Here is a 72,089-nt window from a genome sequence, read left to right as displayed (position 1 = left end):
CCACCGGTTTGAAACACAAACCCATTTTGGTTCGGGAGGAAATGCAAGTTCATTGAAGGTCAGGCGTCCAGTCCAAAGAGCATGTCATGTCCATTTAAAGTCAGCATTGTTTTCCTCAGATAAGTCTTTTTCGTCCCGAAAGGGACACTTCTTTTCTGAAGTTTGCTTTCTCCTTTATTTGTTTTTCTTCAAATCCCTTTCATTTTTAACCCTAAATCTCTAGATATACCGGAAAGGACATGTGGCAGGTTTGGTTTCACGGAATGCCATTTCGCAAAGGAAATGCCCCGTTTCGTTGGTAAGATCATCCAAACCCGATGGATCATGATGTTTGACTGCATTTAAAAAAACAATCCCAGCAAGTCCGCCTTGTACAAATCCCCCACAGAACTTCCCTTTGTACAAATCCCCACAGAGCCTCCCTTTGTAAAAATTCCCCAGCGAGCTTTCCCAGCAAATCCTGGCAAGTCCGCTTTGCAACAAATCCCCGACAAGTCCGCCTTGTACAAATCCCCACAGAATATCCCCAATAAAATCCCCGTTGAGAATCTCCAAGCAAAACGGGACACAAAAAAAAAAGAAAAAAAAGAGCCTTACGAGGCAAATCATCACAGAATCTGGAAATACAAGCCTGAGTAGTCTAAAGGATTTCGCCATTTGAGTCCAATCAATGGCAGGACTTTGCAACAGAAATAAGGACGCAACAAAGCAACTGGAACGATCAAGGTCACCGAACCAACCGCCATTTCCGAACTAACAATTGTTCTTTGTCTGAAAAGTTGAAACAGGTATAATCCAAGACAACCGTGCAAGAAGCAGGTGTCACCCAAAGAAGAAGGTACATGGGTACAAGAAACAGTTTAGCAATAAGGAATCCACTCGAAAGGTAAGTTTCCACGAGATTCCCTTTTATCTTCTACTAAAATAAGAAAATTCAAAAAAAAGAGGTCAGTTAGTATCCTCGAACTTTGTCCCCAGCCAGTCAGCATTAGGGTTTTAAACCCTAAACTGAATTTGTCCATTCAGTCAGCATTAGGGTTTTAAACCCTAAACTGAACTCTTTTCCTTTAGTCAGCATTAGGGTTTTAAACTCTAAACTGAACTTTTTCCTTTAGTCAGCATTAGGGTTTTAAACCCTAAACTGAACTTTTCCTTTAGTCAGCATTAGGGTTTTAAACCCTAAACTTAACTCTTTTCCTTTAGTCAGCATTAGGGTTTTAAACCCTAAACTGAACTTTTTTCTTTAGTCAGCATTAGGGTTTTAAACCCTAAACTGAACTCTTTCCTTTAGTCAGCATTAGGGTTTTAAACCCTAAACTGAACTTTTTCCATTCAGTCAACATTAGGGTTTTAAACCCTAAACTGAACTTTTTCCTTTAGTCAGCATTAGGGTTTTAAACCCTAAACTGAACTTTTTCTTTAGTCAACATTAGGGTTTTAAACCCTAAACTGAACTCTTTCCAGTCAGCATTAGGGTTTTAAACCCTAAACTGAACTTTTTCCTTTAGTCAGCATTAGGGTTTTAAACCCTAAACTAAACTTTTTCCTTTAGTCAGCATTATTGAACTTTTCCTTTAGTCAGCATTAGGGTTTTAAACCCTAAACTGAACTCTTTCCATTCAGCATTAGGGTTTTAAACCCTAAACTGAACTTTTCCTTTAGTCAGCATTAGGGTTTTAAACCCTAAACTGAACTCTTTTCCATTTAGTCAGCATTAGGGTTTTAAACCCTAAACTGAACTTTTCCTTTAGTCAGCATTAGGGTTTTAAACCCTAAACTGAACTTTTTCCATTCAGTCAGCATTAGGGTTTTAAACCCTAAACTGAACTTTTTCCTTTAGTCAGCATTAGGGTTTTAAACCCTAAATTGAACTTTTTCTTTAGTCAGCATTAGGGTTTTAAACCCTAAACTGAACTTTTCCTTTAGTCAGCATTAGGGTTTTAAACCCTAAACTGAACTCTTTCCAGTCAGCATTAGGGTTTTAAACCCTAAACTGAACTTTTTCCTTTAGTCAGCATTAGGGTTTTAAACCCTAAACTGAACTCTTTTCCATTTAGTCAGCATTAGGGTTTTAAACCCTAAACTGAACTTTTTCCAGTTAGTCAGCGTTAGGGTTTTAAACCCTAAACTGAACTTTTTCCAGTTAGTCAGCGTTAGGGTTTTAAACCCTAAACTGAACTCTTTTCCTTTAGTCAGCATTAGGTGAACTTTTTCCTCTTAGTCAATTTAGGGTTTTAAACCCTAAACTGAACTTTTTCTTTCAGTCAGCATTAGGGTTTTTAAACCCTAAACTGAACTTTCCCATTCAGTCAGCTTTAGGGTTTTTAAAACCCTAAACTGAACTTTTGTCCATCCAGTCAGCATTAGGGCCCCAACCCTAAACTGAACTTCTCTCCAGCTAGTCGGCATTAGGGCTCCAACCCTGAACTGAACTATTTCCATCCCGCCAGCCTTAGGGCTCCAACCCTAAACTGAGCATTCATATCTTGTGACCGTATCGTTGATCCAATCCCGAAATTGGCATCTTGGAAACTGAAATTTTCCAATTCTTTCATCAATTCTATGAACTTCCTGGCAAATAACTCACGAAATTTTCCTAGTGAAACTGGGGCAGAAAATTTCGTTCGTTTGTTTTTTCCCCGCAGGTCTAACCTCGAGGCGCATGGATCGAGACGACCCACGAGATGAGTCTCAACCCAGAATAAAAGGGGGGAAGAAGAAGAAGATGTCCCGAGATACCGGAAAAATTGAAGGCGGATCGCTCCAAGACCTGATCAAGGTCCCGAACTCTGCCAATCACATCTCACTCAGTATCCCAGAGATAAACAAGCACCTACAACTCGCAAGCATCAAGATTCGGATCGAAGTCTCCAAGCAAAATCAGCTAAGGCCCAAGATCAAGTTGCAAAAGAATCATAGATAGGAATCTTGTAACTAGCAGTTGACATGCATATAACTATTTAGTTCAGTTTCAATTTTTCTTTAGTTGTAATAAGGTGGTCAGTAAAGCAACAGTGACAACAGCGACAGCAGTAACAGCAAGCATTGCAATCCCATGGTAGTTCCAGCTGCCAAAATTTCCCGAACTACATTGACCTGATTCCTGTTTAGCCCAGGATATGTAGGAAGTTTTTGAAGCAAAGACTCGGTCAAATCTTTCAAAAAAAAGTGCTTCACACGGAGTTTTTCGATAGGCAAAAATCGCTCATATCCGCTCACTTTATCTTTGCACGAAAACTCTTCATGTTTTCGAACAAAGAGGGCAGCTGTGAGCACATGATTTTTGTTTACGCGACAATCACTCCAAAAGAAATAAAAATAATAGCAAATGGTCTTGCTGTACAATTTTGGATTTTTACGCGGCACTTTGTTAATTGTTTGTGATTTTTGCCCATTTTTATTTTTATTGAAAACAAAATACAAAAAATGTGTCGTGTGTAGTTGAACCGTAATTGGTTTTAAAAGGAAATCGTAAAAAATATGCGTCTTTTATTCTATTTTTTGTTGTCATTAAGTGATTTTATTTTAAATAAATGTCAATGTGAGTTATAATTATTGTTTTGAGTATTAATTAATATTGGTATGATTTTATTAGGAATTTTATTTTTTAAGTTGTAAGAAGGAAAACATTGGATTTGGGCCATAATTTCAAATGAAATCAGGCCCAAACTCATACAAATGACCCAGTCCAACAAGGCCTTCTGCGAGATGCCCTAAACGACGCCGTATAGGCGTCATCCTTTTGAGTCGTTGATTGATTCAGGGGAACGGCCCAGATCAGGCCAATCCTTTACCCAAACGACGTCGTATAAGGCTGTCTAATCTCAGCCGTTCAAGCCGGGCTGATCTAACAGCCCTCGTCCCATCTCCTTTACCCGTTATCAGACCCGACCCAATGAAACCCGGCCTGATCCACCCCAGTATGAAAGCAAACGACATCGTTTCACTTAAACCTCCAGATCCAGGTCGTTGATCTCTATTGATGTAACGGCCGAGATCTGGTCATCCACCCCATATATAAGCTTTCCACTCGTACCCCCACCCCCTATCCAAATATCCCTCCTTCGTCCTCATCCCTTCCAACAGACCCAACCCCGGAACCCTAGAGCCGCCCCCCTTTCCCCTCACCAAAAACCCGGCGGCATGGACGCCGGTGACCCCTACCTTAACACCCTAGGACCAGCTTGACACCCTGAACATAGATCTGCAAACCATTGATCTCGAACCTTCCCCCATCGTCTCGAATCTTCATTTGAAGATTCGAGCAGAACCTTGACTTACACTGATGTACCCCAGCTTCACACCAGACATTCCCCGAACCTCCCTCGTGACCAAACCATGCTTGGTTTGGTCCGAATCTAACCATGGAAACCCAAATCCCAAATCTACCATCTATGAACCCCAGAAACCCCAAGCCTGGTCTGTGTCCGTTTGAGCTAAAGTGATTAGGGTCTAATGGACCTTAATCGAAGTGTTCTCAGTTGAGAACACTTCGATTAAAGTCCGTTCAACCCTAAGAAGGGTCTATTCAAACACGAGCTGGTTTTCTGATTTTTCTTTCAAGGACTTTAAGGTAAGTTTGTTTTTCTTTTCTTTATTCAGTTCATGTGTTTGTTAAAGGTCTGTTTGTATGGCCAAACGTCTTGTTTTAATTTGTGTTTTGAATTTTACCAACTGTTTTTGCCCATCTTGCCCGGACCTCTGTATTTGGTAAAATTTTTCCTCATTTACTGATAATGTGTGTGTATGTAAACTGCATAATCAACTGAATTGAAACTGTTTGAGTAATCAATTCCCAAGTTAATTTCTGTTTTTGACAGTGCAATACTGTTTGATTCCAATCCTTGGCTTTGATTGTATATGTTATAATCAGTATAGTCGATTCGATACGTGTCGTCAAATAGTTTCAACTATTTGAATGATAACAACTTAATCTGTTTCATTGCTGAACATTGTTTAAATCAAATTGAGAATCGAGTATAGCTACTTATAGTTGTTAATTTGAATCAGAAATATAAAGGATTTGGTTTGTTTAGTTGCAGTCTGAATTGGTGGCATGTGCATTTGTGCACAACATGTGCATAAAGGCCCTTTTGAAATGAAAAATAACTTGACAGCATGTGCTGTCAGGGCATAGTCAGGCTGCCCACGCCCTGATTTAGTTCAGAAATAATAAACCATATCTAACTAAAGGCTGGCAGGGGAATATCATGGGAAGGGTTATATTTAAATAGTTGAGTGGAAACTGGAAAGAGAACAGACCACATGGAGGGGGGGTTTCTGATGGCCTTATAGGCTGTTCAAAATGGCCTGAGTTTAGGATAAAAGGAGGCAGAACTTCCTTTAGTAAGGGGACTGAGACTGATTTTTGAGACTGAATTTTGAAAAGAAAAGGAAGACAGATTTTAGACTGAACTCAGATTTTTCGAGACTTGATTGTTAGATAGATACAGAAACATACACAAGAGAGAAAAACACACAGAAAAATTAGAAATTGTTTCTTCCTATTTGTTGTTTGGGCTTCATTTGTTTTCAGCCTTTTCAATCAATTCTGATTCTTTGAAGTTCCAATCGAGTTTATTGGTTGAGTGTTTTCATTGGTTTATTATTGGTTTTGGTCTGCCTGGAGTTCTGATTCTACTCCATTGTGTGCTGCTGTCATTTGGCTACTTTTTCTATCGGCTATAGTTGCATTCTTGCACTCAAGCCTATTCTGCTGTGTTGTTCTGTTTGCTGTTGTTACTTTGTCTGCTGCTGTTACTTTGTGCCCTGCTGCTGCTGATTTTCCCATCTCTTTCTTCTTCTCCTCTGCATTTCAGCATTCCAGGTACACATTTCGAGTCCCATATTGGTGTAACTGAAACAGTTTGAAAGCATGAAATGAAAGATGTTGAAGAAGTTTAAATATCTGTTGTAATACTCATGGTATATTGATGGGCTTGTATAATTGACTAGTTTGTAATTCAAAAGCATGAAAGGATAGTTAATTGATACTTAACTGAGTTTTAGTCTTTTTTTTGTGTTTGGGTTAATAGTTGTTTGTACAAAGTATGTAATTGTACAATCCATAGAATGCATGGATAGTTGACATAGTGACCGACTAGATTCCTTTCTGCTATAATACGCATAGGATAGAATACTTCTGACTTTATACAACGCAATTCTGTTTTTATTTTTAGTTTCTTTTATCGGGTCTCGTTAGGAAGTATGTAGGATCACGTTCGAATCTCATTAGTAACAATGTTTAGAAGTTATTTCCCTTAATCTAGCCCAAAAGAGTTTATTTAAAATCAACTCAAGAAATGTTTGGAGTAAGTGTAGTGTTCCATCAGCTTGTATGTAATTTTATCAAATTAAAAGCATGTTCCACGAGGTATGTAATTTTTTATCTCGTAAATAACTAATTAGATGATTAACAGGATATCCGGAGTTTGGCCAAAAGCATGCAATTGAATTAGCGCATACTCTTTTCCTCTTTTCTATTTTTAAAGATAAATGTAGTAAAGACGTAGTCATTGTAGGGTACCCTTCTAAAATAATGAGACGAGCCTCGCCGAATAAAAAGGCAAATTGCGGGGCCCTCAATAATTGGTCATAATAAATACTTAGAATTTGGGATGGACTGTTTAGTGAATTCCACTGCCTTCCCCAAAGATAATAACGCGTTAGACTTTTTAGGCGCGACTTAATTAAATTACATTCTTAAATTCGGGTGCGCATTTATGTGACCCAAATTCAAATCTCAACGGAGTCGAAATGTGTTAACAACTACGGGTGCATTGATTGTGACGTGGTTCGAGATGCATTTTCACGACGTTGCAATTCTATAAAATAAATGATAATAATAAAAGCGGTTTAAACTTAATAAAAGCACATAAGTCACAACATGTATTTAAATCAGATATTTAGCCATTATAACAATTTAAGCGACCGTGCTAGAACCACGGGATTCGAGGGTGCCTAACACCTTCCCTCGGGTCAACAGAATTCCTTACTTAGAATTTCTGGTTCGCAGACTTCATTTGGAAAAGTCGAAAATTTCCTCGATTTGGGATTCAAGATAAACCGGTGACTTGGGACACCAAAAGCCAAACCTTTCCCAAGTGGCGACTCTGAATTAAAATAAATAATCTCATTTCGAATATTGTCACTTAAATTGGAAAAACTCCCTCGCGCATTTTTACCCTTCGGGGCGGGCGCGCAAAAAGGAGGTGTGACAGTGCGCATAATAATCTTTCCCGACTTAACCCACTGGCCTCGGCCTTGAGGTCTATTGCTCCTTCACTTGCCATAATAACTTTGATTTTTGCTTGGAAGACCTTGATTGTCATTGGTTAACCACTTTCTTTGTCAACCATATCACAGAAAATACCTTTGATCCGTTCACCCAACATCCTCGATCTGTTGCATTGTTCATGAATTGACATATACCAAACCTTTGTATTTCACATGAATCCCAAAGCACGTTGATTATTACCAACTCAGTGCCATGTTGTTCTTTCCTGACTTATGCCACTTTGATGTGCTAGCCAGATCCCGTTTTGAGCAATTGGAAAGCTGGTGGCAATTTTTGAAGTTATTTCTCACTTGTTCTGACTAAACTGACTCAGGAAGAGGAAGTAAACAAGACAAAAGGAACATAGTAAGGACAATGGAAAAGAGATAATTCCTAACAAGAAAACTACAAAGTAGAAACTGATCAGATGTGGATACCAACTCTAATGACCATGACATGCACCTGTGGCCTAATCTGTCAAGCAAGTCTGATGTTCAACTCTTATTATACCCCTAAACCATGAAACTGGGCTTCACCGCTTCGATTATCCAATCTAATTCACAATCCTTATTCAACTTGTAGTGCCTGAAGGGTTTTCACCATCAAGCCTCGCTCATTTTGTTCTTTCTCTCAACTTACGGTCGCCTTATAGTGCCTATGAAGGTTTTCACCGATAAGACTCTCTCATTTTTTTCTTTTCTTCTTCTTTCCTCCGATTCTGTAGATGACAAGGCATTAACCATAGTAAAAACATCATACGCTCCTGGCCTGTCTAACTTAGCACTCTCAAAGATTATCTGGGAGGTCTTTTTGGACTGTAATGTGGCTTTTGGATAGGGTTAGAAAGGAAGGATATCACAAAGGTTCAAAACAACTAAGATAACAGGGCTAATTTATTTACAACTTTTTGAATCCATTTTGAAAACTTTTGCCCCAATTTTGAAACAAGGAATTTGACTCTCTCTTTTTTTTCTTTTTGAGATGGAATTTCTAAGAAAGACTGCCCCACTATCGACTTTGTGGGATTATGAAATATTTTATTTGGTATGACTGAACCGTAAGGCTGGCTACGTATCTTGTGGTGACAAGAATCAGGTCAAACGTAGTTCACAAAGATACTTTCTTTTTATGGCTATTTTTCTTTTTCCTTTTTCTTTTTTTTCTTTTTTTCCCTTTCTTCTTTATCTCTATTTTTTCTCTTCTTTTTTTTTTCTTTTTTGGAATGAACTTTCTAAAATAAACCTATGGGGACATGAACTTTTATTTTTTCGTATGACTCTAACTTGATTCCAAATGAGGGAAGGTCAAAGAAATCAGTACGGACTCAAAAGGGTATCGAATGATATAAGTGTTTGGGTAGCTGAAAGAGGGCCTCCCAATCCCTGAAAATGCCAAGTACAACACATGCAACTTGAGGATGAAAATTGAAGATCATGCATAATATTTCTTTTGCGGCTTCAGCATTGATACTGATATGCTTTCCATTTTTTTTTTGCATTGTCAAATATAGAACTCTCATTGGGTAATTTCTTCTTCACAATGAATGTCCTACGTCGGTTTGGAGCAAAATCCCTTCGCTTTATCTTGTTACTTGAGATGCACTCGAATTCAAAGTTGCTCGTTTCAAATTGTTGGGACGCACTCTCTTGTAACAAATTCTTGTCACCCCATTAACTTCCTAAATTATCTGCCCCAGTTTCACACAGTTCGGGCTTCAAATGATCTCAAAATGTTCGAATCTGTACTTATTTCCCTCAAGTGCCCCTATCGTCTTCAAATTTATTTCATTCTTCATGATTAGACAAACTTTTAAAACCATGCCTAGAATTATGCATGCATGTCATGTCACTAGAGTCAGCATGAAAAGAACTATAAAAGGAGAAGAGAACTAAACAAAAAATGACTAGAATAACAAAAGACATAAAATTGCATTAGACAGATGGTGAAAGGGTTTGAACAACAAAACAAGTAAAATAAACTGGGGTTACAACCCCGGAACAAAACTAGACAACACTAAACGAGCTACTACGACTAAACAAACTAGGAAAAATTAAAAGGGTAAAAGGGTTTGAGTCGTAAGACAATATCCGGATTACAACCCTGAAATAACCCGGACAACAGAAATGACAACAACATAAACCACCAAGACTCCCTCTCGGCTAACCAAGAAAGGAGTGTCTTTCCAATTACCAAGCTCGACATCTTAGCCACTGAGTTCCACATTAATATTACCAAGACCATTACCAATTTCAATATCATTAACTTCAGTCAGCAAGTTCCCAAGAGAATTCTCATGCTCCCTATCACCATGCATCATCCCCACAAAGTGTGCATCATCATGTGCAGGTAAAGGATTATGCCCGATATGCTGAGTGTCACTGTCCTGGATCACAATTATCCTTTCTTGAATCATTCTTTCTATTTCCTTTTTCAAAGCACGACAATCTTCAATGCTATGACCTTGGACATTAGAGTGGTACATGCACCGTACAGTAGGATCAAAACCTTTTGCATATGGGTTCGGAGTATAGCCAAGGAGCGGCTCAATCAGGCCAGAGTGTTTTAACTTTTCAAATAGGCTTGTATAGGATTCTCCGATTGGCGTGAAACTATTTCTTTGCCTTTGTTTCCCTCCATTCACAGTTTTCTAGGGTTGTTGGATGATCGAAAGTGCTGCGAAGGCACACGAGAATTTCGGGATGCTGGTGCTCGCCCTAGGGAGTGACCTAGTGGTTGGACAGATGGCCGGATGTTGTTCGAAGGATAATACTGGGATGGATTATGTGGAGCTTGGGGATGTTCATGGGGTCGGTATTGAGGCTGAAAGTGTTTAGCAGGAATGCCCACTGGATTTTGTTGTTGGCGGGGCTCAGCAACATCTTTTCTATCAATCAGAGGACTGACCCGAACAACTTGTTCGTTCCATCTGAACCAAAACTCCCTAAAATTTTCTTCGGGTTTCTTTTCCATCTTAGATAGGGAAGATTGATCTGGGATAATGTCCACATTGTACTGATAATGCTGAACAAAATCTTGGGTCATGTCACCTCATGCATCCCATTTACCTACATCTTGAGGAGTATACCACTCCGAGGATTTCCCACTCAAACTCTCACTGAAATATGCCATCAACAATTCATCTTTCCCGCAAACACTTCTCATTTCACTACAATAACCCTTCAGATGGGCCACGAGATCTCCACGTCTGTCATACAAATCAAACTTTGGCATCTTAAACCCAGCAAGTAGTTGGATGTCAGGAAACAAGCACAAGTCTTTGTAAGGCACACTCACCTAGCTCTATATCCCTTCCATGTTTATTAAAGACTTCTCTAAGGTTTTCACCTTCCTGGATATCTCATCTTGCTCCACCGTCTTAGCAGACTTTTCAGTTTTACTGAGAGGCTCAAAATGAGGAGCGTGAGAGTATGGATCCGAGACCTTGAAAGTTGGTTCTGGAGCATAGTATTGTGCATCAGGTACTTTGAACACAGTCTCGCTAGAGGATCGAAGAAAAGCAGTTGGTGGAGAAGCTACAAAAACAAGAGTGGTCAAAGGAGCGGGATATGAGATGGTTTTGGCGGGTGGAGTGTGAAAAGGTTGCAGGTAGATATCAGTAGCAGTAGGAAGCTGGATTTGTGACAGTGCCGGAATGGTGACAAGGTTTTCAGTGTAGTTAGCGAGAACTGAAGGTGGAGGACGCCCACTAATCCAAGCTTGGTATATTTCGGCCATCTATCTTTTCAACCTTAAGACTTCTTCTTTCAACTCAGATTCTGATTCAACAATTCTCTTAGACGGATCAATAACCCCTGTGTCCAAGTCTTTGCTAGTCATGGTTACCTTGCTCTTTGACTTTGTGTTGTATGGGTGAGTTACTTAAGAACCACAAACCAACCACCCTCTTTCAATGAAGATAAAAGGAACGAAATGGGGTTATCTTTTCAGCATTAGGGCATTTAACAGCTAAAAATATCACAGTGCGTGCAATGCACTTAGCAACAATTAACGGTTCTAGAATGACTTCGAGGGTCACAAGGTCACTTGGCATCATCCCAATTTTGTTCATTTCAATCTTCTTTTTTCTTTCTTTTCTAGCACCGCTTGGCTTGCTCATTTTCCTTCCTCTTTTTTTCTTCTACTTATCACTCTTTTCTCTCCTCTCCTTTCTCACATCCCATAATTTCATCTATTTTCTTTCTTCTTCTTCTTTTTTAATTTTTTTTAAAAAAATTAAAAAATGATTCGATCGAACCCTATGTAGGTTGCCTACGTATCCCGTCCCGAGAGACGAGAATCAGGTTCGCGTAGTTCGAAAAAATTAGATACGGGCAAGAATTAAAAAAATAACTAATTTAGAGAAAATATATTTGTCATCTTTTTTTGAAAAGTGATGAAACATGTAAACTCTTTTTGGATTTTCTTTTCCCTTTTTTTTTGATTTTTTTTATATTTTTGGAAAATGATGGGAAAGTGCAAAATCTTTATGGATTTTTCATATTTTTTTTCTTTTCTTTAAAAAATGTCAAAGAAAAACATAACAGGGCCTACTTGCTTTATTTTCACACTTCACCCTCTTTTTTTTCTCATTTACTCTCAGTTATCATTGGTCCACCAAATGACCCTTTTGACCTTAAAGAAATGCAACATGTAGCACATAGGATGCATTAGGATGGTTTTTTATTATTGGGTACACATGTCCTAGATGGACCCAACCCCTGTGTTGAGTCCCCTAAGTCACATGCACGTGATGCAACAAACGTTCCTACTAGGGATCTGGCATGAGGTTATGTTATTCTAGGTTTAAACCTGGGGTTGTGTTCTAGGCCTGGCTTACCCGAGCGGACAACTCGAGCCGAGGTGGGGGCAACGTACCGGGAGCACGAAAGTCTACCTGGCCTTGTTGCTGGCCCAGCCTAGCTCTATTTAGTATAACTTCTAACAAAAAAGTGGGCCACGCGAACGTATGTACCCTTTTTTAGAAGACTCAGACGGGAGGCGTAAAAAGACGGTTTAATACAATTCAAATAATATCAAAGCGGTAAATAAGCAGCAGTTAGCACATTAGGTCCACAAATAAGGTAATATGAACAATAAATAAAGCCAAGTAAAAATCACAACACAAGCTCGAATTTTTGAACCCTGAACCAGAGATTTTGGGTTCTTTTCCCCAGCAGAGTCGCCAGAGCTGTCACACCTCCTTTTTCCTACCCCGAAAAGGGGCATAAGGGAGTTTTTTCCAATTTAAGTGACAATCAAAATGGAATTATTTATTTATTTTTAGAGTCGCCACTTGGGATAATTTATGGTGTCCCAAGTCACCGGTTTAAAATCTCGAATCGGGGAAATTGACTCTATTTATGGTCCGCGAAATACAGAAATCTAGGTAAGGAATTCTGTTAACCCGGGAGAAGGTGTTAGGCATTCCCAAGTTCCGTAGTTCTAGCACGGTCGGTTTGATCATACTTGGTTTATTAAAATTGTTTAATTACCCATTTTAGAACTTATATGCATTTGCCCTTTTTAATTAAGAATTTATCTCAAAATAGGTCACGCGCACATGTACTCGTTTGTTTGGCGCGTCAAAAATCATGTCACGCGAACATGTCCACAATCACGATGATATATTAAATGTGTCTAAAGCAAGCTATGAATGTAATAATTTTGGGTATTTGCTTAATTAAACTATGCTAAATTTATAGAGCTAGTACACTTCTTTCCAACATTGTGCAACTAACAAGGGATAGTCGAGTATCTGAAACTACTTAAACAGGAAAGCATTCTATTTTTTTTAATCTGGGCTAAAAGGGAAGCGTTTTAATGGAAGCCAAAACAAAGAAAACTATTTTTCAATTGACCAATAACTTAAGGCATTTTCCTTACTCTTACTTGTCACACCTCCTTTTTCCGCACCCGCGAGGGTGCAAGGGAGTTTTTCCAATTAAAGGACAATCGAGACGGGATTGGTTTATTTATTTCAGAGTCGCCACTTGGGAGATTTAGGGTGTCCCAAGTCACCAATTTTAATCCCGAATCGAGGAAAAGAATGACTCCATATTACAGTCTGCGTACCAGAAATCCGGATAAGGAATTCTGTTAACCCGGGAGAAGGTGTTAGGCATTCCCGAGTTCCGTGGTTCTAGCACGGTCGCTCAACTGTTATATTCGGCTTGATTGTCTGATTTTATACAAATATGAACTTATGTGCAAATTTTATCTTTTAACCGCTTTATTATTATTGTTTTTAAAAGAAATATGAACATCGCTTAAAACACGTCTTTGGACTGCGTTACATGAAATGCACCCACAATCCGGAACACGTTTTATTTGATGTTTTGGGATTTGGATTCGGGTCACATGAAATGCACACCCAGGCTTAAGAAAGTAAAATATTAAACACGCGCCTAAAGAGACTATCGCGTTATTATTTTGGGGAAGACCGTGAAATTCGCTAAACGGTCCTTCCGAATTCTAATTAAACCATACATTTTGTGAGGGCCCCGCAATCTATACGTTTTATTTGGCGAGGCTCGTCTCATTTTTATTTTTACAGGATAAACCTACAATGACTATATTTTCTATTAAGTTCGTCTCTAAACTAAAAGAAAATCTCTTAATTATTTACATGCTGAAAAACGTAACTTATTAGTTATTAGTTTACGGCTAATGCGAATGGAAAATTGCGATCGAGTTTGTACAAAGAAAAACTGCTTTCATTTTATATTCTGTTATTCAATAATACTAGAACATGAGATTGACCATAATATCAAAACAGATTAATTATTCTCCGTAATTTAAACTAACATTATTAGATGAAGAAAGTATACATATGCAACCTCATTATTCATTAATCATTCAACTACATCTTTATACGAAGAAAGAAAAATTATATTCAACCACAAATCTAAACAGGAGGAATTCAACAGGAACAAAGCCTGATTAATATTTCATTTTTTGCTTCAAGCCGAGATTGTACAAATGTGTACCTGGAAACAGCAGTACAAGAACAAAAGAAGGAGAAGTCAGCAGCAGTAATAACACAGCAACAGCAGATTCAGCAACATCGCAAACCAGTACAGTAGGAATAGCAGAAAACCCAGGAGACTATAAACGACTCCAAGTATAGTGAAGAAGTAAAAGGCAGGAAGGTTCTGACTATTTCAGATCTTAAGCGAGGCAATGAAGCAGTAACTATTTTTTTTCAACTTCAAAACTCTCCAAAATGAATTCTGCCCCTGTATATTCAGTGTATACAGAATGTATATCGGGTGTATACTTCTCACTCCGCCCCCTCTTTTTTTCTTCTCTCTATCTAGTTTTTCCTCTCTTTTTTTCCACCCTTCTTCCTAAATTTTCTCTTCTATTTATAGCAAAATTTTCGAAATTTTCAGATTTGTTTTTTATTATTTTATTATTTTTTTAATTAAAAGAAATCCCACTTACAAATTGCTTTTATTTTTTTAGAAAAAGAAATCCCACCTTTATTTACTTTTATTTTTAAAATTCCAACTTTAATTACTTTATCTTATTTAAAATCCCACTTTTTATTTTTTTTAAAAGAGAATCTCACTTTATTTAACTTTTCTTTAAAAAATAAACCACTATCTTTTCTTTTTCTTTTAAAAATGCTACTTTCAATTACTTTAAATTTTTTAAATTTTCAGATATCTTTATATTTATTTTTTAATTCCAACCTTCTTTTACTTTTAAATTTTTTAAAACTTTTTACTTTTTTTTTTAAATTTTCTACATTCTTTTACATTTTTTTATTTTTTTATTTTTTATTTTTTTAAAATCATTTCCGAAATTACTATATATATATATATATATATATATATTTTTTAAAATAAAAATAATAAATAAAATAAAATATTTTCGGATTTTTTTATATATATAAAAAAACAAAAAATAAAACTATTAATAGTGATAATTCACTTTTTATTTTTTTATTTTTTTTTTGGTTTTGTTTTGTGTTGGACAAAAATGAAGAAGGGGTGTTGGGTTAATGGACTGGGTCGACCCAGTTCGAAATGGACTGGGTCGTAGGGAAGATTGGGCCATTTTTTGGGCCTATAGCTTGAAATTGAAGAAGAGGCCCAATTCCGACTTTCTTTATATTTTCGCTCTCTTTTCTTCTTTTATTTTTCTAAAACTAAATTATAAAAATACTTAAACTATTATTAAGAACTAAATTAAGTTATAAAGGCGCAAATTAACTCCCAATAACAATTAACGCACAATTAAGTATTAATTAAGCATAAAATTGTATATTTGGACATTAAATGCTAAAAATGCAAACGATGCCTATTTTTGTAATTTTTAATTTTTGTAAAACAATTTTAATTACTAACAATTGTAGAATTAAATCCTACATGCAAAATGCGACATATTTTTGTATTTTTTATTAATTTAGCGAATAAACACGCACAGACAAATACAAATAATTCTTCAAAATATCACAAAATTGTACACCAAAGAAAAATCATTTTATTTTTGAATTTTTTGGGAGTAATTCTCATATAGGGCAAAAATCACGTGCTTACATTACTAAAACAAGAACTTATTCTCACTAGAAGTAATCCAAACTCAAGATAACAATGGTAGAAGCACATTATTTGCAAGATTAATTGTGCAACAATTAAGAATTACTCTGAACAGTTAAGCACATTATAGCAACAATTATATATCCCAACAGCTTCACAATCAAATGTGATGAAATACTCCGGCAATTACCAATTTATAATGCTAGAAAGAAACAAATAAGAACACAGAACTTGCGAAATTCAGATTCGAACATATCAAAGACATTTCAAACAATTTCAATTAGCCAAACGTCAAGGTGTTCATTGAATCACACCAAAAAACGGAGCAAGAAAAACCGAAAGACGAACCTGAAAAAATCTCAAACAGAAATTCTAGAATTGTAAATCAAAACGGGACGCGGGCTGAAATAACCTCGCCTCAATCTACCACGTTAATTAGACCAAACAGAAATCCAAGCATTTCATATTCCTTCCGATTCTGTTTAGTTGAAACTCTTTTAACAAAGTAGAAGAAACTGAGAATAACGACACACCCAAATCGTAAACTCAATCGGACATGAACGGCGACAGAAACTCCGGCCTCAATAGCCTCTCAATCAATTTCCACAAACAAAAAGTCAAAACAGGAATTGAATCTCTTTTTTCTGATTTTTCGAATTAAATCAAACTAAAAAACTGAAATCATGATGGAAAACCAAAGCTACTCATTTTTAGGAAGATCTGCCAAGAAAAATGGCTGCTCGGTTTTTCTCTCTTTGTGTGCTGCCTGGTTTGTTCAAGAATCCAGAGTTCTTCTTTTTGTTAGGTTTTTTTAGGTCCTCCCCATATCAGATAAACGACTTAAGGTTCTGTGTGTTAGGGATCTTGTTTTTGGTTCAAGAAGAAGAAGCTAGGGTCCTACCTTTCAAACGCTGAAGAAGAAGGTGCAATGCTGGGGGGGTCTATTATGTGGAAAACGGCGCATCTGTTCTAAGGATGTCTTTCAGATCTTTTTTCTTACGTCCTTAGGTTCCTTGGCGTCTTAGGCGTTTTTCTTTTGTTGTATTTTCGGCTGATTTTCATAAAGTGTATTGCGGCTGATTGTTGTCTCTTAGGTCCTAGGGTCTAGGAAATTAGGTCTTGTTTGTTTTATAGGGTTTTTTAGGTTAGGGGTATGGGCCTAGGAATTATGGGCTAGGTCCGAAAATTAGGCTTAAAAATGGGTTGTTTGAGCCCAATTTTTATTCTTTCTCCGTGAACAAGACTAAAAATATTACATCATTTACTAATTAATCCTACTTAAATAAAATAACTATTAAAATAAGACTAACCGTTAAAACAAACCTATTTTGGTATTTTCCAAGATTAAAAATGACTACAAAACATTAATGAAATTATTTTTTTTGTAATTATTTTTCTTGTAATAAAATAAAGTAAAAGAGTAAAAATTAGTTGAAATACTGATATTAAGCCTAAATTAAATATTTACATGCTAAAATATAAAAAATCTAGGTCAAAAATCACATGTCTACATGTGGGTTTCCCCAAACTTCTTCAGCAAGACCGACTTAATCACGTGCGGAGCTAAGTCGTTTTCTTTCACCGCCGTTGTATAGGCGATGTGCTCCTGAGAATCTGAAGTCCCATCATATTTTGGTACGTTTGGAATTTTGAACCGCTTCGGGATTAACTCTTGTGTTGTGCTTGGTTTGAACGGTAACTGGGTATGTTTCTTTGAGTCTGCTCCATTCAACACTGGCGGTGCGTCCGGAATTTGATTCATTTTGGCATTTATTTCCCACATAAATTGCATGAGCTCGATTTTAAAGGGAACATTATCGTTGTTGTTACCAGATCCACCCTCGATCACGGCCCCGTCGAAGCCAACCTCACCCCTCGGAGTGTTGTTATCGACCTTTTGTGTTGTTTGGTTTGTGGGATCACCAGGAGGCACTGGACCTCTTCCATTCACGTTGTTGGAAGCATCCGACAGCGCTTGCCTCAATTCTGTTATGGTCTGGTCTTGCCATGAGAGATGGCCCATAATAGCCTTTTGTTGTCCTCTCAGGATTCTCACCGTTTCCGCAACGTGCTTGTCTTTAGCATCATTAGGAGTTGCCTCCCGTACGTGCCATGGATATTGCCCCCATGAACCGGCGTGGCTACGTCCTCCTTGTTGTGGGTATCACTGATCGAATCCCCGTGTTGAGGCTGATTTTCTTGAGCCTCAATGTTGTGTACGATGTTGTTATCGTTAGTTGCCATCTTTTACGATTTTTTTGCTAAGAAACAAAGAATCAAGCAGATTAGTAATAGATGCAAGGATCAACTCAATTACGCAACTGTCTAAGCCCCACGATGGGCGCCAAGCTATTTACTCGTAAAATGGTACAGTTGAATTTATAACGTGATTTATAGACAAACGAATCAATTTGATCCCAAAATGATAAATAAATTAAACAAATTGTAAGACTTAGCATTGAAATCGAGATAAGACAACAAGCAGCTTGGTTCCGGGACAACGCTTCCGAAGATAGTACTAAGAATATTGATAGACAGAGAATAAAGTATTATTGAGCTTAGAATCCTATTCGAGGGCGGATGAACCCAAAATATCCTATTCGAGGGCGGATGAACCCAAAATATCCTATTCGAGGGCGGATGAACCCAAAATATCCTATTCGAGGGCGGATGAACCCAAATATCCTATTCGAGGGCGGATGAACCCAAATATCCTATTCGAGGGCGGATGAACCCAAATATCCTATTCGAGGGCGGATGAACCCAAATATCCTATTCGAGGGCGGATGAACCCAAAATATCCTATTCGAGGGCGGATGAACCCAAAATATCCTATTCGAGGGCGGATGAACCCAAAATATCCTATTCGAGGGCGGATGAACCCAAAATATCCTATTCGAGGGCTTTAAAAAATAAAATCCTATTCGAGGGCGGATGAACCCGAAATATCCTATTCGAGGGCGGATGAACCCAAAATATCCTATTCGAGGGCGGATGAACCCAAATATCCTATTCGAGGGCGGATGAACCCAAAATATCCTATTCGAGGGCGGATGAACCCAAAATATCCTATTCGAGGGCGGATGAACCCAAAATATCCTATTCGAGGGCGGATGAACCCAAAATATCCTATTCGAGGGTGGATGAACCCATATATCCTGTTCGAGGGCGGATGAACCCAAAATATCCTGTTCGAGGGCGGATGAACCCAAATATCCTGTTCGAGGGCGGATGAACCCAAAATATCCTGTTCGAGGGCGGATGAACCCAAAATATCCTGTTCGAGGGCGGATGAACCCAAATATCCTATTCGAGGGCGGATGAACCCAAATATCCTATTCGAGGGCGGATGAACCCAAATATCCTATTCGAGGGCGGATGAACCCAAATATCCTATTCGAGGGCGGATGAACCCAAAATATCCTATTCGAGGGCGGATGAACCCAAAATATCCTATTCGAGGGCGGATGAACCCAAAATATCCTATTCGAGGGCGGATGAACCCAAATATCCTATTCGAGGGCGGATGAACCCAAATATCCTATTCGATGGCGGATGAACCCAAATATCCTATTCGAGGGCGGATGAACCCAAAATATCCTATTCGAGGGCGGATGAACCCAAAATATCCTATTCGAGGGCGGATGAACCCAAAATATCCTATTCGAGGGCGGATGAACCCAAAATATCCTATTCGAGGGCGGATGAACCCAAAATATCCTATTCGAGGGCGGATGAACCCAAATATCCTATTCGAGGGCGGATGAACCCAAATATCCTATTCGAGGGCGGATGAACCCAAATATCCTATTCGATGGAGGATGAACCCAAAATATCCTATTCGAGGGCGGATGAACCCAAAATATCCTATTCGAGGGCGGATGAACCCAAAATATCCTATTCGAGGGCGGATGAACCCAAATATCCTATTCGAGGGCGGATGAACCCAGAATATCCTATTCAAGGGCGGATGAACCCAGAATATCCTATTCGAGGGCGGATGAACCCAAAATATCCTATTCGAGGGCGGATGAACCCAAAATATCCTATTCGAGGGCGGATGAACCCAAAATATCCTATTCGAGGGCGGATGAACCCAGAATATCCTATTCGAGGGCGGATGAACCCAGAATATCCTATTCGAGGGCGGATGAACCCAGAATATCCTATTCGAGGGCGGATGAACCCAGAATATCCTATTCGAGGGCGGATGAACCCAGAATATCCTATTCGAGGGCGGATGAACCCAGAATATCCTATTCGAGGGCGGATGAACCCAGAATATCCTATTCGAGGGCGGATGATCCCAAAATATCCTATTCGAGGGTGGATGAACCCAAATATCCTATTCGAGGGCGGATGATCCCATTTTCAACATCTTGGAATTGTCTTACCTCCGACTGTTTTTCTCCAAATCTTGTTGTCTTGCTATCTCTTAAAACTTGAATTGATTTCCTTGTTCTTCTGAGAAAATTTTCGACCATGGCAGAAAATCTTCTGCCCCAGTTTTGATGCTTTTCCTTGTTCTCCAGGTGGACGCCTGACTTCTGATATTTCAACTGTTCTTCCTTGTTCTCCACGTGGACGCCTGACTGTTAATTCAATTCTTCATCCTTGTTCTCCAGATGATTGCTATTTCTTTTCTTCATCCTTGTTCTCCAGGTGGACGCCTGATTGTTGTTTCTTTCATTGCTCTTCCTTGTTCTCCAGGTGGACGCCTGATTTCTGATATTTCATTGCTCTTCCTTGTTCTCCAGGTGGATGCCTGATTACTAATACTTCAACTACTCATCCTTGTTCTCCAGGTGGATGCCTGATTGCTGTTTCTTTCATTGCTCTTCCTTGTTCTCCAGGTGGACGCCTGATTTCTGATATTTCATTGCTCTTCCTTGTTCTCCAGGTGGATGCCTGATTACTAATACTTCAACTACTCATCCTTGTTCTCCAGGTGGATGCCTGATTGCTGGGGATAATACCACTGGGGGAGTCTCCTTTCTTTCCTTCCTTCAAATTCAATTTTTTTTTTAACACTGCTGGGGATAAAAGTGTTATCTTCTTGGGATAACGTTGTTGAGGATAACGCTGCTGGGGAATTTTATCCCTTCAAATCGATGCTTCATTCTTCTGGAAGCTGCTGGGGAGGATAATGGCTCTTTGCTTTTCTGAGCACAAATGTCATCTCTTTGTTTTGTCTGCTGGGGATCAACTTCCTCCATTGGAAGCTTATTATGTTGGGGGAAACCCTGGTTCAAAGACCACTTCCTTGGTGCTATCTTTATTCTTCCCCAAATGGGTACCTGATTTCCAGAAAATTTTCTAACTGAAAAGAAAATTTTCTGCCCCAGTTTGCATTTTCCCTTATGGTCTTCACTGCCATTCCATTTACCTGTTTCAAACCAAACAAAATTTGTTAGTTTAAAAACCCGGTTGGTTATGATACTCCTACTGGGATGGTTTTTTCCCTTTCTCCCTTCCCCACTCTATGTTGTCCGACCCTCTTGGAACTTGGTCGAAAATCTGTTGGGGATGCTCCTACATCTCGATGATCTGTCGGGGGCCCTCTTGGAATTAGGTCCACAATTTTCTCAACTGTTGTTTTCCTGTTTTTCTCCAACTTCCCCTGGAAATTTGGTCCTATTGGGATCTAGGCCCCTTTCATCATTTGGTCTTGCGACCAACTTCTTTTCTCTTTATCGCCTTATCTTTGGCGTGTCCTATTCGCATTTTGCTTTGCATCATTTTGGCAACTGGTAGTAAGCTCTGAAAATCCTTTTCAAAAACAAACTGCTGGGAAGGTAAGTCTTTTAAACCAAGAAATGAAAAAGTGATGATTTCAAAAAATAGAAAAAAGAAGAAGTCTTTCTGAACAAATGCTAGGGAAAAGGAAAGAAAAGAACTTATCTGAATGATATAACCGATTCCAACGATCATGTCGCGCATTCCGGATTAATCAACCCAGTCTATTTGTATCAATCAACCTTCCAGACGGCCTCATGTTGCTGGGGATAAACAGGCACTCAACTCTTTGCGGATCCTTCCCGCCAATCTTGTTTTGTCGCCTCATAGTGCCCTTCGAGGGGTTTTCACTAATAAGACTCTCTCATTTCTCTCAACTCCTGTCGCCTTATGGTGCCTGTGAAGGTTTTCACCGATAAGACTCTCTCATTTTATTTTATTTTTCAGCTGGGAATTGGAGTGTTGCCGATATGACTCTCTCTGTTGGGGATTCTTTCGGCTATCAATTCAGTTCCAGCTTATGATCTTCTTCTTTGCTGGGGATCAGAGTGTTATTCCCGACTTCCATTTGCATTGACTTAGCACTTCTCAGATACTGATCGGGAGGTCTTTTTTGGACATCAATAGGGATTTTTGTGTATGGCTGAAAGGAGAAGGGGGTATCAAAAGTTCAAAAATAATTTTTAGGGGTAAAATAGTACAACTCTTGGAATCAAACTTTCTTGCCAAAATTACAAGCGCCAACTTCTGCCCCAGTTTTTCTTGCTTGGGGATTTTTATTTTGTCACAATATGTTACCTTATGCACACTATGTTACACTATGACCGAGCCGTGAGGCGCCTACGTATCCTTCTTTGAGGAATCAGGTCAAACGTAGTTCCCATTCCTTTGTTTTTTTTCTTGACTTTTCTTTTGTTCTTATTATCATTACTTTTTTCGTTTTCATTACAGATTCCAAAAGAGGGGTATGAAAGAGTAAATAAGGCTCAAAAGGGGAAGCAAAGGTCAAAGTGTTTGGATAGAAGAAAGAATTGCCTCCGTCATTTCATTCTCTGATAAATGCTAAGTACAAACAAACAACAATTACAATTACCAGAAATCATAATATCTCTTAACTGCGTCAGAATTGATAGCCATGTCGACGCATTTCCCTTCGATATCTGTGGATCATAAAGCGTCGGGCTTGCTCTGTTTAGATTGCGATGATCAACACATACCTCGGATTTTCCTTTTTTTTTTTTTTTTTTGGCACCACATTAGCCCACCAATCAGGATATCGAGCGGCCCGAATAACCTTAGTATTCAGCTGTTTGGTCACTTCTTCCTTAATCTTCCCACTCACGTTGGTTTTGATCTTCCTGAATTTTGCTGGACGGGGGGTAATGCCGGGTCAGTGGGCAATTTTTGAACCACTAGATTGGTGCTTAAGCCCGGCATGTCGTCGTATGACCATGCAAAATGTTTTGAATTCAGTAAGTGCTTTGATTAGTTCTTCCCTGATGTTTGGTTCCATGTGGATGCTTATCTTAGCTTCCCTGATGTCATCCGCATCCCCTAGATTGACGGCTTCCGTGTCATTTGAGTTGGGCTCTTTTTTTTTTTCAACTTGGCTCAACTCTCTGTTAATTTTTCTGAAGGCTTAGTCCTCATCGTATTCCGACTTATCATCACAATCTTGTACTATAAGTTCGAAATCAGATTGATTGATTTCTTTTTTTAGACTAGGTTGAAGATCCGTCGTGCATGCCATGTCATTAGAATCAGTAGAAAGAGAACTGTTCAGAAGACAAAAATAAGAAGAAAAATTAAAACAAAATAAGGAATGAGGGAAAAAAACTTTCACTTTATTAAAATACGGGATAGCAAGGTTTCACACTTTGGCGAGCACAAGAAAGATTTGGATTACAACCCTGGAATAATCCAGACAACAAAAAAGAAAATCAGAGCCCACTACCAAGACTCCCTTCGTATAGGAAGAGGAGTAGCCATTCAATTGTTGATTTTTGCTTTCAACCCCACAAACTGTACATCTGCCTCATTGGACCCTTTTCCCAACACCATAACTGGCTTGTTATCCACCTTTTCCAACTATACCACCGTTTTCCCACTGGTTAACATTTATTTTGAACCGACACGGATCATCATCACTGTTTGTGAGGGTTTCTTTAGCTTCCCTCCTTCGTGCATTAGCTCAATCATGTGGGTTTCAAGTTGTGCCGGCAACGGGTTCTGATTGATGTTGGGTGCCTCTGGTGTCTGAACCTCAATCTTGTTGGTGTCAATAAGATTTTGTACTGCATGTTTCAACTTCCAACATTTCTCGGTATCATGACCGAGAGCCCCCGAACAATACTCACAGCTTACCGAGTGGTCCATATTTTTGGGAAAGGGATTTGGCAATCTGGGCTCAACAGGACTCAACAAGCCTAACTGCCTTAATTTGTGGAACACGGCAGTATAGGTTTCCCCTAACTCAGTGAATGTTCTTTGTATTTTTTCATTTCTGAAAGCCTGATTTCCCCGGAAACCTACCCCTGGAGGGTTCTTGTAGGCTCTTGGTGGTGAATAGGTGTTTTGCAGTGGTGTATGTGTGTTCTGGGGAGCCGGTGCGCGCCATTGCGAGCGAACCGGAGGCTGAGTATATGTTTGGGCTTGGTTAATGGAAGAATGGGGCTCTGTAAGGTGATAGTAGTGTTGGGATGAATTGTGGTGGTAAGTTGATTGGCGAGGTCGTTGTTGATTATAGTAAGGCGGTGAACCTCTGGGTCCCGACCAAATTCCTGAACCAACTACCGCTGCTTCCTCTCTCTTCTTTCTTCCGATTTCTCCTACCCTGCCTTGAATAGCTTGAGTAGCTGCCTTAATTGCTGAATAGCTCATAATTTTATTTGTCTTGAGGCCTTCTTCCACCATACCTCCCATCTTCACTACCTCGTTGAATGATTTCCCTACCGCTGAAACCAAATGGGCATAGTAAGTTGGTTCCAAGGCTTGGAGGAAGTAGTCTACCATTTCACTCTCCTTCATAGGAGGATCCACTCTTGCTGCCTGTTCTCTCCACCGAAAACCATACTCTCTGAAACTTTCATTATGTTTCTTCTCAAATTTTGTCAAAGATAATCTATCTGGGATGATTTCCAGATTGTATTGGAAATGGTATGTGAATGCCTGTGCCAGGTCATCCCAGGTGTACCATCTCCCATGGTCCTGGCGTGTATACCACTCCAAAGCTGATCCGCTTAGACTTTGACTGAAGTAAGCCATCAATAATTCATCCTTTCCCCCAGCTCCTCGCATCTTGCTACAGAAACCCCTTAAGTGGGCTACTGGGTCGCCGTGCCCATCGTATAGGTCAAATTTAGGCATCTTGAAACCAACTGGTAATTGTACATTTGGGAACAAGCACAAATCCTTGTAAGCTACACTGACTTGCCCACCTAATCCCTGCATGTCTCGGAATGATTGTTCTAGACTTTTGACCTTCCTGAACATTTCTTCTTGTTCAGCATTTTTGGCTGGCTTGTCAATTTCGGTTGGGATATCAAAACGAGGAGCAGTTGAATGGATTTCGGAGGCTTTGAGGGTGGGCTCCGGGGGGTAATATTGGTTGTCCTGGGCCTGGAATGTAGGCTCACTAGGAGATTTGTGGAATGTAGCCGGGGGAGGTGCTACGAAAACAGGAGTCACAGGTGGAGGAAAGTATGAAACTGGTTTTGGAGGTGGAGACTGCGGTGTTTGAGAGGTGGTTCCTCGGTAGTGTTGGTAAATGGGGAAATTTGGGGATAATTCAGTGGTAATATTATCCTGAGTTTGGGTCATTGATGGAGCAGGGTTAGTTGGGTAAGATAGGGGTAACTGCCCTGTAGACCAAGCCTGGTACATTTCAGCCATTTGCTGTTTGAGTTTAAACATCTCTTCTTTCATTTTCCCGACATCCATCTCCTCTAGCTCAATACCTGTGTCAACATCTGGGATAGACATACTTTCGGGTATTCGTCCTTTTGATCTCGTGTGATAATGATAATATGCCAGTATACTCTTTAGAGAAACTAACTGCTTGAATTCTGGAAATGAACAAACTTGTTAGTTTTGAGAATTTAACACATATATAATTACACGTTGAGATGCAATGCTCCTAGACAAATATCCCCTTTCTATTATGCATTTGCTCGACTGCTTGTGTCGTCCCAGTTTTCTTGAAAATTTTATTCACTTATATTTTATTTTATTTTATTATATATATTTTATTGTGGTGGTCGAATCTTATAGAGATTGCCTACATATCATGCCCCTGCATGAATCAGACCTTGCGTAGTTCGGACCAATAAAAGATAAGCAATACTAATCATTTTTTTTTCAATTTTCATATTGGGTTTCAAAGGTTTAAAAATGACCTACAAACTAGAAAATCAAACGACCCACATATTATAATCAAAAGTTTTACAAACTCCAAAACAAACGGCCAGCTTCCTTTCTCCGTTTGACAAATGCAACCAAACGGTTATTTTTGCAAATGTGGCCCCGTCCAAATTTTGAGGCCGGAGAGGATTATTTTATGACACTTTACACACTTGTCCGTTCTTTTACGAAAATAGCCTTTCGACAACTGAAAGATACTCTGAGGCTATTTCGGCAAGAACGGTTTAAGACGCGGCCGAAGCTGGCTCGGCTTATTATGACAAAATTCAAACGGTATTCACCTGACCGCCGACTATTTTTTTTTATTTTTTTTAAATTACAATAAAAACCTGGTGTTGCAAACACGGCCCTTCAGCGCCTCGGGGACGAAGATTTTTAAGGCTGTGTGGGTCAACTAGACCAAAATCCTAAACATGACCCAAAAGGTGGTTGTTTATGCAAAGTCGGCCTTCTGGCGTCCCATTCGGGAACATTCGGCTATGTCTTGATAAAACAACGTCACCCGACTTCTTTATGACTCTTAAAATTCGACATATTTTTTTTTTGGCTATTTTGTTTTAGCAAAAAGTGGAGGCTGGACACTGCCCGACTTATTTATGAAAAAAAATTAAAATTTTGACATGTTTTTTATTTATTTATTGGTTTTTGGCTATTTTAGCAAAAATGGGGGTTGGACCCGATGAGGGTTGCCTACGTATCTCACATCCGGTGAGAATCAAACCCGCGTAGTTCGGGCCGGTCATGAATAAAGTAAATAAACTGATTTTAAATTATGATTTTTTTTTGTAAAAGAACTGCTTTAAAAGAAGAAAGGAAGTATTTTTATATTTTTTTTTGGATTTTTGATTGATTTTCTTTTTGAAAGAAAGATTTCTAAGAATTCCTTTTCTTTTGATTTGAACTTTGAGAATTTCAAAAGTAAAAGGAAGATATTTTTTTTTCTTATTCTAAGAAGAAAGAAAAAATATTTTTTTTTTGGAATTTTACCTTTAATAAAAGAAACGCTTTCTAAAAAAAATATTTTTTGAATTTTGAATTTTCTTTTCAATTTTTAAAGAAGAAGGAAAATATTTTCGAATTTATTTTATTTTATTATATATATATATATATATATATATTTTAATAATTAAAAAGACTTTCTAAAGAAGTCAATAACGGAAAAAAAAAATTTGGATTTTTTTTTTGTTTTGAAAATTGAGAGTCTAAAAAAAACTTTTCTAGACTTTTGGCACGACAAATATTTTTGCAACAAATAAAGATATATATACATTTTTTGGAAATAAAGAACAACTTTTTTGGATTTTTATATATATACATATTTGCAACAAATAATAAAACCACTTTCGACGCGACTCTTTTTATTTTATTAGTTATTTTTATTTTGGTATCTAAACAAATAAATAAATAAAAACTCATTTTAAAACAAGACTTTTTTTCATTTTCATTTTTTTTTATGGCAAGACAAACTATTTTTTTTCTAATTTGTTTTTTAAAAACAAGACAGAACAACGACTCTTTTTTTTTCTTTCTATTTTTCCTTTGCTTTTAATAAAACAAACTAATAAAATATTTTTTTTTCATTTTCTCAAAATTTCGGCAGAGTTTTGACAGTTATTTGGGCATTGTTTTTTTTTTCAAAAATAAACAATCAATTCCCTAACCGCTATTTTTTTCAATTTCAAAATATTATTCCTGATATTCAAAAGTCAGTCAACACAAAAGTCCGAATCAAATAAATGCGCAAATAGCAGCAAGTAAGATGCATCAGGATGGTCATTTTCATTTTTTGGTACACCTGTCCTAGACAGACCCAACCCCTGTGTTGAGCCTCCAAAGTCAAATGCACGTGATGCAAACAAACGTTCCTACTAGGGATCCGGCATGAAGCTGAGTTATTCTAAGTGAAAAAAAACCTGAGGCATATTGTTCTAGCCCTGGCTTACCCAAGTGGACAGCTTGAGCCGAAATGGGGGCAACGTACCGGGAGCACGAAAGTCTGCCCGGCCTAGTTACTTGTCCCAACTTCGTCTTATTTGGTATGACTTCTAACAGAAAGGTGGGTCACGCGCACGTGTACACCATAAATTTAGAAGACTCAGAAAGAAGAAGAGTTTCGTAGCAGTTTTATACACAATTCAGATAATATTAAAGCGGTAAAAGCATCATTTAGCATATTAAGCATAAACATGTAAAAATCAGATAATAAATAAAGCCAACTATAACAGTTATTTTAAGCTCGAATTTCTAACCCTGAACCAGTGGTTCTGGGCTTTAAGTCCCCAGCAGAGTCGCCAGAGCTGTCACACCTCCTTTTTCCGCACCCGCGAGGGTGCAAGGGAGTTTTTCCAATTAAAGGACAATCGAGACGGGATTGGTTTATTTATTTCAGAGTCGCCACTTGGGAGATTTAGGGTGTCCCAAGTCACCAATTTTAATCCCGAATCGAGGAAAAGAATGACTCCATATTACAGTCTGCGTACCAGAAATCCGGATAAGGAATTCTGTTAACCCGGGAGAAGGTGTTAGGCATTCCCGAGTTCCGTGGTTCTAGCACGGTCGCTCAACTGTTATATTCGGCTTGATTGTCTGATTTTATACAAATATGAACTTATGTGCAAATTTTATCTTTTAACCGCTTTATTATTATTGTTTTTAAAAGAAATATGAACATCGCTTAAAACACGTCTTTGGACTGCGTTACATGAAATGCACCCACAATCCGGAACACATTTTATTTGATGTTTTGGGATTTGGATTCGGGTCACATGAAATGCACACCCAGGCTTAAGAAAGTAAAATATTAAACACGCGCCTAAAGAGACTATCGCGTTATTATTTTGGGGAAGACCGTGAAATTCGCTAAACGGTCCTTCCGAATTCTAATTAAACCATACATTTTGTGAGGGCCCCGCAATCTATACGTTTTATTTGGCGAGGCTCGTCTCATTTTTATTTTTACAGGATAAACCTACAATGACTATATTTTCTATTAAGTTCGTCTCTAAACTAAAAGAAAATCTCTTAATTATTTACATGCTGAAAAACGTAACTTATTAGTTATTAGTTTACGGCTAATGCGAATGGAAAATTGCGATCGAGTTTGTACAAAGAAAAACTGCTTTCATTTTATATTCTGTTATTCAATAATACTAGAACATGAGATTGACCATAATATCAAAACAGATTAATTATTCTCCGTAATTTAAACTAACATTATTAGATGAAGAAAGTATACATATGCAACCTCATTATTCATTAATCATTCAACTACATCTTTATACGAAGAAAGAAAAATTATATTCAACCACAAATCTAAACAGGAGGAATTCAACAGGAACAAAGCCTGATTAATATTTCATTTTTTGCTTCAAGCCGAGATTGTACAAATGTGTACCTGGAAACAGCAGTACAAGAACAAAAGAAGGAGAAGTCAGCAGCAGTAATAACACAGCAACAGCAGATTCAGCAACATCGCAAACCAGTACAGTAGGAATAGCAGAAAACCCAGGAGACTATAAACGACTCCAAGTATAGTGAAGAAGTAAAAGGCAGGAAGGTTCTGACTATTTCAGATCTTAAGCGAGGCAATGAAGCAGTAACTATTTTTTTTCAACTTCAAAACTCTCCAAAATGAATTCTGCCCCTGTATATTCAGTGTATACAGAATGTATATCGGGTGTATACTTCTCACTCCGCCCCCTCTTTTTTTCTTCTCTCTATCTAGTTTTTCCTCTCTTTTTTTCCACCCTTCTTCCTAAATTTTCTCTTCTATTTATAGCAAAATTTTCGAAATTTTCAGATTTGTTTTTTATTATTTTATTATTTTTTTAATTAAAAGAAATCCCACTTACAAATTGCTTTTATTTTTTTAGAAAAAGAAATCCCACCTTTATTTACTTTTATTTTTAAAATTCCAACTTTAATTACTTTATCTTATTTAAAATCCCACTTTTTATTTTTTTAAAAGAGAATCTCACTTTATTTAACTTTTCTTTAAAAAATAAACCACTATCTTTTCTTTTTCTTTTAAAAATGCTACTTTCAATTACTTTAAATTTTTTAAATTTTCAGATATCTTTATATTTATTTTTTAATTCCAACCTTCTTTTACTTTTAAATTTTTTAAAACTTTTTACTTTTTTTTTAAATTTTCTACATTCTTTTACATTTTTTTATTTTTTTATTTTTTATTTTTTTAAAATCATTTCCGAAATTACTATATATATATATATATATATATATATATATATATATATTTTAAAATAAAAATAATAAATAAAATAAAATATTTTCGGATTTTTTTATATATATAAAAAAACAAAAAATAAAACTATTAATAGTGATAATTCACTTTTTATTTTTTTATTTTTTTTTGGTTTTGTTTTGTGTTGGACAAAAATGAAGAAGGGGTGTTGGGTTAATGGACTGGGTCGACCCAGTTCGAAATGGACTGGGTCGTAGGGAAGATTGGGCCATTTTTTGGGCCTATAGCTTGAAATTGAAGAAGAGGCCCAATTCCGACTTTCTTTATATTTTCGCTCTCTTTTCTTCTTTTATTTTTCTAAAACTAAATTATAAAAATACTTAAACTATTATTAAGAACTAAATTAAGTTATAAAGGCGCAAATTAACTCCCAATAACAATTAACGCACAATTAAGTATTAATTAAGCATAAAATTGTATATTTGGACATTAAATGCTAAAAATGCAAACGATGCCTATTTTTGTAATTTTTAATTTTTGTAAAACAATTTTAATTACTAACAATTGTAGAATTAAATCCTACATGCAAAATGCGACATATTTTTGTATTTTTTATTAATTTAGCGAATAAACACGCACAGACAAATACAAATAATTCTTCAAAATATCACAAAATTGTACACCAAAGAAAAATCATTTTATTTTTGAATTTTTTGGGAGTAATTCTCATATAGGGCAAAAATCACGTGCTTACATTACTAAAACAAGAACTTATTCTCACTAGAAGTAATCCAAACTCAAGATAACAATGGTAGAAGCACATTATTTGCAAGATTAATTGTGCAACAATTAAGAATTACTCCGAACAGTTAAGCACATTATAGCAACAATTATATATCCCAACAGCTTCACAATCAAATGTGATGAAATACTCCGGCAATTACCAATTTATAATGCTAGAAAGAAACAAATAAGAACACAGAACTTGCGAAATTCAGATTCGAACATATCAAAGACATTTCAAACAATTTCAATTAGCCAAACGTCAAGGTGTTCATTGAATCACACCAAAAAACGGAGCAAGAAAAACCGAAAGACGAACCTGAAAAAATCTCAAACAGAAATTCTAGAATTGTAAATCAAAACGGGACGCGGGCTGAAATAACCTCGCCTCAATCTACCACGTTAATTAGACCAAACAGAAATCCAAGCATTTCATATTCCTTCCGATTCTGTTTAGTTGAAACTCTTTTAACAAAGTAGAAGAAACTGAGAATAACGACACACCCAAATCGTAAACTCAATCGGACATGAACGGCGACAGAAACTCCGGCCTCAATAGCCTCTCAATCAATTTCCACAAACAAAAAGTCAAAACAGGAATTGAATCTCTTTTTTCTGATTTTTCGAATTAAATCAAACTAAAAAACTGAAATCATGATGGAAAACCAAAGCTACTCATTTTTAGGAAGATCTGCCAAGAAAAATGGCTGCTCGGTTTTTCTCTCTTTGTGTGCTGCCTGGTTTGTTCAGGAATCCAGAGTTCTTCTTTTTGTTAGGTTTTTTTAGGTCCTCCCCATATCAGATAAACGACTTAAGGTTCTGTGTGTTAGGGATCTTGTTTTTGGTTCAAGAAGAAGAAGCTAGGGTCCTACCTTTCAAACGCTGAAGAAGAAGGTGCAATGCTGGGGGGGTCTATTATGTGGAAAACGGCGCATCTGTTCTAAGGATGTCTTTCAGATCTTTTTTCTTACGTCCTTAGGTTCCTTGGCGTCTTAGGCGTTTTTCTTTTGTTGTATTTTCGGCTGATTTTCATAAAGTGTATTGCGGCTGATTGTTGTCTCTTAGGTCCTAGGGTCTAGGAAATTAGGTCTTGTTTGTTTTATAGGGTTTTTTAGGTTAGGGGTATGGGCCTAGGAATTATGGGCTAGGTCCGAAAATTAGGCTTAAAAATGGGTTGTTTGAGCCCAATTTTTATTCTTTCTCCGTGAACAAGACTAAAAATATTACATCATTTACTAATTAATCCTACTTAAATAAAATAACTATTAAAATAAGACTAACCGTTAAAACAAACCTATTTTGGTATTTTCCAAGATTAAAAATGACTACAAAACATTAATGAAATTATTTTTTTTGTAATTATTTTTTTTGTAATAAAATAAAGTAAAAGAGTAAAAATTAGTTGAAATACTGATATTAAGCCTAAATTAAATATTTACATGCTAAAATATAAAAAATCTAGGTCAAAAATCACATGTCTACATGTGGGTTTCCCCAAACTTCTTCAGCAAGACCGACTTAATCACGTGCGGAGCTAAGTCGTTTTCTTTCACCGCCGTTGTATAGGCGATGTGCTCCTGAGAATCTGAAGTCCCATCATATTTTGGTACGTTTGGAATTTTGAACCGCTTCGGGATTAACTCTTGTGTTGTGCTTGGTTTGAACGGTAACTGGGTATATTTCTTTGAGTCTGCTCCATTCAACACTGGCGGTGCGACCGGAATTTGATTCATTTTGGCATTTATTTCCCACATAAATTGCATGAGCTCGATTTTAAAGGGAACATTATCGTTGTTGTTACCAGATCCACCCTCGATCACGGCCCCGTCGAAGCCAACCTCACCCCTCGGAGTGTTGTTATCGACCTTTTGTGTTGTTTGGTTTGTGGGATCACCAGGAGGCACTGGACCTCTTCCATTCACGTTGTTGGAAGCATCCGACAGCGCTTGCCTCAATTCTGTTATGGTCTGGTCTTGCCATGAGAGATGGCCCATAATAGCCTTTTGTTGTCCTCTCAGGATTCTCACCGTTTCCGCAACGTGCTTGTCTTTAGCATCATTAGGAGTTGCCTCTCGTACGTGCCATGGATATTGCCCCCATGAACCGGCGTGGCTACGTCCTCCTTGTTGTGGGTATCACTGATCGAATCCCCGTGTTGAGGCTGATTTTCTTGAGCCTCAATGTTGTGTACGATGTTGTTATCGTTAGTTGCCATCTTTTACGATTTTTTTGCTAAGAAACAAAGAATCAAGCATATTAGTAATAGATGCAAGGATCAACTCAATTACGCAACTGTCTAAGCCCCACGATGGGCGCCAAGCTATTTACTCGTAAAATGGTACAGTTGAATTTATAACGTGATTTATAGACAAACGAATCAATTTGATCCCAAAATGATAAATAAATTAAACAAATTGTAAGACTTAGCATTGAAATCGAGATAAGACAACAAGCAGCTTGGTTCCGGGACAACGCTTCCGAAGATAGTACTAAGAATATTGATAGACAGAGAATAAAGTATTATTGAGCTTAGAATAATGTGTAGCATAAGTTTGTCGGAATTTTTTGTGTCTTATAATGCCTGTTGAAGTCACTATTTATAGTTACACCTAGGGAACAAGGTCCTAGGATCAAACCCCTCTTAAATGATAATTATGGGGGGCATTGATGAATATATAACGGCAGACTATGAATATCAAAACTCTTTGTAACGGATTGTGTATTTAATATTGAGGAATATTCTTCATTGAATGTCATCGGGTGACGAATATTTGTTTGTCCTCGTTATCAATGTTCACTTTGGGGTCTGCCCGATGCCAACCGAAGTTAATGTCCTTGGCCTTGGCTTCCACTTGCTTCGTCTTCCATATGTCTTCGATTCCATATTTCACTCTATTATTCGAGTATTTAATATGCATCGATTTTACCCTATACAGTCACTTCTCTCGATGTTTGTCACATGTCATGTTGACAAGTCGCATGCACACTTACAATTTTTTTTTCTTAAAAAAAATGCAACCTAATGTATGAAATATCCCACGTTTAAATAGAGTTTGGAAAAGGGCCATACCCTAAGGGATGTAGGCAGTATACCATGATCCAAGCATTCCTCGGGGTGTGATTTACAATTTAAGCTTTATAAATTGTTATCCAAGTTAGTAGACGAAATCACCAAGCAATTAGGTTAATTAGTTAACATTCGTTAGGCCTTCTGGTTGTATATTGTAACAAGATGTAAAAAAATTAACAAAGAGCTTCGACCTCAACTCGGCCAGGTAGGGATCACAAAAGGGATCCTGCACACGATAAGGCACCTTATCCTAATAATTATAGTGGACACTTCAAAGAACCGATAAGGGAACATGTTCATGGAATTTTCATTAAGCACATACATTGAGGTTTGAATAGTCATCTCCTTGAAGGAGAGACAGCCAAGCCAAAGATAACATGTGAAGGAAATCACTTACACCAATAATAGGAGCGTCTTCTTACTCATATAAGCGACCATCATTTAATTTGGCTTTTGGGAACTTTCATTCCCAGTACAGCAACCCAAAATATACTTATACTAACATATATAGAAAGATCACGAAAGCACTTACAGTACCAAAAAACTACATAGGTGCATGGAAGGAGCTACCACGACAGACATACTACATGGCATAATCGAAGAGGTGCCGAATAAACCAAGTGTGACTAGAGGTTGTACAGCTAGGAACATCACAAAAGCAATCTCTGTTATAACTGAATTAACAGACCCCGCTGGTCTTCTTCCCTGCTATTTTCCTCCAATGCTTGAGTATGTCTTTCTGAGTCTCTACAATATCTGTGTGAAACTGATGAAGCCCATCACCCTTATCATTATGCACTTCCTCTGCAGTGACACGGGCAGCCTTTGTGGGTAAGGGAGGTGGATGTGTATCTAACTCTTTCAGAACATTCTCAATGTCGGATACTAGTCTCTCAGCTAAGCTGTGGCTGAAATCCTCTCTAACCACAACACGCAGAACAGCAATGTGTTCAGCGTCTGGTGGCATGGTGTATGCTGGGACAATCCATCCGAATCTTCTAAGATGCTCAGACACTTCAAACACTGTATATTTGCTGCTATCCCTCAGAGAAAATGCTACTACAGGCACGCCTACATCCTTAGAGACGATATCAAACCGGCCCATTTTTGTGATTCCCTCCGTTAGTACTTTTGCATTTGCCATGCAATTCTCCATGATGCTCTTATAACCCTTGAAGATCAGAACCAAAAGGTTTAAAAATTTCATCTTGATTAAGCAACAGTCGTGAAGCAAAAGTTTCAAGGCGAACGATGTGATTGATGGCAGGTTATATATCTTTTGGTTCACAAATATCAGTTTGAAAACTAACAAACTTCCACTGGTTTCTTCCACTAACTATTCCTGAGTAACTTTTATTTTTCTGAATTCACAGATATTCTGCAGTGGCGATAGAATTTTAATTTTATAGGACTAAACAAATGAGATTAAAAATTTGCTTTCAAAAAGAACTCAGCTTTAACTTATAATAAATACAATCCAGGTAATTATCTACAGGCTTAGAGAAACAGAGGATCTCAGTAATTACCTGAAAGCCAAGCCTTATTAACTGATAATACTGGGCAATTATTTGATAGGAACCTGAAATTGGAAGATAAAGCATTAAAGCTTAACATCAACGAACGTCAAAAACTGCCTGAAACGACAAAGCATTACTTATTTAATCACATTGCATATGAACATCATTTGATATTACCTTTAGAGAAGTTGAGAGTAAAAGTAGGCTGATCAGATCCGAGGTAATTTATATGAAACACAAGCTCCTCGGGCAAATCTTCCTTGCTCCGCCATATTACCCACCCAACACCAGCATATACAAGTCCATACTTGTGACCACTGACGTTTATACTTTTCACCAAAGGCAAGCGGAAATCCCATTCAAGATCTGGCCACAAGAAAGGAGCAATAAATCCTCCACTGGCAGCATCAACATGGATCGGCGTATCCCATCCAGTTTCCTTGTTCTTTTTTACAAGCAACTCGTTAAGGAGCTTTACATCCTCAAATTCCCCAGTCAGAGTGGAACCAAGAATTGCAGCAACACATATTGTATTCTCATCTACCAACTCTACTGCTTTAGCAGGGTCCATTACATAGTATCCTTCTTTTAATTTTACCTCCTTCAATTCAACCTCAAAGTACCTTGCAAATTTTTCCCAGCAGACCTATACCCCATAAATTCAGACAGAAAATTTTCAGCAGAATTACAGACAACAAATAACAGCGAAACTCAACTATAGTAATCACGGAGTTCTACAGGACTAATGGGGTTTCAGTAGTTAAGCTTGTACTCAACGGGTGATCAAGGGACCAGTATTGACAATTGACACAAAATATTTGTTTAAATGAAGCTACTTCCATCTGATGACATTTAGTCCGAAAAATACATCTACAAGAATAAAGAGAGAAGTCCAATTGGAGTTACAGAAATTAACAAGTCATCCAAAAAGCACAAGCAAGAGAGTTATAACTACAAAACGGAAGTTTGACTAAAAGTTTGAATCACCTGTACATTAGCTCCAGTCACTATATTAGGCTTATCGAAAGGTTTGCCTTCTGCTTTTCTTCTCGCCTGCCATTTGCGTTTGAAAGCAAGGCCAGCAAGCATGATTGCCTCTGATGAACCCACTGTACCAACTCCTATTGCGGTTTCATCGTCACCAACTGGAGCATGGAAAAGATGTGCTAACATGTTAACACACCGATTCTGCAAGGAGACGAAAATTGAAGCATTCTGAATATCAAAATTATTGACTTGAAAATATAACAAACAAAAAGGTATGCATCAAGAAGAAAAAGTACTACTCTCCTTTCATTGCAATTTATCCACACTCTTTGTATGTGGACGTTCAACATATTTAACACAATCCCCTTACTATATACACCCTTTATTCCAGTTTTTTGTGGTTAGCATGTTTAAGAAAATGATACATTTCAATATTTGGAAAAAATTTACTACTTACCTTTAAACTACTTATTTACCCTAAAATGGCATGCTTTTATGAAATCTCATCTCAAATTTAAGATCACAAGTTCCAAGATATTTATCTTTTTAAAAAAAATTCCATGCCTGTCAACTACCTGCCACATAAAATGAAAATGAAACGGAGGGACTAATTACTACTACTACTATTAACTTTCAGTGTTCAAATACCTGAAAGTATCTAAATTTTAACTTTGATATGATTTTACTAATCAAACTGACTTTTCAACTAATACAACACTACAGTTAATACAATATATATGTCAAATTACCCGTGTCCAGGCAAACATCACCATATAAGGTACGACTAAGAAGTATCAGAGAGTGCAGAAAGAAAGGGAATAAATTACTGACCTGAAGTTCAGTAGTAACAGGGTACTCATCCATGTCAACGTAGTTCTTATTAATGGAAGACATGATAAGCTTGTCGCACTCGGGCTCCATCCACGTGCTAACAAAGGAGGCTAAATTCAACCTGGGATTACCGTCCAACATAAGCTCATCGTTAACAATCTGAAAAGCGGCTTCCTTAGGCATGGACCTGCCTGGGATCTTGAACTTAGGCAAAGATTCTTGTACATATCTTGACGCAAATGTACAGTGCAAGTTCTCGTTTGAGTCACTAATTGACGTCGTTGTTACTACCATTTTTTCCTCTGTTTTCTGCAAACTGCTCTGTAAGGGAATTGGGGAAAAGTATAGAGTGGTGATTGATCGGAGAAAATGGGGAATAAATAAGAGTGTGATTAGGGGATGGGTAAATATGGGAGTGACACGTAGTGCGCAGTGGCGGTTTGGAAAAAGGGAAGAGTTCCCCACCTGCTGCTTTTAATATACTCTACAACACAACTGACGTGAAGGATTTGCCGACGCTTGTTTTCCTAATCTGAATTATTTTTTGCTGTACGTGGAGATCAGTAAACAGCCTGACGAAAAGAGTCTATATACACGACAATCTTATTTTATTTTTTACAAACATGTTCTGTGTAATTTGATCAGTAGTATTAGATTCATTATTAGATTCTATGAAAAACAACCTCTTTATTTTTATAAAATTGGGATAAGTTGCATACACATTAACTTCTCCCCACCTCAGTCAGTGGCCATAATGTGATCAATTATCACCTTTCGTCAAAAAATTATATTTTGTGTATATTTAAATTATTATGTTTTAGAAGTATATAACATATATTGAATACCCTTTGTTAAAAAAAAATTCACTTCTTTCAAATTTGAACACCCTTCACAAAATTCTTAGTTTTGCCACTGTCATACCCCACTTATGGGATTACACTAATTTGTTGTGTTGTTGTTGAATTTACCAAGTTACTCTCTGCGGTCCACAATAAGTGACAAATTTTCTTTTGACACGCCTATTAAGAAAATACTAAATTCTATATAAAAATACATAGTATGACTAAACTACCCTTAATTAAATATTTAATGTGAGGGAGTAAAAAAACTTTTGAGGCATATATACATAAGGGTAATTTTGTAAAAACAAATTGAATTCTTTCTTGATTATATAAATGGACACTTATTTTAGACCAAAATAAAAAAGTAAATTGATCACTTATTGTGGACCGGAGGGAGTATCGATTAGTAATAATTATTATTTTGAAAGAATTACGGCCCTTATCACTTGGCTTAACAGTCCAACCGAAAATGACCCAGATTTGAAGCTCTTACCCTATTTAGCCCATGTTATACATAACTTGAAAGAAATTTTTCAGCATTTAGCCCATTATTAAAGACACACTTTTACGGTTTTTATTATTTTCTTCTTTCTTCATTCCAAGCACACCAAATTCTCTTTCACCGCATCTCGCTTCTTTCTTTATAACCCACATAGATCCTCATCCTTTCTTAACCTAGCCCCCGTTATTCCCCCTTCCCTACTCCCTACGCAGTTCTGCCATCAACGGCTCGAAGAAGGCTCGGGCTCCTACTCCGTCGTCCATGGTGGCAAGCAAAAGAATATTGAAGTTTTTTAAAGAAAAATAAAAATACACACAGTCTGAAAATAAATAGCTCTCAAACTTGGTTTGCACCAAAAAAATAACCACTAATTTTGGAAGATTTTGAAGTTTGAAGTTCTGGTCATTATTATTATGACCCTGAAGTCTCGAATCTGAAATTGAATGTATCTTATCTGTGTGTTGAATTCCGAATCGTTGGTGCAAAATTGTTAACCTATTGACGAGTTGAATCATCCAATACCTTCTACTACAACTCGAGGCTTGGATAAAAAATCATAACTATGTAGCAGCTTGTATCAACACTGTATAATAGTGTATAATTGTATATGTATACACAAACACCTCTTATACACTATTATACATGTTTATACAAGTTAATACATTATTTACAGTAAGTGTAGTGTTGGACATTCTATATTTTCTAGTGGAAATATTGCATAAGTGGTGTTTATATACACATATACAGTATTGTATAATTGTGTATAAATGTGTATATTTGTGTATAATGTTATATAATTATATATTTTTTCAGTTTATAAGGATGTATATACATTGTCAATGTGTAAGAGGCCTCTACGGAAGTTTGACACTTCTTTCTCTTCTTCTTTTTCGTGTATGTGCTATATGAAAAAGATTTTGTACGCGTTGGAGGGAATCTACCATTCATTTACTAAGTTTTTATTTTTCTTTTATCCTGTTGGATTGCTTCAGCAATTGCACATAAAAGTGTTTGAATTTCTTACCATAAGATAGTATGTATTATTCAGGATTTTTAAGTTGTATTGTGACTGATTTGCATTTTTTTATCAAATGCTTAATAATCAAAGGAAATCAAGAGAATGAAAACAACTGATTGTATAAAGAGGGAGCAATAACCGTAGTTGATTGTGTAAAATAAGTTGCCTTTCGGGAGCCTATTATTTTTGGGTTATAGATTTGTAAAGTGGTATCTAGGCTATTATGTTGCAAGTCAGGTGTATGAGTTGTATTTATGAGAAATTATCCCTATTATTTTTTGTAATTACTTTATAGTAAGTGATTTCATAGTGATATTTTTCACATCTTTGGTGCATATACGCTTTTAATAAACTGTAGCTCGATTTCTTATTAACGATTGTTAGCAACTGCGATATCCATTTTCATATTCGCATTTCTGGTTTATTTGTTTTAATCAAATTGGAGGTAATTAGATTGTATTTGTATAACGATTTCGGTTTTGATCTTAGTTAGAGTGAAATAAATGGTGCCACAAACGACATTTATATAAATTGAGAACAGTTTGATGGTTTTATTGTTTCTGTATCTCGTTCACTGGAGTCAGAGGCGGCTCAACGGTATCCGGGATCTAAACCTAAACTTCAACGAGGGCCCTAAGTTTATCCATACTTAAAAACTCATTTAATAAAATTTTATTTTGAAATCTATTTTTGTAGCTTTTTGAGATGTAAAATTATAATAACAATAATCGATTTCTTAATTAGGATTATATATATATTTCTACTTTCTAAGATTATTATTCAATTCTTTTAGGATTTCTTGATTTTCTAAAATATCTTTGTTAAACTCTCACCAACTTCTTCTTCTTCTTGGATTCCATTCTCTTCTAAGTCAGTTATATTAGTGATTTGTTTATCTACCATAAATTGTTCTTATTTTTAGGAATTGTATTAAAGTTTCAATTCTTCCCTCTTTTTTTTAGCATTTTTAATATGTGAATTCATATTATCTTGTTGACATATTAGAAATAAATTAGAAAAGACAATACATATACTTTCAAACAAAAGATATCAAAAAATAATAAATTTTAGATGGAGAGTAATAAGAAAAGTATAGAACATTTGAACATGGTTTAACAAATAGTCAAAGAGTTCGCAGTTGCTTTCTACTATCATATTTGACAGAATATTTTATGAGACAATGGACTTATACGTCTAGAAAGGCTAAAAGGAATATAAAAGATTAATTAAAAATCAGTTTAAAGAGAAAGTAATAAAAGTTTTTTTTTTTGATAATACGGATAGTTATATTATATAAAGACTAGAAGTTGTTCTTGGTACATACACTTCGAAAGTAAAACTTGTCACAACTTGGTGAACCAATGTTTGTGACATTTTGGTTTCCTAGAAGTTTTAGTCTATTACAAGCCGAAATGTCTAGTGACTTCTTGTAGTGGTGGACAACATCCAGATCCTTTGCTAGTTGTGAGGTCACAAAATGAGGCGGAGTTGGATGTAGTTTTGCTGTATCCTTACATGGTTGCCAAAAAGCATCTTTACATGCATCTGTTGCCAATAGGTGTGCTATTTGGTTTCCTTCACGAAAGTTATGCCGTAGGAACAGGTCGTTCTGCTGGAGCATCAATAACCTGCATGAATGAATAGTATTAGTCATGGCAAAGTGGTCTTGGTTTAATGCATTGATGACTTCAGTGGAGTCTGTTTCTATTTCTAGTGGAAACAAGTCATAAATAGTTGCTATTCTTATTCCTTCATGGATTGCTTGGAGTTTTGAGTGTATAGGAGAATGAGCATTGTCTATCTTTTGAAACCCTTCAGTTTCCCTTATGGTTTCTAAAGACTCCTCCAATACCTGATTTGTTACATTCATGTTTGAAGGCCCCATCAGTGTTGAGAAAGTAATAAAAATTAATGTGAGTCATGTGATAATAATGATAATATATAAAGAGGCAAAAAATAAATTCACATGTAAGTTATTATTCCTATTCCCAAATTATATCTATCGGTCTCATAGTTTCCTTGTTTATGAAAGATATACTTTTTTTATATACTAAATATTTTTTTAAAATTTTATCGAATACAAATCAATTATTTAATACAGTATCATAAAATTTCGGCCCCCCTAGATGTGGGGCCTCAAGCAATTGCTTGAGTGACTTTACCATTGAGCCGCCCCTGGCTGGAGCTTACCCTTCTCTTGCGAACCAAAGAAAACCTGTGATTTGGATAATAGTACATTAATCTTAATGAAGATTTTCAAAATTCCTTACGTTAACTTGAACGTTACGAGTTGTATTGATTTTGTTAGATGTATTGCTTGATTTTGCCAACATCACACAGGTTAAACCTCACAAAGTTGGTTTCAATTATAAGGTTTGCGATACATAATATGGACCCCAAGAAAATAACTCTCAACTTTCAAAATATCTCCATTGATGCAGAACGAATTGAATAGCATGATCTCTTGACTATCTCAAGATTTCTCAGTTGTTTATCCCCTATCAACTTGTTTAAAACAATGTATTTTATTATTTTTATTATTATTAATTATTATTATGACACGTACCTCAACTAATTCCCCAGGTACCTATTACCTCCCACCCGCCTTGCATTAGTGGTTCCTATATCATTTTCAGCGGTCCTTTGGCATCAGGGATTACCCTTTCGAATTGACTAGCAGCGACAAAGTCCTTTAAAATCCAGATAACATAGTTAACCACATCTTTTAGCTGCCAAAACTTCTAGTCATGGGCCCTCTACTTTCACATCCGCCATTTAACTCCAATTATTCAAGCTTTCAAGAGATAAATCATATCCATAATTCAACCATTCGTACAAGTGGCACAAAGCACTTTCTTTTATTCGAGTAAAAAAATCTAGAAATGCTGATGCTCATCCTGTACATGTTGACAACACAATTTGGCATCACCTCTTTCACGATTTAGAACATTTTGCCGATGCCTTCTTGTCTTGGGGTAGATTCATTGATATCCATCTTACGCCATTTTCCCATTAATGAGGCCATTTCATCAGCTTTGTCATATAATCCCAGTAGGCCACCTGTATGTATGAAGAGAATCTTTCTTCCCTCCCACTTTGTTGGATTCTCGTTCATGTCTTTTATCATTCCATAAGCTGCTTTACCACTGTAACAATGAACAATCAAAAGAATGTGTCAACAAGCTAAGGCATCCTCACAAATAGACAATCAAGAATCAATATCAGTAATTTGAGTTGTGTATCACTCAGTCTCACTGTTCTCCCTCGATTTACGTATAATTCAAGTGCAAGGTTCAATTCAACTTTAAAACAGGTGTATACTAGTTGTTTAAAGATAAAAAGGCCGAAAACCTTCTGTTACACTCGGCATCTAGTGAATCTTACTACATTTCTCCTCTTAAAGAATCACTATAGCAAGCCAACAACATACTTCAATACAGACAAGTTTACAAAATCAATATCAATAAACCATGTTCCATTACCAAATAACCCAGGATTCCCCTATTACGGGCTCCATAGCGAAAGATTTATTCTCCAACCATTCCAAAATTTAGTGCATTCATAAGAACAGACAGTTTTTAGATTAAAAACATGCTTGTGCAATGGATTTTACAGACTACAAGCGAATTGTGTAGACAGTCCGTTGAATGCTCACTTGCCATATGAGCATAAAGAAAGAATGAGAAGGCACACTTGGCCATACCTGTAGACAGGGTCGAGAATAACACCTGTGGCTTCAGCAACTTGCTTCACAAATTTAAGCTCGTCAGCTGTGCTCATAGCATACCCAAGGCCTTTCGCCTGTTAAAAAACCAAAGTGTAGATACAAGACTTGTTGATACCATGGAGTTCCTCAGAGAACTAGACTAAGACATCATATGCAGAATTTCCATAGTTCCTCTTGAGCAAGATGGATGCGGACATAAATGATTTATGATAAGATTTTGAAGACACCATTATTAGCAGGGAAAATTATCAATCAAAGTTTTGGCCATGAAGGGTATTCAGAAAGAAGTCCTTTATTTTGAGCATAGCCATCCATGTTAAACGTCATAAGCTATGTAAAATGTATAGCATGGGAAGAGAGAACACTTACAGTTACAAAGACCAAAATATCCATGAATTACAATCAATAGGTCACATTGTTTTATCATGAAATTACTACCTCAAGAAGTTACACAATTAAATTGATGAATGTAAAACAGGTATGCTTAAAGAAAGAAGAAAACAATGAATTCCTTACATTTTGAATGCTAACAATGTCACGTGAGCTAACGCCTGCATTAATTCCATCAAGTAGGCCTTGAACATATTCATAAAAATAATCCGGATCGTCACAAACACAAAATGCATTAACCTACAAACTCGAACCACTTATTAGTGACATTTGCTGTGTCTGAAGATGAGAGCAATTTAAATAAAGACAAAAACAATTTACTTTTGCTTTTAAGCCACTGAGCCTGGATGCAATGGACAAACCAGCGACCGTACCCCCACTGAAAACCATGGAGACATGGCACTGATGTTAGAACACTGTAAGATAAATCATTGACTTTCACCATAATGTAACTCCAGACAAAACAAAAGATCATTTTTAGGAAGTTGAGTTACTCATTGAGTACGAGCATTCCCCGAAGAAGAGTAAATATCAAAATAAACCAGAAATTCTACTAGAGATGCACAACTGAGGCACCTAGAAGTGCGAAAGGAAATTTCTTCAGGTTCAATCAGGTTCTCAATAATATGTTTTCGACTCAAATGTATTAATAGATAAAGGGTCTACTAGAAGGCACCAAAAAGCTGGTGGCAATGTCAATGGAGAATCTTTTGCTCTTTTTAGAGCACCTGGCACAGGGAGACTCAATTATGCATGTAGAGATGCAACGCAAATGTTAGAGAATTCAATCTGGTTTCCAGAGGTAGATACTCTCACATCATACGCTTTGATAGGAAAACAGGTTATTAGGAGGCAGGGCAAAATTGAGCCTCACCACAAAAGTGGGCGGAACCAATGTCCACGGAGAATCTGTTAACAATTCAAAAGCTCCTTAAGCAAGATAATTGCAATTTGTATAAAAACAAAAAGACCATAGTCCCAGAAGGTAATGAGCCCCCTACAACATCCCATAGGGTGTCGTGATGCCAGGATCAAGAAGCTAAGATCCTCCACAGATACCATAGAGACACTCAAAACATATATCAAACATACTGACATGTACTGATGCATTAAGGAACAACTACCAAAGCCACTCAGTAATAGAAATACCAAACAAGAGAGGAAGTATGTGTGTGTCTAACTACAGTCAAGGCATGTCATTGGTCAATTGAGTATACTATCCTTACTAGGAATACAAGTCTCGGTCATTCTCTAAGCTCATAGCATATTCCTACTTATTATGGGACTCCTCGACAAACTTTTCAACCATACTTTTAGCAAGTGTTGCTTTTTAGTGATTCCATACATGGACGATTTTTAATGCAACAATCCATGTATAGCATACTAAATCATAAAAATATGCAGAGGAGGTGCAAAACCTGCCACAAGCTACAACAATGTCATCGAATTTCCATTCACTGCTCGAGTGCTGAAGTTGTTGCTCAACTTCCCGGATTGCTTCAATATAGCCCCTGCAAAAATAGTCACACTTATCAAAATGGTGAAGCTAAGACACAGATTTTGTATTTCTTCATGACGTAGGGCAAACCTTTAGAGCAAAATTTACTCAGCCGTGTATAGTTTAGAATGTGTACCATCACTATCCATTACTTAAGGATGGCAACCTGATGGTCTGAGCGTAATTCAGTCCAAGTACTAATTTAGGCATTTGAGGTGCTTACTAATAAATTAAAGGATGGAACTCTTGGTTCTTCAACTACTAACGCTGATCCTTCGATCTTTTCTTTAAACATGTATCTGTAACTCTATGGAAGATAGTAATATCAGCATAGAGAAGGCAGAACCTTGGCATGTATTCTAACTGGGCTACTAGCTTCTGAAGGGCTGATAGCTCTGTCAATCAAGAAAATAAGTCATCCTGGCTAACCTAGTGTCATCATATTAGGGTTGAAAAGGATAATAGGAATATTGACGAGCAGCTGAAAAATGCTAATGTAATAATCCATAAGATTATTTGACTGTTCAATTCCAAGCGGCCAGCGGAGGTTTCATCTGGTAAGAGGAACATGAAATGTTTGATTATACTTCATATTTTCTAGCATGGTCTTCATTTCAGGTCCCAGGTAGGCCCTTCTACGTATCACTACAACACGGGATTAAGCTCCCTGTGGAGTTCTATAATTAACAGCCAGTATCAATGGAAACTCAAATATTCTTCCAAATATTAGTGTCTTTGTGAAGACACACACACGAAAAAAAAATAAAAAAATATTGAGATGGAACCAGAAGCTGAACTGAACAACAAAGACACAAGAAGGCTAAATATGAGATATGAGAATATGAAACTGACAGCATTTGCGGTCCAATATGAAATTGAGAGCACTTGCTGTCCAACATCATGCAATATTAAGTTTTCTTCTTTCTGCTGGCAGCGCCTTACAGGAGGTTGAACTTTATACCACTGTTGGCCTTCTAGCACAACATATAACAATTCTCTGCTCTGCCTCAGTAGGTCTAGCATTTTTCGGGTACCTAAGCCTTAATCTTATAGGTTTGAAAAACGAGCAGGTGTAAGAGCTTAGATGGGTTTGGATAATTTCAACAGCGTCAAGTACACCTATTTTTTGGCAGGTAATGAGCAGCTTTTCATTTTGGACCGGTTAAAGCAAGCCAAACTAGTAACACTATCTACATAGAAGGCGCGAAGACAGTATAATTACTGAGTCTAACCAAGGCTCGTGGCTTCCAAATATTCAAGCAATGAATCGAACATATAAGAATCATTTATTTGCTCCAGTACTGCAATTCTAATAGAACGAAACATAAGGGTTGTGGGAGAAGCTGGAGAAAATTAACCCCCCCCCCCCAACCAAAAAAAAAAAGAATACAAGGCAGGCAGAATGTAAAAAGGCTTCTATATGAGAAAACATCGTATAACATGCATATATGACATTAATGCTCTTTCTCTCTTTTCTAGTTTGTTAAACATCACTCACTACTCTTCCACAAATAGCTCCAGAAAGATAGAGTCTGTATTTATATAAGCTATCTTTTGTTTAAAACGAGCTGGGGAAACCTCAAAATTAACCTTCTGAACCATAGCTTATCTGTCTTCCCTTGACATATTGTAGGTTAAACTTTGAGGATTGTAGAGAAACTCTGTCTTTGTCAAAAGGAAAAATTGAATGATTTTCTGAAGGATGGATAGATATTCGCTATAACAGTTTATGTAGCCACTTAATGCAGGATGACAACTATCTTTACAGAAAAAAACTCAATGAAACAAGGCTAGTGACATAGGAAGGTATCCTTCTTATAAAAAAAAAAAAGGTGACACAGGTAGGTATCCTGTATGCCACACCGCAAATGGAGTTGCATACTGATTTAAGTAGAGTCAACGTTTGCACCAGAAGTAAACTAATACCGCAGGCTATGGCTCAATTAGGGACCACAAGATGGAAAAGATATTCACTCTTGAAGGCTTCACAATGAAAAGGGAAATTGACCACATATTGAAGTTCAAATTAAGGCAAACGCAGTGAGGGAGCTCTAAACTCAGACCTGAAGGTTATCATTAAGAACTTTTGGATAAAACGCGATTCTCAAAGTACCCAATGCACATCTCAAGGTGCAAGTGAAATGCTGAAAATTAGGAAAAAGAAAGGACGTAGGCCTAGGATTTATCAGACATAGGAAACAAGCCAGTTGCATAAGAAAAGGAGCCTCACCAGGTTCCTAAAGAATTGGATCCACCAACAGGGATGACATACGGCTTTCTTCCTTCATTTAACAGCTCTTCCTTCAATAATTTGGTAAGAGCCTGAGATGTAACACACATTAGGATCAGTACTATTGAAGATAAGACCTATCAGCTTGAGGCTACTATGGGACAGACTTAGCATCCGTACAACTGAAAATTGTACAAGGTTCAAATACTAGTTCCATTTGGAAAATCAAGAGCACATCCCGAAATTGGAGGACAACACTAGTTCTCAGCTCACCAATTAATCAGCAACTTATTTCTATTTTTATTTTATCACACAGATTACTGATTTCACGTGGTATGTGTGGCTTCATATTCTTGCATCGACTAGCACTAGTCGACAGCGCCTGAATAGTGAAAGAACTCCTCAATGGAATCCATATATCAATGGAAAGAGGAAAAGTTCCGGGGCGTAAATTTTTTCCTTCGGTGAGGGGCAGAGGAGGAGAGGAAAAGGAGACCAGAATCTATGAAGGAAGAAGGAAGAGAGAAAACTCTTTGACGCTTCAAGTTGAAATTTAACTTCGTGAGTACCAGGTGTTAGTACCAGGTGTTAGTGGGAAAAAGAGGACACAAAATGAGTCAGTGATGCAAAATACCTCTACACAGACCAGTGTTTGAAAAGAAAGGGGCAAGTGTCAGCTAGGCCCAAAGCCAATCAAGGGGAGTGCTTCAGTGAAAAAGGTGCACAAAAAAATCTTTATAAAACTCAAATGTAACGCAAGAAAATAACTATAAATACAAGTAAAATTTGTATGGATTAATAAAGTATAGACCTCACTGCCAACTTTTGCATATTCTTCTTTTGAGACAAGATCGATGTGCGCTCCAACTAATCGCTCAACAAGGAGGTTCCCTATCAATCCAGGATCTTTATCCACAAGTAACTGTGACAAAGCTAAAGAAGTTATTCACATAAACATGAAGTGATGACTTGCGGCAGATGTAGGAATCAAACAAAATACCAAAAGAACAACTAAGGTATACCTTTGAAGTGCGTAAGATGAGATAACAGTCAAGGTTTAAGTACTTGGCAGCGACAGCAGTAGCACGACAGTGATTACTTTGTATGCCACCTATAGTCACTATGCAGTCAGCCCCCTGTGCCACAGCATCTCCCAACAAGAACTCCAGCTTCCTGACCTTGTTTCCACTCAATTGCATTCCTGATATATCATCACGCTGTAAAGTCGAAATTCGTTCATGTTAGAATAAATCTGGAATAGTGGTACAGTGAAAAAGGTAACCAGAGCACATGAGAGAAACAATAGCACAAAAGAAAAACCATCCTCAGGCTCCCTATAGACCAAGAACTCATACTTTAGATATACTATAAAAAAAATTTAGAGGAAACTTTACCATCTATCTTAAAAATGATCAATGGTCTAGTAGTACCTCTTAGTACTGACCCAACAACGAGCAAAATATCCAGACAATCAAGCTGCAGTGTATACTTGACAGCACATAGGTTGATGTGATGCTCTCACTTCACTCAGCTTCTTAATTGATTGTGATATTTCTCAGTATGGTGTATAGTCGTGTCCTTTAACGATTTCCTTTTATTTTGTTTCCCGCTTTTTACCATACAGGCAAACATCATACACACACATTTAAAAGAGGACTCATGTCTAATGCCACTGCAAATAACTTCACAAAATATTTCAATTTTTTAGATTATGCCATTCTTCATTACTTGCACGAAGATACCACATTTATTACTCTACTCCCTAGTCTACAGTAATTTTCAGTTCAACAAACACATAAAGTAGGTGCTCAGATGTTACATATAAAATGTTGGGTAATCACTCCAATAAAAAAAATGGAAAGAAATTTCTGTTATCAAATATAGTTCTGAGACCTCACTCCTCTTTTTAAATTTTCTTTTTACCTAAAAATAACTTTTTTCCCCCCAGTAAGGACCTAAGTGAAATTTGGAGGACTCCATGTCATACTTTAGCATTCTGCGGTAGATTAAAGAGATTCTGTCGCAAATGTTAGTATGAGGGACTACATCAGAAGAACTTGCTTCAAGCAGTACACGGCTAAACCAAAATTGCAAAAAAGTCTTCTATACTGCAACTTTTTTCCGAGTCCTGAGTTGGTCGAAGCAGACAACAATATGCTTGCCTAGTAAGACATCAGAAAAACCTCAGAGCAAAATTTTCCTTTTATAAAATTGTCTCGTTGCTTTAACAGGAAAGGATCAAACATAATAGTTAAATAGCTTAAACATTTCTTCCTATTTTTTAGTGCATAGAAAATACTACTCTGTTTGTCTTGGTCCATCCTTATTTTCAAATGAGGTAGGCTAAAATGGGGGGAAAAGTTACCTTTAACCAAACCTCAGTGTCCTTGGGCAAATTAGGCAGGTTCCACTTGTGAATTGGAGTCGGAAACTACGCACAATCACACAATTTTAAAAAAACAACAGAATGATTAATTCTCTCCTACGCATAAACGAAACAAATAACAACCGACGAATAGAGATAGATTGTTATCTTACATGTCCAAGGGAAAAAGTGTGAGAAGGAAGGGGGCTAAGATGAGAGGCCCATTGAGGAGGCTCGTAAGGCTTCTTTGTGAGAAATTGAAAGGGCGATGGCGAAACCTGGGAACTGGAATCCTCCATAGATGATTTGGTAAGACAATAATGTCTGTTCAAGTTTAACGCCTTAATATTGAATTGTTGCAAAGAAAATGGTGAGCTGTAGCATACTCTACTGAAGCTACTCCATTGGCAACTCAACATTCTTTCCTTTCCCTTTTTCTTTATCTTTAGTCCAATAGGGAAATTAACCCGAATCTGCATATTCAATTTTGAAATTGACTTATTACTACTCCTTACATGCTAGTTGTAAGAATTAATTCTCAATAAATAGTAGTATACATTTTTACGCCGTAATAATAATGAGAGAATGTTATATAATAGTATAATTTTTTATTTTATATGATATTTTGTGGTGGGATTGTTCTTTCTAATTCATCATCTAAATGGCCTTTAGTCAAGAGATACCGTTGATATCAGATTGTACATATATTTTCTTATGAGTATTGCGAATCAGATTAAATTATGAAGTCAACAACTGAGACTCATTGGAATTGTGTACTTCGAATTGTGAAATATCTTAAAGGTGCAATTAGTAGAGGAGCCTCCTATACTAGGACCGTAGAACAATTATTATATAGAAGTTGTTGGGCATATCAAGGCCGACTTATAGCCGGTTTGGCCAAGCTTTTTTTCGGTTAAAAGTGCCTTTTTTTAAAGTGCAGGTATTTGGCCAAACTTTTTAAAGGAAAAAAAATACTTTTGAGTAGAAACAGAAGCAGTTTCTAATAAGCAAAAAAAATAGTCTCTCCTTAATAAAACTTTTTCAAAAAACACTTTTGAGAAATATATAGTTAATCGCATAGGTGGATTTAGGGCGGCAGAACGAGATTCAATCGAACCTCTTTCGCCGGAAAATTACACAGTATATATAAGAAAAATTTTATTTTGTACCTCTATATATTATATCCAAAAGCATAACTCAATAGTCAAGGAATTCAAAACATTCGTACCTCATTTAGTTCAATTCTCGCTATCCACAATTACCTCTAATTTTTAAACTTTTTCTTTTTGATAGGGCCATGACCTTGTCCCCATGTGAATTAACGTGGTTGAAACAGTTGTTTGAGGAGTTAGGTATATTAAGAACTTTGTCCTATCAAACTATGGTCCGATAATCAGATAATGTTATATATTGCGTCGAATCAATTATTTCACGAGATAACTAACACATTGAAGTAAATTGCCACAAAGAGGTCGCAAACCCAAACTATTACGCTTAAATTTGTTAGTTCGAATGATTAATTGTTAATACCTTACTCGAGCTTTTAGAAATCATCCGGTATATCAGATTTGTAACAAGTTGGGTATACATGACATATATATTCCGCATTCAATAGGAGTGTTAAACAAAGAAAATAAAAAGCCTATTAAGAGTTACATGTATATATATTACAAGGGTTTAACTGCACAAATAATTTAATTTTATTACCCTATATAAATCATCATATGTAGTGAAAAAACTCTACACATACTTTTCTCTCTAATCTCTCTTTACGCAAGCCAAATTGTTGTTCATATTAATTAATATTCTATGTTACAAATTTATATGACACGCTTTACTTATTGAGAGTTACTTTAGCAAATTTTTAAAATTAAATTGAATTAGTTAACCTTAGTATTTTAAAATTAAAATTTAGATATTCAAAAATTATATAAAAAATACTATAAGTTATAATTATTCTCGTGTCAATATGATAAAAAATTTCATTGTAAAATGTTTGTAGAGCTCACTATTTATAGTTACACCTAGAGAACAAGGTTTTAGGATCAAGCCCCTCTTATATAATAATTATGAGGGTCAATAAAGAATGTGTAACAGTGGGCAGTGAATATCATACTCTCTCTAACGGACCGTGCATTTAATGCTGTCACACCTCCTTTTTCACCCGCGCCTTGCGGGGCGCGGAAGGGAGTTTTTTCCAATTAAAGGACAATCGAACGGGATTTGTTTAATTATTTCAGAGTCGCTACTTGGGAGATTTAGGGTGTCCCAAGTCACCGGTTTTAATCCCGAATCGAGGAAAGAAATTGACTCTAAATAATATTCTGCGCACCAGATATCCGGATAAGGAATTCTGTTAACCCGGGAGAAGGTGTTAGGTATTCCCGAGTCCCGTGGTTCTAGCATGGTCACTCAACTGTTATATCCGGCTTATTTATCTTATTTTAACAATTATGTACTTAGTGCAAATTATGATTATTTTACCGCTTCTATTATTATTGTTGTTATTTTTACAAAGAATTGCAACGTCGTGAAAACGTATCTCGAACCTCGTCACAATCAATATACCCGAGGCTATCGACACGTCTCGACTCCGTTGAGATTTGGATTTGGGTTACATAAATGCACACCCGTATTTAAGAAGGTAAGATTAATTAAGGTGCGTCCTAAAGAGACTAACGTATTGTTATTTTAGGAAGAGGCCATGAAAATTCACTAAACGGCCAACTTCGAAGTCTAACCAATTATTGTATATGTTTATTGAGGGCCCCACGATTTGTAATTTATTTGGCGAGGCGCGCCTCATTTTATTTTAAAGGTCGTCCTATAGTGACTATGTTTTCTATTTCGTTTGTCTCTAAAATAAATGAAGAAAAGGTCCTACTTTATTTACATACTTACGAGTTATTATAGTTAAGTTTCGAACATGATTCGTTAAATCTAAAATGAACATAGTAAGAGCAGTCTGTTTGACAGTTATGGGCCCAGGTCCGACGTATAAGGGGTAAAACCGGACCTGGGCCATCCTACTTCAAATTGGGCCTAGTTAATGGTTTCTACACATATTCATAATTTGCCAAACTAAAAAATGGTGTCATTTTGTTAACAAATTTCTGCCAATTTAAAGTGACATTCTACTGGAATGAATGAACCTGAAAAATCTAATTTTTTATCCTAAACCAACTTAGATGCTGAAATTAACCAATGGTATCTAATTGAACATGTTCTTACGAATTTAGATAAGCAATTTGTTAACTGAAATAGTTTAAACTATTGAGTAATCAACCTACGGCCTAATGTGTATTTGGAACATGCTTTTAAACAAAATAGACTGAAATGACAGAACATTACTACTACATCATTAGTCTTTATTAACTAAAAGCATACAGGGGGCAGAAGTTTTACAACTAAACTACTATAGAATAGGCATGCCCAGTTATACATAAACAAACACCTACATGACTCTAATGAAAGAAGTGTTCTGATGTGTATACAAGTAAGTAGACAACTATAAAGAATTTAAGACTTCAACCCTTCACTTTTGTATTCATGCTTCAAATTCTCAGATTACAAGGTTCAGCCATTCGATTGTGTACTCTATCACTGACTTAGCAAGATAATAGCACAGCCTATATGCCCTCTATTTCTCTAGAGTTTTAGGTTTAATCTCCAACCTCAACACTCTTGTTTTTCTCTGGCTTATGAGGATCAAAAAAACCAGCCCCTATTTTGTTCTAAATGAGCCTATTTATAGGCAAAGTAGGCAAGCACCAGGCTGCCTTGATACCTTCAGACCTTAACTCTGCTCATACCCCTTAACTTCCCATGCCTAAGTGTCTTTTCTTGATGCCAACTATATTGTTCCCCATGCTTGTCATATTGTTCTAATCAAGAGTTATGGGTTTATTAGGGTATTCATTTTAAACTGTCATGCTCTTATGTCTTGTTCCGCATTGTCATTAAATTAATAGTATTTTAATTAACCACTTGACAAACCATTAAGTTAATACTGATAAAACCTTGTCAAATGCCAAAATTACCCTTAACCCCCTGAAAATTACTGTTATGCCCTAACTCTTAATAGTTAGTATATAAACCCCTCTAAATTCAACTAATCACTGATTACTGACTATCAGATTATACAGCTATGACCAATTCAATCCTATCCAAACACACAAAATGATTTCAGGCAGAAGGGATGAGGGAATGAGGTTCATGTGGCCTTAAAATAAGCGAGCCAGTTTGGTTCAAAGAAGCAATTGGATACATTCAACAACTTCAACTCAATCACATAAGAACAGAAAAGAAGCAGAAATGACAAACACTCGAATGAGTCAAAGAGATAAACTATTGTCATGCTTCTTCCTTCTTTTAATCAAACTAAACGACGATACTTAAACATTCGATTACACGTTATAACAGATAACAATTAATCGATACATAATTAGACTCAACAGGGCACCTATATGAACCACTTGATGATATTAATCAGATTAAACACGTAGTCCATCACGATAGGTACAACTAACAGACAAACAAAAGAATCGATCAGATAAAAGGTCTTATGAAGACGGACAGAATTAAAAGAAAAATGATAGAAAAATCAAACAAATTAAACTAATATGTAAACAAACACAAATAGCACACAAACAGAAGGAAAGAAAGGAGAAATTACCTCGGAAGCTTAAGAACAAAAATGACTCATGCTCGAACTGGACTCAGCCTCTTTGAGGTCGAACGGACTTTAATTGAAGTGTCCTCAACTGAGAACACCTCGATTAAGGTCTATTAGACCCCAATTCTTCCTTTAAACTGGACAGACCCCCATGGTTTTGAGTTCTAGGGTTCATACGGTCCGATTTGGGGCTCGAAGGTCTCTACCTAGATTCGAACCAAACCAAGCTTGGTTTGGTTACGAGTGAGGCCAAGGGAGTGACTGGTGTGAATTTGGGGTCGGTTGGTGTAGATCAGGTTTTTGCTCGAACCTTCAAATGAAAATTCGAGACGTTCGGGGAAAATTCGAGGTAAGCTGAGGGTGGATTTGGAGAGAGGGGATCATGGTGGTTCAAGGGTGTAATTTTGGCGGGCATCGGAACCGACACCGCCGGGTTTTCAGGCGAAGGAAAAGGTGGCGGCTAGGGTTTCAGGAGGGGTTCAAGTCTCTGAACTCAGAGACGATGAGGGGGGTTTGGCTATGGGGGGCTGGGTAGGTGTTTTAGGCTTATATAGTGGGTGGGGGTTTTAATTCTGGCCGTTTGATCAAACGAGATCGACGGCCTGGATCATTTGCTTGAGTGGAAACAGTATCGTTTGGTTAAGTGGAGACTGGGTCGACCCGAGCTGGAATGGATCGGGTATCTGGGAGGCCTCGGAGCCGTTAGATCAATGGAGATGGATGGCTCGGATCTAAGACGCCTATACGGCGTCGTTTGGACTTATACGGGAGTCGCACTAGACCGTTCGATCAGTTCGATCAACGGCTCAGATTGAGAGCATCTAAACGACATCGTCTGGTTCTTCTGAGAGACCCGGTCATGTGGACTGGGTCAATGTATCGATTTGGGCCTGATTTCTATTTGAATTTTTTGCCCAATCCGAGTTTTTTTTTTTCATTTTTTCAACTTTTCTTTTTCTTCTTTTAATTTTCTAATTTAAACACAATTCCTAATTAAATTGTAAAATCAAAAATAAAACTACACAAATATTAATTAACACTTACAACAATTAACGCACAAATTAAAACCTTAAAATAAAATCACACAATGACAACGAATAGAATAAAAAGGTATATTTTTTTGTGATTTTCCTTTTAGAGCCAAATGATGGTTTAATTAATTCCTAAATGCATAATTAAATCCTAAATATGCATGCAACATGTATTTTTGTATTTTTTCAATTAACTATAACAAGGTAAACATTTACGGACAAAATAATTACCAAAAATATCACGCGGATTCTCAAAATTGTACCCGAAGGCAACTTGCTTCATTTCTCGATTTCTTTTGGAGTAATTTCCGTGAAGCAAAAATCACGTGCTCATAGCTACCCCTCTTTGTCCGAAAACACAAAGAGTTTTCGTGCAAAGATAAAGTGAGCGGATACGAGCGATTTTTGCCCGTTGGAATACTCCGTGTGAAGCATTTTTTTAAAAAAATTTAACCGAACCTTTGCTTCAAAGGTTTCCTACATATCCATGGCTAAAGGGGAATCAAGTTAATGTAGTTCGGGAAGTTTTGGTAGCTGGGACTACCATGGAGCTGTGGATTTACTGTTACTGTTGTTGCTGCTGCTGTCGCTACTTACTGACCTCCTTATTACACCATGCTGAAAGAAAACAAGAAGCTAGACTAAACTATAGTCTATGCATTACAAAATCTTATTTAGATCTTCAGTCTTGTTCTTGTGTCTCTCGTTGCCTTGATGTCTCGTTGATTTGTGTTTCCTCCGCTGTTTCTCTACTTCGGGCTCGACTTGTGGTCTTCCTTCTAATTTCTGTTGGGATTCATGCTGGGGGTATTTTTGTTGTAACCCTCCGTATTACTGGCTTCTGACTTGATCTTGAAATGCATTCCTCTGTTATACAGGCGGGCTCCTGACTTCCAACTTAAATGTACTCCTCTATTATATGGGCGAACTCCCAACTTTAACACTTAAAATGTAAAGACTGAAATGTATTCCTCTGTTATATGAGCGGGTTCCCAACTTCAACACTTGAAATGTAAAGACTGAAATGTATTCATCTGTTCTCCAGGCGGGCTCCTGCAACCAAAGTAAACAAAAACAAACGAAATTTTTGCCCCAGTTTGTACTAGGAATATTTGTGAGTTGTTAGCCAAATTGTAAACCACTTCTACTATTGATGCAATGATGAGAGTAAACTAAAGACTAGACTAGGATGTGCGTCTCCTACGAGTAAAACTAAAAACTCTGACTAGCAGATGCGTCTGCTAACCTAAAACCTGAATGAGCCAAACTTAAGAAGTGTGTCTCCTAAAGATGAATTAAAATGGTCAAGACTAGGAGGTGTGTTTCCTAAGGGTGAATTTAAATGACCAAGACCAGGAAGTGCGTTTCCTATGAGTGAAAACTTTAGTGACTAAAACTAGGAATTGTGTCTCCTATGACTGAACTATTGACTTAGGAAGTGCGTCTCCTATGGGTAAAAAATAAACTTAGGAGGAAATGCATCTCCTATGGGTAAAAATAAACTTAGGAGGAAATGCATCTCCTATGGGTAAAAATAAACCTAGGAGGAAATGTGTCTCTTATGGGAAAAATAAACTTAGGAGGAAGTGCGTCTCCTATGGGTAAAAAAAATTTATGAGGAAATGCGTCTCCTAGGGGTAAAAATAAACTTAGGAGGAAATGCGTCTCCTATGGGTAAAAATAAACTTAGGAGGAAATGCATCTCCTATGGGTAAAAAAAAACTTAGGAGAAAATGCGTCTCCTAGGGGTAAAAATAAACTTAGGAGGAAATGTGTCTCCTATGGGTAAAAATAAACTTAGGAGGAAGTGCGTCTCCTATGGGAAAAATAAACTTAGGAGGAAGTGCGTCTCCTATAGGTAAAAAAAACTTAGGAGGAAATGCGTCTCCTATGGGTAAAAAATAAACTTAGGAGGAAATGCGTCTCCTATGGGTGAACCATTTCCTTCTTCCTGAATTACCTTCTTACAGAACTGCTTCTCGTGTTGTCTTCCCTCGAAACCTCTAGGGATAACACTGCTGGGAATTATTTACTTACCTGTTGGGGATGATACTGCTGGGGGAATCTCCTTTCTTCAAATTTTTTATTTTCTCTCAACATTGCTGGGGATAAACATATTATCAACTGGGGATAACTCTGTTGAGGATAACATTGCTGGGGGATTTTCATTCCTTCAAAACTGGTGCTCCACTCTTCTGAAGCCTGCTGGGAATGACACTAGCCTTTTGCTTTTCTGAACACCAGTTTCATCCCTTTGTTCTATCCGCTGGGAATACAACTTCCTTCATTAAAACTTGGTATGTTGGGGATAACGCTGGTTCAAGACCACTTCCCATGAGACTGGTGTTATCTTTCTTCTTCCCCAAATGGGTACCTGCCTTCCAGAAACTTTTCAAAATGAAAGGAAAATTTTATGCCCCAGTTTGATAATCTTCCTTGTGGCATGCCTTTCCGCCATCAATGCCATTTCCTTTACCTGCTTCAAATCAAAGAGAATTTGTTAGTTTAAAACATGGTGAGCGGTTGTGTCATTTCTGCTGGGGATGGTTTTTCTTTTCTCCCTTTCCCTGCTTTGCGTTTTATTACAAAACTTGTTGGGGATGATATTATTTGCTGGGGATGATATTCCTGCTGGGGATGGTTTTTCTTTTCTCCTTCTTCCCTGCCATGTGTTGTCCGATCATTGCGGGACTTGGTCGAGAATCTGTCGGAGTTGTTCCTGTATATCACAAATCTGCTGGGGATCCTCATAACCTTTTAACTGTTGCTTTTCCATTTTTCTCCAACTTCCCCTAGAAATTTGGTCCTCTTGCGATCTAGCCTCATTCATCATTTGGTCTTGCGACCAACTTCTTTTCACTTTGTCGCCTTATCTTCGACATGTCCTATTCACATTTTGTTTTGCACCATTTTGGCAACTGGTAGTAAGCTCTGAAAATCTTTTTCAAAAAAAACTGCTGGGGAGGTAAAGTCTTTTAAACCAAGAAATGAAAAAGTGATGATTTCAAAAAAATAGAAAAGGAAGAAATCTTTCTGAACAAATGCTGGGGAAAAGGAAAGAAAAGAACTTATCTGAATGATATAACTGATCCCAACGATCATGTCGTGCATTCCGGATTAATCAACCCAGTCTATTTGTATCAATCAACCCTTCGGACGACCTCATGTTGCTGGGGATAAACAGGCATTCAACTCTTTGCCAAATGTGGATCCTTCCCGCCAATCTTGTCTTGTCGCCTCATAGTGCCCTTCGAGGGGTTTTCACTAATAAGACTCTCTCGTTTCTCTCATATCCCGTTGTCTTATGGTGTCTGTGAAGGTTTTCACTGATAAAACTCTCATTTTATTTCTCTCATCTTTCGTCGCCTTATGGTGCCTGTGAAAGTTTTCACCGATAAGACTCTCATTTTATTTTATTTTTCAGCTGGGGATTGGAGTGCTGTCGATATGACTCTCTCTGTTGGGGATTCTTTTCGGTTATCAGTTCATTTCCAATTTATGATCCTCTTCTCTGCTGGGGATTAGAGTGTTATGCATGACTTGGCACTTCTCGGATACTGATCGGGAGGTCTTTTTTGGATATCAATATGGGTTTTTGTGTATGGCCAAAAGAAAAGGGGTATCAAAGGCTCAAAATAATTTTGACGGGTAAAACATTACAACTCTTGGAATTAAACTTTCTTTCCCAAAATTATAAATACAACTTCTGCCCCAGTTTTTTTGCTTGGGGATTCTTTTTTTTTGTTACACTATGACCGAGCCGTGAGGCGCCTACGTATCCTTTTTTGAGGAATCAGGTCAAACATAGTTCTCATGCCTTTATTTTCTTGTGACTTTTTCTTTATCATCATTATTTTTCGTTTTCTTTTTCTTTCATTTTAATTACTGATTCTAAAAGAGGGATATAAAAGAATAAATAAGGCTCAAAAGGGGAAGCACAGGTTAAAGTGTTTGGATAGAAGAAAGAATTGCCTCCGTCATTTCATTCTCCGATAAATGCCAACCACAAACAAACATCAATTACAATAAAAAAAATCATACATAATATCTCTTAACTGCGTTGGAGTTGATAGCCATGTCGACGCATTTCCCGTTGATATCTGTTAAACATAAAACGCCATTGTACAACACTCTGGTTATAATGAACGGTCCTTGCCAATTCGGGGCGAACTTGCCTTTTGCTTCGGCCTGATGTGGCAGGATTCATTTCAACACATGCTGCCCCACCTCAAATTTTCTGGGGCGCACCTTCTTGTTGTAGGCTCTCGCCATTCTCTTTTGATATAACTGGCCATGACACACAGCTGCCAATCTATTTTCATCAATCAAGTTCAACTGCTCCAAACGGGTTTTGACCCACTCGTCATCATCAATCTCAGCCTCAGCGATAATTCGAAGGGATGGAATTTCAACTTCCGCCAGTATTACTGCTTCAGTTCCATATACCAATAAATAAGGAGTTGCCCCTACTGAAGTACGGACAATGGTGCGATAACCCAACAATGCAAATGGTAATTTTTCATGCCATTGTCTGGATCCTTCTACCATCTTCCTCAGTATCTTCTTGATGTTTTTGTTGGCTGCTTCAACTGCTCCATTCACCTTGGGACGATATGGTGTGGAATTACGGTGTGTAATCTTAAACTGTTGACATACATCTTTCATCAAATTGCTGTTACGATTAGCACCATTATCCGTGATGATCACGTTTGGGACCCCAAATCTACAGATGATATGGGAGTGAACAAAATCCACCACTGCCTTCTTGGTTACCGACTTGAAAGTCTTAGCTTCAACCCACTTAGTGAAATAGTCTATGGTCACCAGAATGAACCTGTGACCGTTGGTAGCCGTCGGCTCAATAGGTCCAATGACATCCATGCCCCAGGCAACAAATGGCCATGGCGCTGACATTGTATGCAATTCTGTCAGCGGAGAATGAATCAGATCTCCGTGTATCTAACATTGATGGCATTTTCGCATGAAGCTAATACAATCGCGCTCCATAGTGAGCCAATAGTACCTTGCTCGAAGAATCTTCTTCGCCAATACATATCCGCTCATATGTGTCCCACAAACTCCAGCATGTACCTCTGTCATAACTGTCGTGGCTTGACTGGCATCTATGCATCTCAGCAATCCCAAATCTGGGGTTCTTTTGTACAACACTCCTCCACTGAGAAAGAATCCACTTGACAATCGCCGAATGGATTTTTTTTGATCTCTGGTGGCCTGTTCCGGGTATATCCCCATCCTGAGGTACTCCTTTATGTCATAAAACCATGGCTCGCCATCCACTTCTTCCTCTACCATGTTTCAATAAGCATGCTGATCACGAACCTGAATGTGCAACGGGTCAACATGAATTTTATCTGGGTGGTGTAGCATCGATGCTAAAGTGGGCAATGTATCGGCAACCTCATTATGAACTCTTGGGATGTGTCTGAACTCCACTGATCGAAATCACTTGCTCAGATCATGCAAACATTGTCGATATGGTATTAGCTTCAAATCCTGTGTTTCCTATTCACCCTGAATCTGATGTACCAGGAGGTCCGAGTCTCCCAAGACCAAAAAGTCCTGGACATCCATGTTTGTAGCTAGTCGCAGACCCAAAATGCATGCCTCATACTCAGCCATGTTGTTGGTACAATAGAAACGTAGCTGAGCTGTAACAGGATAATGACGTCCGATTTCAGAAATAAGTACCGCTCCTATTCCAACTCCCTTCGCATTTGCGACTCCATCAAAGAAAAGCTTCCAACCTGGTTCCTCAGGTAATTCCAACTCATCTATATGCATTACTTCCTCGTCAGGAAAATACGTACTCAACGGCTCGTATTCTTCATCAACAGGATTCTCAGCCAAGTGATCGGCCTGCGCTTCGGCTTTCATGGTCGTCCTCGTCACATAGACAATGTCAAACTCCGTGAGTAATATTTGCCATTTTGCTAACCTCCCTATAGGCATAGGCTTTTGGAAAATATACTTTAGTGGATCCAAGCGGGAAATGAGATAAGTAGTATATGAGGACAAATAGTGCTTCAATTTCTGAGCCACCCAAGTTAGGGCGCAACATGTCTTCTCGAGTTAAGTGTACTTAACCTCATATACTGTAAACTTCTTGCTGAGATAATAGATGGCTTGCTCCTTCCTTCCTGTAATGTTGTGTTGCCCCAATACGCAACCAAATGAATTCTCCAGGACCGTCAGATAGAGGATTAACGGTATTCCCGGCTCAGGTGGAACCAACACAGGTGGATTTGATAAATATCCTTTGATTTGGTCAAATGCTTCCTAACATTCCGCCGTCCAATCTACCGCAACATCTTTCTTCAGTAGTCGAAAAATGGGCTCACAAGTTGCTGTGAGTTGTGCAATAAACCTGCTGATATAGTTCAATCTTCCCAACGGACTCATTACTTCTCTCTTGTTCTTCGGCGGTGGCAAATTTTGGATAGATTTGATCTTTGACGGGTCCAGTTCAATACCTCGCCGACTGACGATGAATCCCAACAGCTTTCCAGATGGAACACCAAAGGCACATTTAGTCGGGTTGAGCTTAATATCATACCTTCAAAGTCTTTGAAAAAACTTCCTTAGGTTTGCTACATGGTCTTCCTGATGCTTGGACTTTATGATCACATCGTCCACGTACACCTCGATTTCTTTGTGGATCATGTCATAAAACATAGTAGTCATTGCTCTCATGTACATTGCCCCAGCATTCTTCAAACCAAATGGCATCACCCGGTAGCAATAAGTTCCCCACGGCGTAATGAATGTCGTCTTTTCCGCATCTTCTTCATCCATCAGAATCTGATGATACCCAACATAGCAATCTACAAAAGATCTGATCTCACGTCCGGCACAATTGTCGATCAAAATATGGATGTTGGGTAAAGGAAAGTTTTCCTTTGGGCTTGCCCTATTCAGGTTGCGGTAATCAACACACACCCTGATCTTCCCATATTTCTTTGGCACCGGCACCACATTAGCCAACCAATCAGGATATCGAGTGACACAAATAACCTTCGCTTGCAGTTGCTTGGTTACTTCCTCTTTAATCTTCACACTCATATCCGTCTTGAACTTTCTCAATTTCTTCTTGACGGGAGGGCATACCGGGTCAGTAGGCAATTTATGGACCACTAAATCCGTGCTTAACCCCGGCATGTCGTCATACGACCAGGCAAATACATCTTTGAATTCAATAAGTGTTTTGATTAATTCTTCCCTGATATTTGGTGCAATGTGGATGCTTATTTTAGTTTCCCTAACATCGACTGCATCCCCTAAATTGATGGCTTCTATGTCATTTAAGTTGGGCCTGGATTTTTCTTCAAACTGGCTTAGCTCCCTGTTTATTTCTTCGAAGGATTCATCCTCATCGTATTCTGATTCATTATCATAATCGACCTCTTGTATGGTTAGTTCGGAATCAGATTGATCTTTTAGACTAGGTTGAAGATCCGTTGTGCATGCCATATCGTTAAGACCAGTATGAAAAGAACTGTTCAGAAAAAGAAAATAAAGAAACAAAAATTAAAAATAAAAATAAAATAAGGAATGAAGAAGAAACTTTTCATTTTATTGAATCATGGGATAACAAGGTTTCACACTTTGTTGAGCAATAATAATAATAAAAGAGAATCTGGATTACAACCCTGGAATAATCCAGAAAACAAAAAGGAAAATCAGAGCCAACTACCAGGACTCCCTCCAAGTAGGAAGAGGAGTAGCTGTCCAATTGTAGACATTGGCCCTAGGCTCAACAAACTGTATGCCTGCCTTACTGGAACCCTCTCCAGCCTCTATCATGTTGACATCTGTGAACATTCTCTCAAAGCCCTCATTCAAATCTCCATCTGGCCCGATCAAGGGTCCAAGAATTTCCGAGACTGGTAACTTTCTGTACCTTGCTTTGACAAATGATCTGGACAGTCGTGGGATTGGCTTAGGAAGGACCCAGACTCTTTTCTTCATCTTGCGGGCCCGCTTTACATCCGCTGCGGTAGGCTTGAATCCCAACCCAAAAGTATCCAGGTTCTTGGGTAAAGAAACTGGCTGGACCATTCCCTACAAATCAATCCCCAAACCTTTTTCCTGGTACAAACCCGTTATTCAACATCTCCGAGGCTATCATGAAAGTTGCAGCTGCGATTCTGGGAAGAGGAAGGCCCTCACCCTCAAGAATTTTGTCTATTGAGACTGCGTCAAAAACCTGATAAACCCATGGGCCCTTGTCATCGTCGTTTTCTATGAAGGACACAATGGCGTCACTGGCGGCATGTGTACCGTCATCCCCGTGTACCACGATCTCTTGTTTATCCCATTCAAATTTGACCATCTGATGCAGTGTAGAAGGCACAACTTTGGCTGCGTGGATCCAGGGTCGTCCCAATAGAAGATTATACGACACTGTCACATCTATCACTTGAAATTCCATGGTGAACTCGACCGGACCAATGGTCAACTCTAGTATGATATCACCCACTGTGTCAGTCCCTCCCCCATCAAAACCTCGGACGCAGACGATGTTCTTGTGAATCCTATCATCACCCACCTTCAGTTTGTTCAGAGTGGCCAAAGGACAGATATTGGCACTTGACCCATTATCGATCAGTACTCGAGTGACCACCGAATCTTCGCATTTCACCGTCAGGTAGAGTGCCCTGTTGTGTTCTGTACCCTCTATCAGCAACTCATCGTCAGAGAATGTCACTCGGTTTACCTCAAAGATTTTGTGCGCTATTTTCTCCAAATGGTTCACTGAGAGCTTGTCCGGGACATGGGCTTCATTTAGAATCTTCATTAATGCCCGACAATGATCACTTGAATGGATCAATAAGGATAGCAACAAAATCTGGGTCGGGGTCTTCCTCAACTGCTCTATAATTGAGTAGTCATGTGCCTTCATCTTCTTCAAAAACTCCTTTGCTTCTTCTTCCGTCACTGGCTTCTTTATTGTTACAGGATTGGCCCTTCTTAATTCTGCGAGAACAAAACACTTTCCCGAACGAGTTAACCCTTGGTCCTCACATATTTTTTCCATAACCTCCTTCCCCTTATGCATCACTGTCACTTGACTGTAGCTCCATGGCACAGCTTTCTCACTTGTTATCGTCAATTGCATTACTGGCCTGATAACAACTAGTTCTACGCGGGCCCCCTTCACTACCAACACTGGTGTGCTTGATACTCCCTGCAGCACTACCCTGACTGACTCTGGCTTCTTTGCAGCAACAGACGAACCTTTCCTTACTACCACAAATGGCTTGTCATCTTCCTTTCCCATCTGTACCACTGCCTTTCCACTGGTCGACTTTTCGTTTGGACTGACACAAATCATCATTACCATTTGTGAGGGCTTTTTGGGTTTCCCTCCTTTGTGCACTAGTTCGATCATATGGGCCTCATGGTGCACCAGTAACGGGTTTTCATTGATGTTTGGTGACTCTGGTGCCTGCACCTCGATCCTATTTGTGTCAATAAGATCTTGTACGGCAGTCTTCAACTTCCAACACTTCTCAGTATCATGACCGGGAGCCCCCAAACAATATTCGCAGCTCACTGAGTGGTCCAGATTTCTGGGAAGGGGATTTGACAATTTGGGTTCAACAGGACTTAATAGGCCTATCTACCTCAACTTGTGGAACAGAGTAGTATAGGTTTCTCCCAACGGAGTGAATGTTCTCGGCCTCTGCATCCTTTCGTTCCTGAAAGCCTGATTTCCGCGGAAACTTGGTCCTGAAGGCTTCCTGTAGGCCCTTGGTGGTGAATATGTGTTTTGTGGAGGTGGATATGTGTGTTGGGGAGGTGTATATGTATGTTGGGGAGCCGGTGCATGCCATTGCGGGCGAGCCGGAGGCTGGGTGTAAGTTTGAGCGTGATGGACGGTGAAATGTGGCTCTTGTGGTGGGTAATAGGGTTGTGGAGGGTTATATGGAGTGTGCGGATAGTTTGGGTAATGGGGTCTGGGTTGGCAGCGAGGGGAAAGACCTTTGGATTTGGACCAAGTACATGCTTAGACTATTGCGACTTTCTCTCTCTTCTTTTTCCCGAGTGCACCCCCCGTGCCGCTTTGGATAGCCTGAGTTGTGGCCTTGATTGCTGAATAACTCATTATCTTGTTGGATCTGAGTCCCTCTTCAACCATGCCGCCCATTTTTACTACTTCATTAAAAGATTTACCAACTGACGTCACCAGGTAACCAAAGTAAGTTGGCTCCAAAGTTTGTAAGAAGTAGTCCACCATTTCACCTTCCCTCATTGGCGGATCGACTCTCGCTGCTTGTTCCCTCCAACGGAATCCAAATTCCCTGAAGCTCTCTCCAGGCTTTTTCTCAAGTTTTAATAGTGTGAGACGGTCCGGGATGATCTCAAGGTTATACTGGAAGTGACCTGCAAATGCTTGTGCTAGATCATCCCAGGTATACCACCTGCTAGGATCCTGCCTCGTGTACCATTAGAGTGCGGACCCGCTTAAACTTTGACCAAAATAAGCTATCAGGAGCTCATCATTTCCACCTGCTCCTCTCATCTTACTACAGAAACCTCGTAGATATGTCATGGGATCACTATGTCCCTAGTATAGATCAAACTTTGGCATCTTAAAACCTGCCGACAATTGAACATCGGGGAAAGGACACAGATCTTTGTAGGCCACACTAACTTGGTCGCCCAACCCATGCATACTCCTGAAGGATTTCTCCAAGCTTTTCATTTTACGAAGCACTTCATCCTGCTCCAGATTCTTAGTCGGCCTCTCAGTTTCTGCCGGGAGTTGGAGGTGAGGGGTGTAAGTGTATGGCTCGGGTGCTTTAAAGGTTGGTTTAGGGGGATAATACTGGTTATCGTGAGCCTGAAACAACGGCTCACTGGAGGATCTTTGCAGTGTGGCTGGTGGAGGTGCCCCGAAGACAGGGACAGTTGGCGGAGGAGGGTTTTTTTTGGGTGGTGGAGCTTGGGGATTATAGGAAGTTTCCCCTTGATAGTATTGGGCAATGAGGAAGCTCGTTGATGGACCAGTGGGAGGGTGTTCCGGAGTCCGAGCCGGTAAGAGGGTAGGAGTATGGGGAAGGGTTGGTGACGTTTGTCCCCTAGCCCAGGCTAGGTGCATCCCCGCTATCTCTTGTCTCAACCTGTCTACCTCCTCTTTCATCATTTGCATCTCTGTCTTTTCCTCCTTAACACTTTTGTCCGAACCAGACATACTTCTCAGAACGGGCCCTTTAGATCTTGTGTGGTAATGGTACTCTGCCAGAACGTTCTAACGAGCTAACTGTTTCGAAACTGGAAACAACAAACTTGTTAGCGTTAGAGCTTAACACATATTGCAATTTCACGTTGGGGATGCAATGTTCCTAAGCAGTATAACCATTTCTATCATGTCTTTGTTTTGACCGCATGCGTCATTCCGACTTACTTTCTTTACCTCTTTTTTATGTCCCTCTTTCCTTTCTTTTACTCACTTTGCTTCTTCTCTCTTTTTCTTTTTAGGGGTGGTCGAATCTTATGTGGATTGTCTACGTATCATGTCCCCGCATGAATCAAACCAGGCGTAGTTCTGCCACATAACCGTGAAAGCAAATTTTGGGAATATTCCATTTTCTTTACTGAAACATTATAATACAAACTAAACATTTTTTGGAAAGAACAAACCTAAGGTAAAACCAAATAAAAATAAAAATAAAAAAGTACTACCATATTTTGATGAAAAGAGAATATACAGACAGACAACAGACTCTAAAACAAAACACTGGCTCGAACTATAAATACATTAAGGCTCCAAAAGTTGGTGCCCGCAAGACATCATTCGGCCTTGCCACGGGCTTAGGTGTGAGATCCCTTTCAAGTTGCTCCAGCTCGTACATTGTCCGCTTGGCGAAAATCATTACTGCTGACATGAAGGTAGTGCGGGTCATTTCTTCACACTCTCGACATTTCCAGGTGATAGCACGAGCAATAGTCAGAATCTTGTTTCTGGTTTGATATTTCTCTAGGTGTAGGCGTTCTATCCGATCCCCTCTAACCTTCAAAACCCGAGAATCATGCAGATATTGTTTCTGTAACTGCTGTATTTCACCTTCCATTGAGGCCATCAGATTACAACAATGTTTACTCTCGATTTCAAAAGCCTTGGCTTGTTTAGCCGCCTTGCTCTCTAGGGTGGCCACCTTCCTTTTTAGACCGACAATGGTCTTTTCATAATCTTTCCTTGCCTGCTGCAGGTACTGTGTGTGCTCTTTCGTTCTCTTTGACCATTGTACCTGGAGTTGCGCTATGGTACCCTCAGATTTCTTCAAATCATCCCGGCCCTCACCGATTTCCTTCTTTTGTCCGTAAATCAATCTTTCATCCGACCGACTCATTTGCTGATTGTTAGCATCTATCCTCATTTGTCGGATCTGAGCCTTGAGAGCCTCATTTGCTTGGGATAACCTGTTCTTCTCTCCCTCATCGGCAACAACTTGCACCTTGTTCTCAAATTTCAGATCCTTGATCTGTTGTTTTAGCTTGCCTACTTCGGCCCGGTATTCGCGCTCTTTGGTCAACCAGTCCCACGGTTCTTGTGACGCCTCAACAAACTCTTAAATGTGAGGTTTTTTGGTTGGCCTTTCGTGCTCAAGTTCTCTCCTGTACCAAGCAAGGTATCCCGGCGCCACTTCGCCTTTGGCCTGATCCTGCACGCAAGTATCTGCTTTTAAATATTGGCATTCACTCCAGATCTGACGAACTCTTGCTTCAGGGAAATGTCTATCGGGGCTAATCTCAATTACTTGAGCACTAAGATCTTCTTCCCGAGGCACTGTTTGGCATCTCCCGAGCTGTCTCAAAACCCTATATGGTGCGTAAGGCTGAATGCTCTTGAGCCCCATCAGTAGAAAGTGGGCCCTAGATGCTGGCATGTGGATGACCTCATACACAGGCAACCATCCTAGTGTCCACTGTATTTGGCTGGCGGTGAGGGTCTGAAAGAATAATGTCCATGCTGTAACCCCCTCGGGTAGACTGGCCCCCTGGATTTTTGTGTAGAACTCTTCTATGCACGTTTTCTTTGAGGAACCATAACTCAAAAGCTGGGAACGGTGGCAGAGATGCTTAGTCATCCATATTTGTAGCAATAAGTTACACCCCTCGAAGAAACTCCCTCTGGTTTTGCAGGCCATGAGAGCTCTGAAGATATCAGATACTATCATAGGTGCCAGAGTGCTTTTGTCTTGAATGGGCAAAGTACTGACGACCCCGGCTATTTTTAGATCAATGTTTCCGTCTTTCCTTGGGAATACCAAAAGGCCCAAAAAGGTTCCCATAAAAGCCACTCGTCTATGCCCGTCCCACTTCTGACGGTTACCCTTGCTGCATAACTTGTTGTCCGGGTTGTTGAATCCCCCGACATGATCGTATCTGTCGTATATGAAGTGTGGATTACAAAAACCTGCGGCCAAATCTGGATTGTGGACCGTCCTAGGTATTTTTAACGAATTTAAGAACCGATGCACAGTGACAGCTCTTGGATCAACCATGTATTTTTCCCTCAACGGAACTTCAGCATTTTCGATGTACCCGGCTATTTCCTCTAAAGTCGGGGTGAGTTCAAAATCGGAGAAGTGGAAGACACTGTGCGCCGGATCCTAGTAGGTGACCAAAGCTCTTATGATATCCCCCCGAGGCTGGATTTCCAATAAACCCGTGAGACATTTTAGATATTTCTTGAACTCTTCTTGCCCTTCACCACCTAAATCATCCCACCATCGCCGCAACTTGAAAGAGATTTTAGTCATTATTGAAAAAGGTTCATTTTGCATCGTGTTCATCCTGCACATTTATTAAGGTGATTAAGAAATAAAATTTATTTGACTCACCAAATTGACTATATATATATATAGTTTAATTTTCCACAGATTCCAAGGAAGATCCGGTTCCGCACACGACTTTTCAACACTTTGGGAACGAAGATTTTAAAGCTGGGCGAGTCAACCGGTCAAACAATCCAAAATGACTAAAAGTGGCCATTTATGCAAAGTCAGCCTTCCGGTGCCCCTTTCGGGAACATTCGTCTATTCTTGCCAAAAACGGCGTCACCAAACTTATTTATGTTGACATTTAAAAGGGGAAGTTGGACCCGATGAGGGTTGCCTACGTATCTCACATCCAGTGAGAATCAAACCGGCGTAGTCCGGGCCGATAAAACAAACTTCTTTTGAAAACAAGACTCTTTTTTATTGACAAATAAAAATAAAAAATATTTTTTCATAAACAAAACTCTTTTTTTTCTTTTTTTTCTTTTTTTTCTTTCTTCTCTTTTTCATTTTCTCAAAAATTTGGTAGAGTTTCGACACTATTTGGACACTAGTTTTCAAAACAGGCGATTTAACTCTTTTTAACCCTCGTATCTCTATCTCTCTTTCCTCAAAAAAATCAGTCAGCACGCAAGTCCGAAGCAAATAAATGCACAAGTAGAAGCAAGTAAGATGCCTCAGGATAGTCATTTCATGTTTGGTATACCTGTCCTAGACAAAACCAACCCCTGTATTGAGCCTCCAAAGTCAAATGCACATGATGCAAACAAATGCTCCTACTAGGGATCCGACATGAAGCTGAGTTATTCTAGGTTCATAACCTGGGTATTTGTTCTAGACTGTGTACCCGAGCGGACAACTCGAGTCGAGGAGGGGGCTACGTACCGGGGACCCACGGGATCGTCCGGCTTTGTAACTTGTCCGGCCTCTTTCTTATTTCAAGGTATGACACTAACAGAATAGGGAGTCTCGGCCAGCAAGCACATCCCTGGAGGTAAGAAGAGAAGGGTGTCAGCACAGTTTATATATAGTTCAGATAATATCAAAGCGGTAAAAGCAGCATTTAGCACATTAGGCCCAAACATGTAAAAATCAGACAATAAACAAAACCAATTATAACAATTATTCCAAGCTAGAATTCTTGAACCCTGAACCAGAGATTCTGGGTTCGATCCCCAGCAGAGTCGCTAGAGCTGTCACACCTTCTTTTTCACCCGCGCCCCGCAAGAAGGGGCGCGGAAGGGAGTTTTTTCCAATTAAAGGACAATCGAACGAGATTTGTTTAATTATTTCAGAGTCGCCACTTGGGAGATTTAGAGTGTCCCAAGTCACCGGTTTTAATCCCGAATCGAGGAAAGAAATTGACTCTAAATTATATTCTGCGCACCAGATATCCGGATAAGGAATTCTGTTAACCCGGGAGAAGGTGTTAGGTATTCCCGAGTCCCGTGGTTCTAGCACGGTCACTCAACTATTATATCCGGCTTATTTATCTGATTTTAACAATTATGTACTTAGTGCAAATTATGATTATTTTACCGCTTCTATTATTATTGTTGTTATTTTTACAAAGAATTGCAACGTCGTGAAAACGTATCTCGAACCTCGTCACAATCAATATACCCGAGGCTATCGACACGTCTCGACTCCGTTGAGATTTGGATTTGGGTTACATAAATGCACACCCGTATTTAAGAAGGTAAGATTAATTAAGGTGCGTCCTAAAGAGACTAACGTATTGTTATTTTAGGAAGAGGTCGTGAAATTTCACTAAATGGCCAACTCCGAAGTCTAACCAATTATTGTATATGTTTATTGAGGGCCCCGCTATTTGTAATTTATTTGGCGAGGCGCGCCTCATTTTATTTTAAAGGTCATCCTATAGTGACTATGTTTTCTATTTCGTTTGTCTCTAAAATAAATGAAGAAAAGGTCCTACTTTATTTACATACATACGAGTTATTATAGTTAAGTTTCAAACATGATTCGTTAAATCTAAAATGAACATAGTAAGAGCAGTGTGTTTGACAGTTATGGGCCCATGTCCGACGTATAAGGGGTAAAACTGGACCTGGGCTATCCTACTTCAAATTGGGCCTAGTTAATGGTTTCTACACATATTCATAATTTGCCAAACTAAAAAAATGGTGTCATTTTGTTAACAAATTTCTGCCAATTTAAAGTGACATTCTACTGGAATGAATGAACTGGAAAAATCTAATTTTTTATCCTAAACCAACTTAGATGCTGAAATTAACCAATGGTATCTAATTGAACATGTTCTTACGAATTTAGATAAGCAATTTGTTAACTGTAATAGTTTAAACTATTGAGTAATCAACCTACGACCTGATGTGTATTTGGAACATACTTTTAAACAAAATAGACTGAAATGACAAAACATTACTACTACATCATTAGTCTTTATTAACTAAAAACATACAGGGGGGCAGAAGTTTTACAACTAAACTACTATAGAATAAGCATGTCCAGTTATACATAAACAAACATCTACATGACTCTAATGAAAGAAGTGTTCTGATGTGTATACAAGTAAGTAGGCAATTGTAAAGAATTTAAGACTTCAACCCTTCACTTTTGTATTCATGCTTCAAATTCTTAGATTACAAGGTTCAGCCA

At 38.2% G+C, this 72,089-nt stretch overlaps 2 protein-coding genes across 2 annotated transcripts; both read right to left on the bottom strand.

The window, feature by feature from the left end:
• Positions 1–34,314: 34,314 nt before the first annotated feature.
• Positions 34,315–37,832, bottom strand: LOC104213611 (glutamate decarboxylase). Its single transcript, XM_009763141.2, has 5 exons — positions 37,367–37,832; positions 36,536–36,736; positions 35,726–36,194; positions 35,558–35,610; positions 34,315–35,202 (listed from the first exon to the last, which is right to left on the bottom strand). Exons 1-5 carry the CDS (start codon positions 37,658–37,660, stop codon positions 34,711–34,713), a joined length of 1,509 nt encoding a protein of 502 aa, XP_009761443.1. The 5' UTR covers positions 37,661–37,832; the 3' UTR covers positions 34,315–34,710.
• A 4,670-nt stretch (positions 37,833–42,502) lies between these two features.
• Positions 42,503–50,450, bottom strand: LOC104213612 (bifunctional D-cysteine desulfhydrase/1-aminocyclopropane-1-carboxylate deaminase, mitochondrial). Its single transcript, XM_009763142.2, has 10 exons — positions 50,112–50,450; positions 49,939–50,004; positions 48,596–48,790; positions 48,385–48,495; positions 47,574–47,665; positions 45,264–45,356; positions 44,167–44,224; positions 43,972–44,085; positions 43,432–43,529; positions 42,503–42,874 (listed from the first exon to the last, which is right to left on the bottom strand). Exons 1-10 carry the CDS (start codon positions 50,415–50,417, stop codon positions 42,670–42,672), a joined length of 1,338 nt encoding a protein of 445 aa, XP_009761444.1. The 5' UTR covers positions 50,418–50,450; the 3' UTR covers positions 42,503–42,669.
• Positions 50,451–72,089: the final 21,639 nt, after the last annotated feature.

Source organism: Nicotiana sylvestris, chromosome 3 (assembly GCF_000393655.2).
Source record: "Nicotiana sylvestris chromosome 3, ASM39365v2, whole genome shotgun sequence".
Taxonomy (NCBI): Eukaryota; Viridiplantae; Streptophyta; class Magnoliopsida; order Solanales; family Solanaceae; genus Nicotiana; species Nicotiana sylvestris.
The sequence above is the reverse complement of the archived record's forward strand: the minus strand, read 5'-3'. Positions and strand labels throughout refer to the sequence as shown.

Excerpts from the sequence above, each read along its gene's own strand:
- LOC104213612 (XM_009763142.2), bottom strand. The coding sequence starts at position 50,417 with ATGCAGATTCGGGTTAATTTCCCTATTGGACTAAAGATAAAGAAAAAG. Across the intron at positions 48,496-48,595 it reads TCATCTTACGCACTTCAAAG|TTACTTGTGGATAAAGATCC; the intron begins GTATACCTTAGT and ends GCTTTGTCACAG. Across the intron at positions 44,086-44,166 it reads TCAGTGGCTTAAAAGCAAAA|GTTAATGCATTTTGTGTTTG; the intron begins GTAAATTGTTTT and ends TCGAGTTTGTAG.
- LOC104213611 (XM_009763141.2), bottom strand. The coding sequence starts at position 37,660 with ATGGTAGTAACAACGACGTCAATTAGTGACTCAAACGAGAACTTGCAC. Across the intron at positions 36,195-36,535 it reads TGACTGGAGCTAATGTACAG|GTCTGCTGGGAAAAATTTGC; the intron begins GTGATTCAAACT and ends TATGGGGTATAG. Across the intron at positions 35,203-35,557 it reads TAATAAGGCTTGGCTTTCAG|GGTTATAAGAGCATCATGGA; the intron begins GTAATTACTGAG and ends CTGATCTTCAAG.